The sequence below is a fragment of the Oncorhynchus masou genome, chromosome 10 (genome assembly GCF_036934945.1).
Source record: "Oncorhynchus masou masou isolate Uvic2021 chromosome 10, UVic_Omas_1.1, whole genome shotgun sequence".
Taxonomy (NCBI): domain Eukaryota; kingdom Metazoa; phylum Chordata; class Actinopteri; order Salmoniformes; family Salmonidae; genus Oncorhynchus; species Oncorhynchus masou.
Window position 1 is genome coordinate 18,685,456 of NC_088221.1, and position 56,595 is coordinate 18,742,050.

A 56,595-nucleotide genomic window follows, 5' to 3' on the forward strand; every position below is an offset into this window, starting at 1 on the left:
AGACTGAGGGGAGGAGGAGGAGGAAGAGAAAGGGGGGATGAGTGTCTGAAAAATAAACAGTGGTATTAGCATAACTTGGGGAGGCAGGCAGCAGCAAGCCAGGCAGCATATGTGACAGTAAGCCCTCAGCCCAGCGTGGGCGTGCCTGTCAGGAAAAGCCGCCGCCGTCGCCTCAGCATCCTAGAGAAATGAAAAAGCCGCCACGTGCTGCCTGCTGTGTGCGTCCGCCCACCACAAAAATCCCCCTTCCATTTTCAAAGGGCGCAGAAACAGCAACAAAAATGACATTTTCATCTGGCCTGCTTTTAAGTTTTTTTGTGATTTTTTTTGTTGCATTTTCCCTCTTTCCTTGTCTGTCTGTGCCCATCCTTGAGTATGTGGGAGGTGGGAGGTGGAGATACTTTCCATCTCCAGCAGCTTATATATCAGTGTTGTGAACCATGGAAGGCTACTTAGGTGCTTTTAGCAATATGGGTGTATTTAAATACACCAGCGTTGCTTTCAATTGTATTGGGTTGCACAAAAACAGCCCGTGGGAAGCCAGACAATAAATACAATTCCGTTTCAATTTAATGTGCCGGTGAGCTGGACGGTTGGTCATCATGACAGAGGAAATTTAAAGACATTTCTAAAGGATTATATTATTATACAGACTTTCCAAAGGTGGGTCTATTCTAGACCCACTTCCTCTTTTACTTACCTCAAGTCCTGCACGAGCTCCATATGTGGACCACAAATTAATAACTTGTGGAGGACTTTTATTTTGACGTGACATATACTAAGAGGAAGTGGGTCTACAACAGACCCACGTTTGGAAAGTCTGTTTAATAGTACAATCCTTTAGATATTTTGTCTCAAATTCCCCATCATAACAACCAACCTTCTGTCCCCAAAATATAATAATAAATATTATTATTTTTTATTGTTAAACATAAGACTGTAAAAACACTAGGATATGAGCTCCAAGTGATTTTAATTTAAGAAATTTGTTCCCAAGTATTCTCACACATAGGAAAACACGTGATCATATACAATGTATATAAATCAATGAGTGTCATTCATACAAAAAATGGGGACTCTAACATGGAACAGTGCAGTCAGTGCAGTGCGGAAGCCTATTAATTGTAATTTTACTGAAATTTACACCTTTGTTGTTGGTTCAAAGGATTTATTGGAAGTATTGTTTTAATGCAACAATTAAACACTTACTGTAGGTTGAGGTTGATTCAGGCCCACAGCACAGCCGCTGATGAACGTGGCATCCAAGCCTTGATTGGATGCCGGACCCCTACAAATCAGCCGGGCTAGACAATCTGGACCCTCTCTTTCTAAAATTATCCACAGAAATTGTTGCAACCGCCGTTAATAGCCTGATCAACCTCTCTTTTGTATCATCTGAGAGCCCAAAGATTGGAAAGCTGCTGCAGTCATCTGCCTCTTCAAAGGAGGAGACACTCTAGACCCAAACTGCCACAGACCTATATCTATCCTGCTCTGCCTTTCTAAAGTCTTCAAAAGCCAAGTTAACAAACAGATCACCGACCATTTCGAATCCCACCGTACCTTCTCCGCTATGCAATCTGGTTTCCGAGCTTGTCATGGGTGCACCTCAGCCACGCTCAAGATCCTAAACAATATTATAACCACCATCAATAAGAGACAATACTGTGCAGCTGTATTCATCGATCAGGCCAAGGCTTTCGACTCTGTCAATCACCACATTATTTTATTTATTTTTTATTTATTTTAATTTTACCCCTTTTTCATGGTATCCAATTGTTTTAGTAGCTACTATCTTGTCTCATCACTACAACTCCCGTACGGGCTCGGGAGAGACGAAGGTTGAAAGTAATGCGTCCTCTGGTACACAACACAACACAGCGCGCATCCAACCCGGAAGCCAGCCGCACCAATGTGTCGGAGGAAACACCGTGCACCTGGCAACCTTGGTTAGCGCGCACTGCGCCCGGCCCACCACAGGAGTCGCTGCTGCGCCATGAGACAAGGATATCCCTACCGGCCAAGCCCTCCCTAACCCGGACGACTCTAGGCCAATTGTGCGTCGCCCCACGGACCTCCCGGTCGCGGCCGGTTACAACAGAGCCTGGGCGCGAACCCAGGGTCTCTGGTGGCACAGCTGGCGCTGCAGTACAGCGCCCTTAACCACCCGGGAGGCCTCAATCACCACATTCTTATTGGCAGACTCAACAGCCTTGGTTTCTCAAATGACTGCCTCACCTGGTTCAACAACTACTTCTCAGACAGAGTTCAGTGTGTCAAATCGGAGGGCCTGTTGTCTGGAACTCTGGCAGTCTCTACGGGTGTGCCACAGGATTCAATTCTCGGACCGACTCTTTTCTCTGTATACAGTGCCTTGCGAAAGTATTCGGCCCCCTTGAACTTTGCGGCCTTTTGCCACATTTCAGGCTTCAAACATAAAGATATAAAACTGTATTTTTTTGTGAAGAATCAACAACAAGTGGGACACAATCATGAAGTGGAACGACATTTATTGGATATTTCAAACTTTTTTAACAAATCAAAAACGGAAAAATTGGGGGTGCAAAATTATTCAGCCCCTTTACTTTCAGTGCAGCAAACTCTCTCCAGAAATTTAGTGAGGATCTCTGAATGATCCAATGTTGACCTAAATGACTAATGATGATAAATACAATCCACCTGTGTGTAATCAAGTCTCCGTATAAATGCACCTGCACTGTGATAGTCTCAGAGGTCCGTTAAAAGCTCAGAGAGCATCATGAAGAACAGGGAATAAATGTCGTTCCACTTCATGATTGTGTCCCACTTGTTGTTGATTCTTCACAAAAAATACAGTTTTATATCTTTATGTTTGAAGCCTGAAATGTGGCAAAAGGTCGCAAAGTTCAAGGGGTCCGAATACTTTCGCAAGGCACTGTACATCAATGATGGCGCTCTTGCTGCTGGTGAGTCTCTGATCCACCTCTACGCAGATGACACCATTTTGTATACTTCTGGCCCTTCTTTGGACACTGTGTTAACTAACCTCCAGACAGGCTTTAATGCCATACAACTCTGCTTCCGTGGCCTCCAACTGTTCTTAAATGCAAGTAAAACTAAATGCATGCTCTTCAACCGATTGCTGACCACACCTGCCCACCGGTCCAGCAATCCTACTCTCGACGGTTCTGACTTAGAATATACCTAGGTGTCTGGTTAGACTGTAAACTCTCCTTCCAGACTCACATTAAGCATCTCCAATCCAAAATTAAATCTAGAATTTGCTTCCTATTTCACAACAAAGCATCCTTCACTCATGCTGCCATACATACCCTCGTAAAACTGACTATCCTTCCGTTCCTTAACTTCGGTGATGTCATTTACAAAATAGCCTCCAACACTCTACTCGGTAAATTGGATGCAGTCTATCACAGTGCCATCTGTTTTGTCACCAAAGCCCCATATACTACCCACCACTGCGACCTGTATGCTCTTGTTGTCTGGCCCACGCTTCATACTCGTCACCAAACCCGCTGGCACCAGGTCATTTATAAGTCTTTGCTAGGTAAAGCCCAGCCTTATCCTAGCTCACTGGTCACCATAGCAGCACCCACCCGTAGCATGCGCTCCAGCAGGTATATCTCACTGGTCACCCCCAAAGCCAATTCCTCATTTGTCTGCCTTTTCTTCAAGTTCTCTGCTGCCAATGACTGGAACAAACTTCAAAAATCACTGAAGCTGGAGACTCATATCTCCCTCACTAACTTTAAGCACCAGCTGTCAGATCAGCTCACAGATCACTGCACCTGTACATAGCCCATCTGTAAATAGCCCATCCAACTACCTCATTCCCCATACTGTTATTTATTTTGCTCTTTTGCACACCAGTATCTCTACCTGCACACTCATTTTCTGCACATCTTTCACTCCAGTGTTTAATTGCTATATTGTAATCATTTTGCAGATATGGCCTATTTATTGCCTCACCTCCCTTATCCTACCTCATTTCCACACTGTATATATACTTTTTTCTATTGTATTATTGACTGCATGTTTGTTTATTCCATGTGTAACTCTGTGTGTTGTTTGTGTCGCACTGCTTTGATCAATTCGCAGTTGTAAATGAGAACTTGTTCTCAACTCGCCTCCCTGGTTAAATAAAGGTGAAATAAAATAAAAATAATGTATTTCACATCTTCCTTAAGGATCCACGAGGGGGAACCACAAGGGGCACCCAAAGGTAGTCAGAAATCATCAAACTATCCCAGGCAATGGTGTTATTGATAAAATAATAACTTGATTATTTCTTGCAACGCGTATTATTTAGACGGAAATTGCCTAAACACGCTCATTCTTGTCACGCTTTCAATATCAATGCAGATTGCAGATGCTGATCAAGGCTAAAGCAATCAATCACGGTTGCGTGAACTACAACTGAAAATACGTGATGCAAGCTCTAGCTGTTAATTGATTGTAAAACCACATCAAAGCGAATAAATATATATTCAAATAACATTCATGTAGATTGTTTGTTCACCAGAGAAAAACTTGATATGTTTATCAGTATCGTTTACTTTGGTCTAATTCGTAACCACCGAATTTGAAAGTACAGTGAACAACGATAGCTTGCTTGCTAACAACAACTAGGAATTATGAATCCTTGCTCCGATATATCAATTTTATCCATTTTAGCTGTACTGGCAAATGTCGTATGTGTACAAGTTGAAGGAAGCCTTGGCTTTTCAGACACAGGTGAATGTTGTAGCTAAGTAATGACTGTAACGTTAGTTAGCCTATCTTGCTAACGACAGTATTTCTTCCCCTTATCCACTATTGTTGTTAGGTAACGTAGCTAAATAGCCAACTAGCTAGCTAACTAGTCGGTTATTTTGTGTAACATCTATATTACTGTATGATTGGTCTGTCAATTAATTCAGAGCAACGGTTGCTAGTAGTAACGTTAGCTAACTACATAAGTTAGCTAAATTAGCCATTAACAAGAGCAATAATCTTGTGAATTGACTTAGCTAGCTACTAGCCATTTTAGCTAGTTAACGTACTAGCCATTAGTAAAGTAACTAGCTTACTAATTTCACATTAAATATAGCTACTATGTCTGATTAACAAGTTATTGTTGTATTCTTCCAGACTGCACACATCTTAAAGAAAATCAAAACACCACTCATTTTGGAACAAGATGTTTCTGTTACAATTCTGGCACAGTGATCAAATGGAAAGACATCTGGTCCACCTTTCAGGTAAGAAAGCTACACATGTCCTGTAGGTATACCATGGTTGCTTGCTTCACAACAGCTCATGATTAACTGTTGATACTCATGTGTACACCAAACACGAGACACATTTTGTGTGTGTCTATATGCTCCCATACAATAAATTAGGCAAGTTACTGCAATGACATGATCGTTGTCCTTACTATGTTGTAACAGCAACAAACCAAACATTGCTCATATAAAGCATCTATCTGACTCTTCTTCAAGGTGCGAGTGGCAGGTGAAGAAGGGGTCTACATTGTGTACCCCTTGGAGGGGACCAGGAACTGCTACGAGCCAGGCCACTTCCTCACGTTGTCCTGGTGCCTGGTCAACCACTATTGGCCTCCCAGCCCCAGTGTGGCCAGGGAGAAGAGCCTGGACATCCCACTGGAACAGGAGGATGTGTGCTTCATGGTGAAGACCCCGAGGGCCAATTCTGAGCACTCTCTACATGTCAGGGGCAAACGTGAGATTATCTTATTGTTGTTGTTGGTAATTGCAGTTAACCTACCGGTTTGGTCTAAAGTTCAGAATGAGTATTAACAGCCATACTCTTTACTTACAGGGTTAAATAAAATACGATTTGGACTCTTTGCATGTGGCCTCGCCCTCTTCTACTTTGCTGGGGCTTTGTGTAGGTAAGGTTTTACAATTCTTACGCTGTGTGTGTGTGTGTTAGTTATATTTTGGGGCGGCAGGGTAGCCTAGTGGTTAGAGCATTGGACTAGCAAACGGAAAGTTGCGAGTTCAAACCCCCGAGCTGACAAGGTACAAATCTGTTGTTCTGCCCCTGAACAGGCAGTTAACCCACTGTTCCCAGGCTGTCATTGAAAATAAGAATTTGTTCTTAACTGACTTGCCTGGTTAAATAAAGATAAATTAAAAAAAAAAAAAATTAGTAGCTCTCAATCCTATTGTCCTGGTAAACATCCAGTGTGAGACTTTAAATGGTCCAATGCAGACATTTTTATCTCAACATCAAAACATTTCTGGGTAACAATTTAGTACCTTACTGTGATTGTTTTGAATTAAAATGGTCAAAAAGAAACAAAAATAGCTTCTCAGCTAAATGCAATTTCTGAAGCATTAATTTTGCTAGGACTGTCTGGGAGTGGTCTGAGAGATGTGTCTAGTTGGAGGAGCTTTATGGGAGGGATGTGCAACCTGAAAACGTTCTGTTATTAGCAGAGAGGAGGGCAAGCTCTCTTAGTTGTTGGTCTATTAAATTATAACAAAAAACCCCACCCAGCCAAACAAGCTGAAATTTCAGGTGGTCTTTTCAAACAGCTCTTACATTAAGTGCGTTATAATAATTTTCACAATTTCAGTATTATTCCAACCTCAGTGTGTAAATATATATAAAACACAGGAAAAATCACGTTTTTGAATGCACTGCTCCTTTTAAAGTTGAATATTTCAGTAGCAGAAGAACCATCCAGTAGGCCACATATAGAGGGCCTTCGGAAAGTATTCAGACCCCTTGACCGTCCTTCTACATCTGCATTGCTTACTGTTTGGGGTTTTAGGCTGGGTTTCTGTGTAGAACTTTATGACATCGGCTGATGTAGAAGGGCTTTATAAATGAATTTGATTGATTGATGAGGTCGAAGAAATTGTCTGTAGAGCTCAGAGACAGGATTGTGTTGAGGCAAAGATCTGGGGAAGGGTACCAAAAAATGTTTGCAGCATGTGGCCCCCATCATTCTTAAATGGAAGAAGTTTGGAACCACCTAGACTCTTCCTAGAGCTGTCCGTCCGGCCAAACTGAGCAATCGGGGGAGAAAGACCTTGGTCAGGGTGGTGACCAAGAACCCGATGGTCACTCTGACAGAGATCCAGAGTTGCTCTGTGGAGATGGTTGTCCTTCTGGAAGATTCTCCCATATCTGCAGCACTCCCCCAATCAGGCTTTTATGGTAGAGTGGCCAGACGGAAGCCACTCATCACTAAAAGGCACATGACAGCCTGCTTGTCGTCTGCCAAAAGACACTTAAAAACTCTCCGACCATGAGAAACAAGATTCTCTGGTTTGATGAAACCAAGATTGAACTCTTTGGTCTAAATGCCAAGCGTCACGTCTGGAGGAAACCTGGCACCATCTCTACGGTGAAGCATGTTGGTGGCAGCATCATGCTGTGGGGATGTTTTTCAGCGGCATGGACTGGGAGACGAGTTAGGATCGAGGCAAAGATGAACGGAGCAAAGTACAGCGAGATCCTTGATGAAAACCTGCTCCAGAGCACTCAGAACCTCAGACTGGGGGTGAAGGTTCACCTTCTAACAGGACGACGACTCAAAGCACACAGCCAAGACAACGCAAGAGTGTCTTCGGGACAAGTCTCTGAATGTCTTTGAGTGGCCCAGCCAGAGCCCAGACTTGAACCCGATCAAACATTTCTGGAGACCTGAAAATAGCTGTGCAGCAACGCACCCCATCCAACCTGACAGAGCTTGAGAGGATCTGCAAGAAGAATGGGAGAAACTCCCCAAATACAGATGTGCCAAGCTTGTAGCGTCATACCCAAGAAGCCTCAATGCTGTAATCGCTGCCAAAGGTGCTTCAACAAAGTACTGAGTAAAGGGTCAGAATACTTATGTAAATGTGATATTTATGTTTTCTAAAAATCTGTTTTTGCTCTGTCATTATGCGGTATGGTGTGTAGATTGATGAGGATTTATTTTTGTTTTATACATTTTAGAATAAGGCTGTAACGTAACAAAACGTGGAAAAAGGTTCAGGGGTCTGAATACTTTCCAAAGGCACTGTAGTTCTACAACTGAAGTGACCCTGTGATTGAGCTATTCTAGGTTGAATAGTGGTATACTACAGAAAACAATAATGTATATTTTTCTTTTTTGGCAGGAGTTCTTTGTTTTTTTATTCCTCAGGAATCTCAGTGGGAGTTCTCTCCATCGTTGTCTTTCTGTTGTTGATCCTGAAAAACGCTATACCGGTAAGAATCACCTTTAGGCTCAAGCTGTTATTGCTTTAGGCTAATTATAAAAGGAGCCCCACATTTCAATTTGACAAGCTTTGCTAATCAGTACGGTCAATGCACTCTACTTAATTTTCTTGTTTGTTTTACCATAGCCCTTTACACGTGCATGCAGTGGCTGTACAGTAACATTCTATACATGACGTCAGAGCTCAGGGTCTCCACTTAACAGCTCTGTATGGGTTTTGACAGAAGTTGCTCCGTCCCTCCTGCTAATTTGGCAACTTTTGTGGGTGGGGCTAGGTCTCCATAAGGCAGCTAATTTTTTTTAAATTACTAAAGATCTGACAAAGGCCGTGAGGCCAATACGTAAGCTTATTAAATATCAGTGATACTACCAAGAGCAGTGTGCGGTTTCCTTTTTCCTTCAATTTGGCAACTTTTGAAAAAAATGTGTTGTCCGAGTGAAGCAAATGCTGTAAATTACGAGGACTCAATGTATTTTGAAAGACGTTAAGCAAGCCAAACACTCATGCACTTCACTTTTCCATATCATTAAACTCATGTAATATACAACCTGAAGAAGGCACAGTGATGCTGAAACATTTTAAACTAATAAATTACTGTGAGCTTGCATATAGCACGTGCAACTCTCCATCATTTTTTACAGCCTATAGTTTGCTCGCTGTTAGTCAGCACCTCTACTTTCTTTGGGTGTGCACCAGCTCATGCTTTTTATTATTCAAGCAAGCAAAACAACAGTGAGCCCAAATGTGCACTTCACTTTTCCATAAAATAACACTCATGTAACATACTATATAAACATTTATGTTCACTATGTTTGATGTACAGTTACAAGTTAGCATGGTGTTATACCCTGGGTTGTCCTGAATAGAATGAGCCTATGTTTCTTGTATTGTGAGAACTTGCCGTGGACCACGCATCTGGGTCAAGTGGGCATAATTTGAAAGTTTTTTATATTACCAACATGATTAGCTAAATAATAAAATATGACCTTACAGTGTTAGGTTATGCTTGTGGCTTGCTTCTGAAGTTGGTCCTGGTCAGTCCCTGGATGGGAGACCAGGTGCAGCTGGAAGTGGTGTTGGAGGGCCAGTAGGAGGCACTCTTTCCTCTGGTCTAAAAAATATCCCAATGCCCCAGGTCAGTGATTGGGGACACTGCCCTGTGTAGGGTGCCGTCTTTCGGATGGGATGTTAAATGGGTGTCCTGACTCTGAGGTCATTAAAGATCCCATGGCACTTCTCGTAAGAGTAGGGGTGTTAACCCCGGTGTCCTGGCTAAATTCCCAATTTGGCCCTCAAACCATCACAGTCACCTAATAATCCCCAGTTTACAATTGGCTCATTCATCCCCCTCCTTTCCCCTGTAACTATTCCCCAGGTCGTTGCTGTAATTGAGAACGTGTTCTCAGTCAACTTACCTGGTAAAATTACAGATAAATAAATGTAAAGGTTTTCACAAGGCAATTCATAGAAGCAGATCGTAATTTTAGTGTGCTTAGAATGGAGTCATGAGTGCTTCTCTGAATTGCCTTATAATTTAGCTAGTCCTGCTCAAGGACATGTCGGCAGATTTTTCACTTTGTGAGCCAAATCCAATTATGTGTATTAAAGTAATACTTTTTTTCCCATATTTGGTGCCATATTCATAGCATGTAATGATTACATCAAGCTTGTGACTCTACAAACTTGTTGGATGCATTTGCTGTTTGTTTTGGTTGTGTTTCAGATTATTTTGTGCCCAGTATACAGTGATGGGAAAAAAATATTTGATCCCCTGCTGATTTTGAACGTTTGCCCACAGACAGAGAAATGATCCGTCTATAACTTTAATTGTAGGTTTATTTGAACAGTGAGAGACAGAATAACAACAAAATCCTGAAAATGCTTGTCAAAAATGTTATAAAGTGATATGCATTTTAATGAGGGAAATAAGTATTTGACCCCTCTGCAAAACCCTTGTTGGCAATCAGAGGTCAGACGTTTCTTGTAGTTGGCCACCGGGTTTGCACACATCTCAAGAGGGAATTTGTCCCACACCTCTTTGCAGATCTTCTCCAAGTCATTAAGGTTTTGAGGCTGACGTTTGGCAACTCGAACCTTCAGCTCCCTCCACAGATTTTCTATGGGATTAAGATCTGGAGAAAGGCTAGGCCACTCCAGGACCTTAATGTGCTTCTTCTTGAGCCACTCCTTTGTTGCCTTGGCCGTGTGTTTTGGGTCATTGTCATGCTGGAATACCCATCCACGTCCCATTTTCAATGCCCTGGCTGAGGGAAGGAGGTTCTCACCCAATATTTGCCGGTACATGGCCCCATCCATCGTCCCTTTGATGCGTTGAGGTTGTCCTGTCCCCTTAGTAGAAAAACACCCCCAAAGCATAATGTTTCCACCTCCATGTTTGACGGTGGGGATGGTATTCTTGGGGTCATAGGCAGCATTCCTCCTCCTCCAAACACGGCGAGTTGAGTTGATGCCAAAGAGCTCCATTTTGGTCTCATCTGACCACAACACTTTCACCCACTTGTCCTCTGAATCATTCAGATGTTCATTGGCAAACTTCAGACGGGCATGTATATGTGCTTTCTTGAGCAGGGGGACCTTGCGGGCGCTGCAGGATTTCAGTCCTTCGCGGCGTAGTGTGTTACCAATTGTTTTCTTGGTGACTATGGTCCCAGCTGCCTTGAGATCATTGACAATATCCTCCCGTGTAGTTCTGGGATGATTCCTCACCGTTCTCATGATCATTGTAACTCCACGAGGTGAGATCTTGCATGGAGCCCCAGGGTGAAGGAGATCGACAGTTATTTTGTGTTTCATCCATTTGCGAATAATCGCACCAACTGTTGTCACCTTCTCACCAAGCTGCTTGGCGATGGTCTTGTAGCCCATTCCAGCCTTGTGTACGTCTACAATCTTGTCCCTAACATCCTTGGAGAGCTCTTTGGTCTTGGCCAAGGTGGAGAGTTTGGAATCTGATTGATTGATTGCTTCTGTGGACAGGTGTCTTTTATACAGGTAACAAACTGAGATTAGGAGAACTCCCTTTAAGAGTGTGCTCCTAATCTCAGCTCGTTGCCTGTATAAAAGACACCTGGGAGGCAGAAATCTTTCTGATTGAGAGAGGGTCAAATACTTATTTCCCTCATTAAAATGCAAATCACTTTATAACATTTTTGACATGCGTTTTTCAGGATTTTGTTGTTATTATTCTGTCTCTCACTGTTCAAGTAAACCTACCATTAAAATTATAGACTGATCATTTCTTTGTCGGTGGACAAACGTACAAAATCAGCAGAGGATCAAATACTTTTTTCCCTCACTGTAAATAAATGGTAAATAATGTATTGTCATTTTGGATGTACTTTTATTGTAAATAAGAATATAATGTTTCTAAATATATCTACATTAATGACACTCTGCACTTATACCTCATAGTCATTGTATAATTTCAAGTCCAGAGTACAGATACAAAACATTCGACACTGTCCCAATACTTTTGGAGCTCACTGTATATAAAAGGCCATCGCACTGCCTAAATACTTCAAATGATTAATCAGGGTGATTGATCAAAATTAGTTTTAGTTTAAAGTGATGGGAGACACCCTTTCCTGGACCAAACATATACATATTCTTAGCTAGGAGATATGCCCTCCATAACCGAGGGTTAGCCTACCACCCCAGCCCCCTCAGAACTTGCCCTTTTGGACGAAGCCTCCACCGTGCCTGTAAAAATCAGATGGTCTGACCCCAAACGTGTCACTCTGGCCTGGCTTATCCTAAAGAGAGATGTCTTCTAACTGTAGAATCCAACATTTGGAGAGAGTTATTCAATAGAGAAAGAGTCCTCTGGGTGGCTCAGATGAATTAGGCTTACCTTGTTATATTACCTGCCTGTGTCACCTCCAGAGGGCCATGTTCATCACGCTGTTTGGTGCTGGCTCCGGCCTGTCCTACCTGGGATACCAGACGCTGTTCAACCACTGGGAAGACATCACGACTCTCTACTGGAAACATGCCTTGGGTGAGTTGGTTTAGTTAAGAGATTGTTGCTTAAAATAAGGTCAGTAACTAGGACTTGAACTGTTCAGTTAGCAGTAGGAAGCATTTAGCCTACATTGAAATTCTGTCTTTGCGAGGCCTTGCACATTTGAACCCAGTATGAACAATGTTTACATGAAGGCCCCTGATAAATGATGTGCTCTCACTACAGACATGATACCGTAATATATTCATGACTAATGAGGATGGGTCAGCGTCCACTCTGAGTCATTCACTCCCAGGAGTCTGTCATAATAAGAGGGCCAAGTGGATGTGGAGTGGTGAAGTAGCCTACAGTTACTGACTGCCTCTCCACACTCCTCAATGGAGTGGATTTGCTGCCAAATCAATTTGCCCTCTCTCTGCACACACTGGGTTGAAAATGGTTGAATCCGCAGGCACGTTAGGATTAAGAGCGCGCGGCAATGCTGCTGGAACATTGATTTCTGTGCTTGGAAACAAAAAGGGCTTTGGGTGGATTAGCGTTCAAATGTGTTCTTTTCACCCTTACTGGCATGCCTCAAATCCACTGGGTTCCACTGTTCCAATTACACAGGGCTTTCAATTGGAGTATTTCATCTAACCGGTTACGTTTTTGTTTCGGTGTCTTTGCTTATGTTGCTTTCTCTATAAAATATAATAATCACATAGAACCAACAGATCTCTCAATTTCTCTCTCCCTCACTTCATAATTTTCTCTATTTCCAGGCTACCTGGTAGTAACGGGCCTGATCAGCTGGGCGGTTTGCTACAAGCACGGGCCCATCAGCAGCGAGCGCACCCTGTCCCTACTGACATGGGGGCTCCAGTGCCTGGGCATGGGCCTCATGTACTACGGAGTGACCTACCCCCAGGCTTTCTACCTACTCCTGGGCATCCTGCTGGTGATCAAGGCTCTGCCCTATGCCTACAGACTGCTGCTGGGGACATGCAGGTACACAGTCAATTTGTGGTTTGACATTAGATATACTACTAAGGTGGATTTGGGTAATGGATATTAATAGTAGAGGCTTTTTAGCAGATGCTTTCAATCCAAAGTTGTGTGTTTGATTGATGGCTGTCCCTCCTTCTCTCCCCCAGGCTAACAGGGCATCTACTTTCCTCTCTCCTGCGTGTGTTTGGGCATAGCAGGAAGCCCCAGGTACGCCTCCTCACAGATGAGGAGTACAGAGAGCAGGGGGAGGTGCACACCACAGCCTCCCTTGAGGAGCTCAGGAGGCTCTGCACTACGCCTGGCTTCCCTGCCTGGGAAATGGTCCTCCGACTACGCTCTCCACAACGGTACGGGACAAACACGCAAACTACACCACTCACATCCTAACTAAAGTAGAACACATATTGTCCTCAGGATCCAAATGAAATTATATTATAATTGTCACATGCGCCGAATACAACAGGTGTATACCTTACAGTGAAATGCTTACTTACGAACCCCTAACCGACAGTGCAGTTTCAAAAAATACGGATAAGAATAGCTCCCTGCATTTAAAACATCACAACAGTATGAGACTGACACACAAATATTCTGAACTTTCTGCTCTAAAAGCACCCAGCTGATGAGAGCTTGACTGAACGGAGTGCTGGTGAATGACTCAACTCTCTGCTAAATTACATTTCTAGGTTTGCAGCCTTCCTGACGGGCGATGGCCACGTGACCCCGGGGGAGCAGCAGAATCACGGACAGCAGTACGGCCCGGGAGCAGCCAACAACGAGGACACGCTCTTCACCTCTGCCCAGCACAGGGTGCTTGGGTTGGGCGCCGACGAGGACCTCAGTGAAGACGAGATGGACAGCTCCGTCAGGGCTCCGCCTACACCTAGCCCCCTCCCCCTCTACACACCAACCACCCCCACCACCATGCCCCGTCCAGACAGCTCCGCCCCCTGGCTGCCCCCACCCTATCCCGCTCCTTTCTACCCTCCCTATCCTCCCACCCCTGCCGCCTTCACCCCGCCTTTAGAGCCCCATGTCATCGAGGACGTTGAGGAGGAGGACATGGAGCTGTTCTAAGATCAGATTTTAAACCTCTGTAGTGGACAGGTTGGTTCCTAATATGGCCAGTTAACACTAGGGGGCAATACCACTCAGGTTGATCTTTGGGGTCGAACATGCTGGCAAAAAATATTTAAGTGATTTATGAACTTGTGAATTGATCAACATCTTCATACAGAATGAATCGACATAAAACACATTAACAACTAGGAGTATACATTAAGCTTCATCATATGTACCAAATAGAATCCCACTATAAATCTAGTCCGAGTGATTGTGAATCATAATTCCACCTAAGAGGAGACTGGGGACTTGGTGTGCCTATTCTATCCTGGCTCAGAGATAAATGTATATTTTTAAGGGGGGGCCTTGAGTTAATCTGACTTTGGGGTTCCCACTCTACACTGCAAATCAAATCAAATCAGAATTCTCCATCTCAAATCCAAAACTGCATCATAATTGCAGGAATCACAAGAATGACTTTGAACTCATGTTTACAGCTCTCAGGTAAACCAGCAACAATCATGAGAACATTGTTTTTTCCTCCTCCGGTGTGTGGTAAGTGCCTGGGGTTATGACACCTGCTTCCCTGCTGGGTAACTGTAACAAACTCTCACATACTCTTCTTGGCTGTGGAATCCAGTCAACTACTATCTACCGCCCCCACCTGGCTGCTTAGAAAACTGCCGCCTTTGACAGCCAGAACAGCTGTAAACATCAAAGGGAGATTTTGATTGGACCAAATCTACCAAAAACAATGTTTTTCTCCCACAGGCCAGAAAGAAAAAAAAGTTTATTGTAATTTTATATCAAACATCATTTTTAATGTTTTTGTATTTTGGGAATGATGATTTGGGACATTATGATCCAAGGATGATTCTTTTTAAGGTTTGTTTCAATTAATTAATAAATAAGCCCATCTTTTTTCCAGTGACATTGTATTGTGAACTGATGTTTCACTTTAAAAGTGATACAAAAAGGCCACAGAGCACTGAGAGTAGTAAAGGCTGCCTGATTTAAAATACATTGGCTTAGGCTACGCAGCAGACAAGCCATGCCATGTAAAATGCTCAGGTCATTACCACGTCTAAACAGTTTTAGATAGTCCTGGAGGAAAGCTTTTTGACATACTTGTAATTTCTGTCTAAATAAGACTGTAGTTAAATATTTTATGTTTGTGAAATTTTGGCCAGGCATTAGACAAATATGGGGGGGAGAGAGAATCTCCATAACTAATGGTGTTATAGTTAAATAGACATTACAGACCCTGAAAGCCTGGTGGATATCAGATCTGACACAATCACTTCATAAACCTTTTTTAAATAAGTATTTTTCCACGGCATCAGTGGTTGATAGTCAGACTAAACACAGTAAACATTTACATGTAATAGCAGGGCCACATTCAGGAGAGCAACTTGTTCCAGATACAGCCTAGTATGTAGAACAAACATGTCTCTCTGACTTTCTGTCAGTTCCAATCATAACATTTCTCTCTGCAATGTTCCACAACGTTTTCTTATTGAACGTGCCCCTAAACTCTATGTAAGCAGCCATTACACACATGGCTATTTAGATTGAGTGTGTCACTTCTGCATGAGTGTGAATCACCAACCTATGACAAGGCTCAGGCACTTGATCAGTTTGAGGGCCATTGTGACAAATAGAACCCTATTCAATCAAATCTAATATCTAGATTTCCAAGTTTAAAAAAATAACTTACAATTTTTACATCCATTTGAAAGTGCAACAGTAGCTACTTCAAGGCAAGAGCTTTTCCTCAGATCCCAAAAGGCCCTGGTTAAGTCCTCTGCTCAGAGGAAATATATAACCTCTCATTTTGGCCTGTATTTTTCTTCTGTCCAGTCTGTAAAATCATACTCTTCACTCTTTTAATAACTGGTCTTCCGCCAGCACTTGACTGTCGGTTGGTGGTGTTGCTTGGAAAACATTTTGGGACAGTTTCTCAAAATGTGCAATGTGTTCCCCCTTTACTGTGTGTGGCCAGTGGGGAGGGGTGGTTGGTCTGCAGGCATAGGGGGATCCTGGTCAGGTAGGGGGGTTCCCCCCTGAGAGGATCCCGTCTGTGGGGACCTGCTGGGGGGGTCTTGAGATGAGGACTGGGAGGTTTCATCTGTTGGTTCATCTATGCTGATCTCATTGATCTCCTACCAAACAGAGCAAAGGTAAAGTGTTGCATCATAGTTATTTGTAATACTGTAAGTATAGTACTTGGCACAGATATGCAAAAATACCCTCATAAAATACAGTTCTAAAGGCAGGTAATTACATTCTCACCTTTCTTCAAAATGGGACACAACATAAAAAAGACAATTCTCATTAGGACATTATACAACTTGGAACCTTGGCTGGTACGTGCACAAATCCCTAGATAAACCACCCGTGTTCCACATAAAACTACCTACTGTTTCATTCTCTGCCCAGTGACATGCACCTTTGGGCCCAGCCTCAAATCACAGCCTGAACCTAGAAGTCTATGCCTAAACCCCACGAGCTGCCACCCTGTCTACCTACCTCGAGCGGCTGATGGTTGTTGGCAGGGCTGCTCCTGGCCAGGGCAGCGATCTCTCTGATCTGGTGCAGGGCGAAGGCCAGGGAGACCCAGGGCGAGGCGGACACCACCCAGGCGGGCTTGCTCATGTCCTCCTGCTCCTCCTGGTGCTTGGTCTTCCTTGGTGGTGGCGTTGTTGCGGCGACGTTATCTGATTGGATAACGTCGATGGTTGCTATGGGAACGGGACTGGAGGGGACGGGAATGTTCTCCGCCAGCATTTTGGTATCTGGAAAACAACGTAAGCAACATTTTTCATAACGATTAAAAATGCTTATTCTGCTAAGATGTCTGGCCTAACAACTACCGCTATTATTGACATCCTAAACATGATTCATTCAGCATTCTAATGTCTGAATATCTCAGTTGCTGATAGAAAAACTGGATTTAAAGTTAGTGGTAGTACATGTTATGCTTGCCACATTGGGAGCCAATCACTTCTCCATTAAGGGGCATAATAGCTGCAGCAAATGCTGTTTTTCTGCCCATGCAGAGGCCCAGCCTGAAGCAGACAGGATAGGATCAACTTCATTAACACATACTTTTCTCCCCACTCTGCACAGCCAGCCATTGGATGAGAGCGAAGAGGAGGAGGATGACGAGGGAGGCGATTCCTATCCCTCTGAAGGTGTGGGCTGCTCCTAAACCATAACCCAAATAGACAAAAGGTGTTCACAGTATTTCTTAATTCCAAATCAACCCCTAGCCCTTACTCCCTAGGCCAGGGGTATTCAACTCTTACTTTATGAGGTCTGAAGCCTGCTGGTTTTCTGTTCTACCTGATAATTAATTGCACATATCTGGTGTCCCAGGTCTAAATCAGTCCCTGATTAGAGGGGAACAATGAAAGAATGCAGTGGAACTGGCTTCGAGGTCCAGCATTGAGTTTGAGTGCCCTAGGCTTTGGAAACAAAATCTTCAAATACATTTATGTATTTCACTCATTGATTTTCATATAACACTGAAACTGAAAATAAATATCAATTTCAGCACTGTAGGGGATATATTTTACACCCCCCCCCCCCCCAAAAAAAACAAAACATATTTCAGAGCATAGAGAGAGACACACAGAGTTGTTATTCTGAGAATACAGCCAAATGCATTCCAGACCATAAAATTCCTATCCTTATGATTTAGATGGGACTGGTGGTAGTTTATTAAGAGTCAAGACCTGGATTCTTATGAAAACCACAGAGGACAGGGCATGTTTATAAGGAGGGGAGGTGTTGTAAAACATTTTGAAAAGGCATGTGTGGACCATTATGACTGTGAGTTGGTCATGTAGAAGTCACCGTTGAAGGTACAATCTGGATTACTGCTCTTCTCAATGGCCATTTAAATGAATGCACATTTAACAAATTGTACCTTTTAACAAGTGACAATAGTTCCATCTCTCATTGGTTGAACTGGGAGACACGCAATTCAATTCAATGCAACTTCGATACAATCCAGCGGGAGTTTTTTCCATCACAGTGGCTCTTACCAAAGAAGTTGACAAACACTCCCCCCACCATGGCCCCACAGCCCCGGCCCAGCCCCAGGTGCAGGCCCTGGAGGATACCCTGGGCAGAGGTCCTCAGCTCTGGAGGTACAGCAGCACTCAGGTAGGAGATACACGCTGCCCACACTGAGGCATGGGTCACACCTAGATACACAGAGATACAGAGAGACTGAGTGCAAGAGAGAACCGCACACTCGGGCACATCTCCACAAATACGCATACGTCGTGACACTAGGTCAGGGCAGGGAGTAATACGATTAGGACAAGTTATTGGCTTGTTAATTTAATATCATGAAACCTCCCCCCAGAGATATACAGTAGTGGGTCATGAATAGAAACATCTGTAGAACAAACAAACATTTAAATGAAGTCCCTTTCACATTTTTGTATACAACTAGAAACAAACAAGCAGACCCATTAAACTGTAATTTGTTTTCATTAAAAGCTGTATACAACACCAGACTATTTGGGAGGGAAAATAAATACATTTTGGGAGACATTTTCTAATTGATGTCAAAGGGAGGACATGTCCTGTGTGTGTTCGTGGCAGGTGACAAGCGAGAGAGAGTGGACTTAACCATAGTCATTAACACTCGCTTGGGTGTGTCATGTTTGAACTGGCTCAACTAGCCAATTTACATCCAACACGCCTCGTTTTCTCATTGTATAGCTACCAATAATAGGACAAAGCCATCAAACCTGCTACCATACCCTCCTTAGCTTGCCTCGCCCCCTATTCAGTTCTTTAGCTAGCCCATATCGTCACTATCCTCCCAGACCAGAGCTACGGCCACCACTTGTTTGTCTTGTTTGTTACTGTCATACCCCCTCCTTTAGAATTGTGGAGATTTTGAAATTAGATTGTGTGTGTCTCTAAACATAGTTATTTGGTGTTGTTACGCCCCTAGTGAATGATTACAATTATTATAAGCATCCTTCAATGTTACTTATTTGTGTATAGCTGCAACGTTGTAATTCATGGCCTACATGTGGCTATCAGAGTAGTCTAGATACGGAGGAAAGGGGCGTTTTCCAGGCGAAGGACAAGCTTTTCTTGTCATTGATGAGGGGAGCTATCCTTTCCTGAATTGAACTTTGAGAGGCAACATGGCAACAGGGCTCCCAGTCCAAACACTACTTCCTCCTCCTTTCAATCTAATGTCAACACTTATGCTAACCTAAGTCAATAGATATCGCATGCGTTGCAGTGCCGCGAGGCCCGAGACCCGGTGCAGCCTCACCTTGAAGGACCTCCATGGGCAGGACAACCCAGGCGTTCTCCAGGTAGGAAATGTACAGATAGCGGGCCGTGTTGCAGGCCAGCCCGATGTACAGCACCCTGGGGAGGAAAAGGGGAGGAGGAGAAGGTTGGATAACACTATTTCAATAGTACACTACAGATGGTTTATAGATGATGAACTTTCACCTCTTTGTTTAACTAACCATCCACCACTCCCCAACATAACCCTAAAACTATCCTAAAGCTATAGCAAGTTATTACATATCAACAGAGTTGCAGGTGAAAGTAAGGCCAAAGCTTAGAGGTTAAATCCGAACTCTCCCTGAACAGACTTCTATAACATTCTGAGCAGACTTCTATATCATTCTGAGCAGACTTCTATATCATTCTGAACAGACTTCTATGTCCTTCATTCCCACACTGTTGGATGTTTGGTGCCCGTCTCCTATGACAACATCCTGTCCAATCAAACCCTTGACCAGATTCACCATACTCCGCTTTCCCCCCCAGAAATGTGCTGTTACATACACTGAGTATACCAAACATTAGGAACACCTTCCTAATATTGAGTTGCACCCTCCCCCCTTTTTTTGCCCTCAGAACAGCTTCAATTCGTTGGGGCATGCACTCTACAAGGTGTCAAAAGTGTTCCACAGGGATGCTGGCCCATGTTGACTGCAATGCTTCCCACAGTTGTGTCAAGTTGGCTGGATGTCCTTTGGGAAGTGCACCATTCTTGATACACATGGGAAACTATTGAGCATGAAAAACCCAGCAGTGTTGCAGTTCTTGAAACAAACAAAGGCACATGACACCTACTACCAATACCCTGTTCAAAGGCACTTCAATCTTTTGTCTTGCCCATTTAACCTCCTAAATGGCACATATACACAATCAATGTCTCAAGTGTCTCAAGGCTTAAAAATCCTTCTTTAACCTGTCTCCTCCTCTTCATCTACTGATTGAAGTGGATTCAACAAGTGACATCAATAAGGGATCATAGCTTTCACCTGGATTCACCTGGTCAGTCTATGGCATGGCAAGAGAGTGTGTGTTGTGTATACTCAGTGTATGTGGGCATGAACACATTACAACTACAAAAACATTATGCAAATATACTGACACATTTAACAATTCCAGTTTACATACTGTATGCATATTTGACATATATTAACCTTGGACATGCAATGCTATAGGTGCTGTTTTAGGCTTTTTCCTCTCATGGGTTATTTTTGAGCTGGGTGTGTGTGGCTCTTTAAGGCTGTGTCATACAGTGAGTCATTCTAACCCCAGGGCAGGCTGTGTCTGACAACACTAGGACCAGTCACAAGGACCAGATAACTGCTGCACAGAGACTAGAGCTGGACAGGAAAGGAGGCATGCACAGACTCATACACACAGCAGTCATCTAACTGGTCGACGTGTTACCATACACAGACACAAACAGACACAGACAGCAACAACTATTTCCGTATTTATCTTCACATAGTCTTATGCCCCATGTAAATCTCAGACATGGAGAGATACCCATGCAAATCTTAGCGTGAGACAGGCAATTTGAATAACAGCCTAATATGAAAAGCCCCTGCGCAGTGTTTCTGTGCTCACCAATCGATCTGCACAGCCATTTAGTTCAGGAGATCAACGGAGAGCCTCATGCTGAAGTAATGGACAGGATTGGGTTATACGCACACACGTCCCCAAAGGAACAAAAGGCTTCCACAGGCCCTGCCAGCAGCCCAGGCAGAAACCAGGCCATCAAACAAAGATCTGACAGAGTCCAGACACACACACCACACACACACAGTGAAACTCTGTGGGAGAAGAGCAGAGCTCTCCTCCATCGATTCAGCACAGCACTGTCCATTCATTCTCTACAATGCTGATGGCATTGTAAAAAGTATAAATATTGGTGTAAATGTTAGTTGTTTTTACACATGTACCTGTATTAGTACTGCATACAGTGCTTTTTACAAACTAATCCATAGTTAGTTTATAGTTTGTTGATAATATGAATGCAATGGTTAGAGACTTTCCCATTGTCTCGGAAACTGCTCTGGCTGCACTTAAAACAACCATATTTGAATAACATAAGCGGCACATTGTAGCTTTGTACTGGGAGACCAGCCCTTGGCTAACCCTTGTTATTACAAATGATTCATCCTGTTCATAGATAGGCGTGGGTGATTTGGCAAGTGTCACCCGCCTGAGAAATATCACAGGGGAGACGGAAGAACTGACAAAAAAATCCTCTCTGAGCTCTCAGGATGGGTCTTCCTGTTTACCAATGTTTATTTCCTTTCCCTTAAGCAAAACACTGTATTTAAAGCTTTGGAAAATATCAAATGTCTAGAAAAAACAGCTTGTCCATTCTGCAAACTGTGTGCCAATTTGGGCAATGCCCACTTAGTCAACATCTGGGTTTCTGCCTTTCCCTCCTCTCCCTTCCTTTCACTCTCTCTCTCTCTCTCTCTCTCTCTCTCTCTCCAATCCAAACAGACAATAAATCACAATTTAGAAAGAGAGCGAGAGAGAGAGAAAGAGACCACACTAGCTGGAGGGAGTAGGTTTCCCTCTTAGAAATTTAACAGAGCAGAGCTCTCCCAATGTCTGTCATCCTATGAATTGACCGTATGTTTGTTTGAGGCTGTTGGGCGGTCTGCTATAGCCTATGTAGCACACCAACGTCTTCCGTTAGCAGGCTACTACATCACCCTTGAAACTCCCTTACACTCCACTCACTCATTGTGTCACTCTAGCACGCAGCTTACTGGTCAAGTTCCCACAGGGACAGGGCAGGAAATTCACATAGATTGTCGATTCACTGAATTCACTGAATGCTTGAGGTTATTTAAATTCACTGACAAAAAGTAAACAAGTGTAAAGTCTGAACAAATGATGCTTTCTGATACGCCTAAATCCCATCAAATCTCCAAGAAAGTTGGCTATTATGTGGAATTCAATCAAACTGAAAGAAATAAAATAATATTGTGACTTTGCATACAACTATACTAGAATAATCTCATTTTGGCCTTGCTTTTGTTGCCTGGTTCCAGATCAGTTTGTGCTGTCTAGCTAACTTCTAGGGTTATTGTCACGCAGGAGTTGACAAGACGTACAGAAACACAAACAGATCTGGGACCGGGCTATTGCTTTTGACCCATGCCCCCTTGATATACCTTATATGGCCGATGAGCTCTATGAGCTTGTGGCTGGTGAAGTAGGCTACCAGCTCCGAGATGTGGCTCAGCACCGAGCAGACTCCAAAAAGCGTGGTGGTCCCCTTCAGGTCCTCCAGGTGCCAGTAGAGGAAAGTGAACACGAAGCCGTAGCCAAATCCCATGAACCAGGCCACGAAGAGCACAGAGCTGTATTGCACACTGCACAGCAGCCGAAGGAGGTCCCAGTAAAGGAACCGCTGGCTGATGGAACGTTGAGATTCTAACGATTCCACCGTATGCCCTTCGGGAGATGAAACGCCACTGGACGTTTGAGGAGATTCCATATCCTGTCTCTTATCCTCCTCCACCTGTGCCTCCATTGGCCGATGGTCATTAGTACTACTCTCAAAGTAGAACTGAGTAGACACTACAAAAGCAACGGCCATCAGGACACCAAAGACAATAAAGGCTATCTGGTAGTTCTTGTAATCAGGCACGATGCAGCCGGTGCCCTGGATGAAGAGCTTGATGTGGGTGTGGTCGATCCAGATGCCCACACACAACATTGCCAGGCCCCAGCCCAGGGAGCCCCACATCCTCTGCAGACCATAGCGGTCCCGGTGGGGGCCCAGGTACTGCAGGGTGCGCGTGTCCACGATGGTCATGGCCGGAGCACTGAAGAACTCGCCGATGATGATGACCAGCAGGATCAGGAGGAAGATGGTCTCCACCTGGTCGTGGTTGGAGATGATGTCATAGACTTTGGTAGTGGTGGTTGTGGTGGTTGGTTTGGTCATGGTCAGATTTGAGGCAGGTTTTGAGCCGGCTGTTGTTGTTGCTGCTGTTTTTGATGTTGTTGTTTTTGTTTTGGTGGTGGTGGTGGTGGTGGAGGTGGAGGGGGAAGATGTCAACATTGTTGTGGAGATGGTGGAGGAAGGCACAGGTCCCGTGACAGTACTGGGTCCAGTGATATTACCACCATCGCTCCTCACATACCTGTGCAGGGGACCGCTAACTGAGTCTGATGCAAAAGGGAGGGGGAAAAAGTCTCCACTCGCACCCCTGCGGTTCCTGCTGTGATTGGCCAACGGACCGATCTGGGCGGGACTGGTGGGGGACACGACTGTAGGTTTCCTTTCCACGCAGGTCATGGAGGCAGGCTTGATGAAGCCGATCCCGCAGTTGAACACCAACCAGCAGAAGACGGAGAACAGCAGCACCACCTTGCCCTTCTTGAAGCGGTCCGCCACCACCCCCCAAAAGGGGGCGCTGCAGAATTCTATGAAGTACCGAATCCCGACCAGCAGGCCACTCTGGCTGGGCGTCATGCCCAGTTGCTTGTAGTAGACAGACAGCAAAGGGTGCAGGGACCCATAGGCCGCATAGAAGAAGAAGTAGAAGACCTTGGAGATGAGTAGGTGGTTGTTGATCTGCACGCAGTTCCTCTCCAGGCAGTCATTGCTGGGGGTGTCAGATGCGTCTGTCGGGGGTGATGCTGGACCTTGGGAGGCAGCGGTGGTGTCCGCACCTGCTGCCATCTGATCCAGGGTTTTGGACAGGGTGTTGAAGGGTTCTGCCATGACGTACTTCCTCTTCTGATCCTCCTCGTCGTCTGTCAAGATGGCCACCTGGTCGTCACTCGCCATCTCCCTGGGGGATGGGGGAGGGGGAGAGGGAGAGAGATGACTGAAACAGTTTTCCACCCCCACCAGAATTAAAGGAACAATGTGTAATAAACATTTCTGGCCCAGTCAATTTTGGCAAGCTATGGGAGATGGGCTGGCATGTCCATAAGATTGCAATAATAGTTCTAAACACATTTTGAAGCTGTATCTTTTTTTGTTAGCAAAGACTCAAATGACAACAAAAACATAAACAATGGAGTAATACAACAATTGGGGTTATGACAGGCTAAGACAATAACCTGTAATAAGCCGATAAGGCATTTATTCGGAATGTCTGTCACCTTACCTACATTTCAGCACAACTGAACAGGACAGTTGATTCAATAAACCTTTTCAAAACGCATGGTGTTGTTACTCGACTTCCATTAACTTTTTTTAATTTTTATCTATGTTTCCTCAAGCACATTGATTGATTAATCTTATACTGTACAATTTTCTAAACTAATCCAATCTGTAAGGGATTGGATTTATTGCGCCTGTTACTGAGATAGTTGTTCCAGTTTAGACGGTCTTGGTTGTGAAATCAAAATAGCAGTTATTGTTATTGAAGGTTGTGAATGACTACACACTAAAGTATTGAATGCAACAATGACGTCTCTGTCACTAACAAACACAGGCATGGGTTGATTTCTCTCACATTCACTCCAAAGGCATACTGGGACATTTTCAAATACAGCCTTCGAACAGCAACCCAAGTGTCTTGTGTTTAAAACCTAAACGCCTTGTCCCGAATAAACATGTTCATGTGTGTACAAAGCTTTACAGTGAGTAAACATGTTCTGGAATTGACTTGTGATTACAATCCAAACACTGTGACTCATTTTCATCGATATTCTAAATGCCTTGACATGCTTAAAAAGTGTTACAAATAAATGTTGAGCTATGTGTTCACATCCTAAAGACTTGGTTTTACAGTGACGGAGTATGATGTTCAAGCTCTTACATTTTGTTAGGGCTAGAGTATATGAAAGACTTGGAACATGTATAATAGCCCACTTGGCTACTGCCTCTACAGCAGGAGACATGACTTCACTATTCCCTGTAGCCTATACAAATATAAATGGTAGCCTGTAACTGTATAACTGTGCTCAGACCAGACAGACATTGCCCGAGAGAAATATATGACTAGAGAATAATAAGCTGTTTCATTGCCGCAGCTCTGACAAAACGTATCATGAAACGTTTCTTCTTGTAACCACGCATTCAATTGTTGTTTTCTCTATTCAACTTAAAATGGTAAAGCAACACCGAAGGGACATATCTAAGCTTGTTATTCCTGTGAACACAAATAAATATATTATTAAGAAGAAGGAAAAAAAAAGAAAACTAATCGATAAAGATATTTTCTTACCAAAATTATTGTTTCAAAGTTTCAAGGTTGTTGGAGGATAGACCGCTTGTATAGAATGTAGCCTATCTTCTTGAGTCCATCATTTAGGTGTCCAATTGGCGACGACTGTCATCGGGTGAATAAACTGTCGTTTAAAGTCACACATTGACAAACAAAAAACATGTGTTCAATAGTAATCACATTTATATGGGGCAAGTAATATTGAACGCGTCTATTCCAGAGAAGTTTGCATTGACGTCATTTCTCACCTGCCCACGACTGCCAAACCATTTCGGAGTTCGAGACACTGCTGCTGTGGAAGGGATTGCACACACACAGTCTAAAATTAGTCTGGCGGCCGAGCATTGAATCAATGAGTGCATCTCAATTGTCTGAAGTGGTTTCCTCTCCTTGTCTATTCACGTAATTGACACAAATCCAAAAACGAAAAAACAGGATGGATGAAAAGAATATGGTAGTAAGCAAATGGGGAGTTGCTTTTACATCTCAATGTATTTTATAAGTGCAGACAAAGGAAAGGAGCAGAGGAAGGCAGTTTTGAGAGTTGAGATGAGCCCTATTCCCCCATAGAACAACTGCCTTTGTGCTTGTCGAGCAAGGCACTTGGAGTAACGTGGGGGTAACTAGCTCCACCTAAGAACAATGTCCAATTGCTGACACAAAAAAGTAACATTTGGATAAAATGTGGTATGTGGGTGACGGTCATGCTTAGGCAAACAAACTATGAAAGGAAATAGGTGTCTACAGTTTACTCTTTTGTTGTTATTTAACGAAATGTTGTTTTTAGAAAAGGGTTTTTAGAAAATTGTTCTACTAATATGTGCCCTTCTTTGCGAGGCATTGGAAAACCTCCCTGATCTTTGTGGTTGAATCTGTGTTTGAAATGCACTGCTTGACTGAGGAACCTTATAGATAATTGTATGTGTGGGGTACAGAGATGAGGTAGTCATTCAAAAATCCTTGCAATTTATTATGTGATTTGTTAAGCAAATTTTGACTCCTAAATTTATTTAGGCTTCCCATAGCAAAGGAGTGGAATACTTATTGACTCAAGACATTTCAGCTTTACAATTTTTATTTATTTGTAAAACTTTGACATTATGGGGTATTGTGTGTTGGCCAGTGACAAAACAATCTCAAGTTAACCCATAAGTCTCTAAGCCCTGTCTAAATTGGAGGGTGTTTTACTAAGCTATATGGAATTGTTTTAAGAAGGTCATACCAACGATTATTTAGCTAATTGATTTAGAATTTGAAGACCCCTTGAAGTAACAGTAAAAATGGAAAACAATTATTTGATGAAAAATTAAATGTGTTCGTATGGTGCATTTAGACGGAGACTTGATTACACACAGGTGGATTGTATTTATTATCATTAGTCATTTAGGTCAACATTGGATCATTCAGAGATCCTCACTGAACTTCTGGAGAGAGTTTGCTGCACTGAAAGTAAAGGGGCTGAATAATTTTGCACGCCCAATTTTTCAGTTTTTGATTTGTTAAAAAAGTTTGAAATATCCAATAAATGTCGTTCCACTTCATGATTGTGTCCCACTTGTTATTGATTCTTCCCAAAAAATACAGTTTTATATCTTTATGTTTGAAGCCTGAAATGTGGCAAAAGGCCGCAAAATTCAAGGGGGCCGAATACTTTCGCAAGGCACGGTATATTATAAGACCATACAAACACATTGAATAACAGATTCACTACATATAACAACTAATAGTCCCCTCCAAAAAAATCAAAAAGGAAGTTTGTTCTGAAGTGTCTCTCCTATATCTGAGAGAAATACGAAAAATCTGGAAATATATATAGATATTTTTACATGTATTTAACCCCTTATTTTTGGCACTAAACAGTCTCCATATAGACTTCCACAATTTTTTTCAACTGGTACCGGGGACCTTCAGATGAGTCTTGTGAGGCCTGTGGGGGTTCTAAAGCAGTCTCACCTTTCCACAGAGGGGTCATAATAGTTCATAGGCCAAACTGTTCTGACGCTACAGCAAATTTTGTAAGAAGAATGATTTTCGTGATGCCTCATGGTCTGACAAACACCGCTCGAGCTCTGTCACCTTTCACCGCAGATGTGGAAGTGCAACATAGGCGGATGCGGTGGATTGAGACGCATCCAATGCAAAAAAACCTCCAGATATCTCTAGCTTAAACTGTCAGATTTGTATTTTTTACTTAAAAAAACAAACATTTTAAATTCCAGCTGTAACACAACAAGATATTGAAAAAGTCAAGGGTTGTGAATTACTTTCTGAACGCACTGTATATATAACTTTTCTAAATTACGAAACATTTGATCAACTTACCTCAGAATCGTTTAGATGAGACATAACATTTTTAGTTGAGCAAGAGTAGTGGAAGCCAGGGAATGTGCCGAATGTTTTTTTTTTGGTGGTGGGGGGGGGGTGACAAAGTGGTTTCTGTGAGAATTACAGCGGTGGGGGCAGTTAACCCGGTGGGCTAGATACCCCACATTACCCTAACCCCAAATTGATCTCCATCCAGGAGAATCTGCCTCAAAGTATGTGTTGGAGTTGAAATTAGTTTTTATAGCCTTTATAGTTTATGTGTAGGTTTAGATGGGCCTTTATCAGCTGGGCAGGCAACTGTTGGGAGAAGCATGAGCAAAGGGGAAGTGTAAACATTCTATAAAACTGCTTACTAAATAATTAGCCTAATCGTGGTCTACTGCCCGTTCCTGTGGACTGTTGATCCTGTGCCGTCCTGTACCGAACGAGACTTTAGAATTCTGTAGAAGTCCCCAAACATAAGTGATGCTTTGCCGTATGTTTTGCTGTATGTTTCAGTTATTTTCTTGATTTTGGAGTTTGCTAAGACAAAAAAAGTGTTTTTCCCCTCATTGAAAGCCAGGGGCTTCAATAGTCACAGTTTGCCACTATTTCTGCTCATTCAATTCTATTCTCTGGGATGGGCAAAAATGACAAAATGCTGATACAAAATTCCATAAAGATCAATGCATCACAATAAACTACAAAATACTTGATGTACTTGTAATGTATTTAATTAAAATACATGTATTTCGTTTTTTAAATCAAATCAAATGTTATTACTCACATGCGCCGAATACAACCTTACAGTGAAATGCTTATCTACGAGCCCCTAACCAACAGTGCAGTTTCAAAAAATATGGATAAGAATAAGAGATAAAAGTAACAAAGAGCAACAAAGAGCAGCAGTAAAAAATAAAATAACAATATTTACAGGTGGTTGCCGGTACAGAGTCAAAATGCGGGGCCACCTGTTAGTTGAGGTAGTATGTACATGTAGGTAGAGTTAATTAAAGTGACTATGCATAGATGACAACAGAGAGCGGCAATGATGTGGAGAATGGGGGGATAGGTGAATAGTCTGGGTAGCCAGTTGACTAGATGTTCAGGAGTATTATGGCTTGGGGATAGAAGCTGTTTTGCAGCGTCTTGGTCCTAGACTTGGTTCTCTGGTACCGCTTGCCGTGTGATAGAAAGAGAACAATCTATGACTAGGGTGGCAGGAGTCTTTGATCATTTTTAGGGCCTTCCTCTGACACCGCCTGGTATCGAGGTCCTGGATGGAAGGAAGCTCGGCTCCAGTGATGTACTGGGCCATTCGCACTACCCTCTGTAGTGCCTTGCGGTCGGAGGCTGAGCAGTTGCCATACCAGGCAGTGATGCAACTAGTCAGGATGCTCTCGATGGTGCAGCTGTAGAATCTTTTGAGGATCTGAGGACCCATGCCAAATCTTTTCAGTCTCCTGAGGGGGAATAGGTTTTGTCTTGCCCGCTTCACGACTGTCATGGTGTGCTTGGACCATGTTAGTTTGTTGGTGATGTGGACACCAAGGAACTTGAAGCTCTCAACCTGCTCCCCTGCAGCCCATTAGATGAGAATGGGGGTGTGCTCGGTCCTCTTTTCCCTGTAGTCCACAATCATCTCCTTTGTCTTGATCAAGTTGAGGGAGAGGTTGTTGTCCGGGCACCACACGGCCAGGTCTCTGACCTCTTCCCTATAGGCTGTCTCGTTGTTGTCGGTGATCAGGCTTACCACTGTTGTGTCATCGGCAAATTTAATGATGGTGTTGGAGCCGTGCCTGGCCGTTCAGTCATGAGTGAACAGGGAGTACAGGAGGGGGCTGAGCATGCACCACTGACGGGCCACTGTGTTGAGGATCAGCGTGGCAGATGTCTTGTTACCTAGCCTTACCACCTGGATGCGGCACATCAGGAAATTCACGATCCAGTTGCAGAGGGATGTGTTTAGTCCCAGGGTCCTTAGCTTATTGATGAGCTTTGAGGGCACTATGGTGTTGAACGCTGAGCTGTAGTCAATGAATGGCATTCTGACATAGGTGTTCCTTTTGTCCAGGTGGGAAAGGGCAGTGTGGAGTGCAATAGAAACTGCATCATCTGTAGATCTGTTGTGGCGGTATGCAAATTGGAGTGGGTCTACGGTTTCTCAGATGATGGTGTTGTGAGCCATGACCAGCCTTTGAAAGCACTTCATGTCTACAGACGTGACTGCTACGGGTAGGTAGTCATTTAGGCAGGTTACCTTAGTATTCTTGGGCACAGGCACTATGGCGGGCTGCTCTAAACATGTTGGCATTATAGACTCAGACAGGGAGAGGTTAAAAATGTCAGTGAAGACACTTGCTAGTTGGTCAGCGCATGCTTGCAGTACACGTACTGGTAATCTGTTTGGCCCTGCAGCCTTGTGAATGTTGACCCGTCTAAAGGTCTTACTCACATCGGCTGTGGAGAGCGTGATCACACAGTCTTATGACTCGATCTTAGTCCTGTATTGACGCTTTGCCTGTTTGATGGTTCATCAGAGGGCATAGCGGAATTTCTTATTAGCTTCCGGGTGCGAGTCCCACTCCTTGAAAGCGGCAGCTCTAGCCTTTAGCTCAGTGCAGATGCTGCCTGTAAACCATGGCTTCTGGTTGGGGTATGTACGTAAGGTCACTGTGGACGACGTCATCGATGCACTTATTGATGAAGCCAATGACAGATGTGGTGTACTCATCAATGTCATTGGATGAATCCCGGAACATATTCCAGTCTGTGCTAGCAAAAGTCCTGTAGCTTAGCATCTGCTTCATCTGACCACTTTTTCATTGATCTAGTCACTGGTGCTTCCTGCTTTAATTTTTACCAGGAAAGCAGCCTCTGGGTGACCGTTTTCTTGTTTGCTTATGGCAGAATACAGTTCATTCAATGCTATCTTAGTGCCAGCCTCTGACTGTGGTGGTATGTACAGCTACAAAGAATATAGATGAAAACTATCTTGGTAGGTAGTGAGGGAGGTCTTCAGCTTATCATGAGAAACTCCATCTCAGCCACGCAATAGCTCGAGACGTCCTTAGATATTGTGCACCAACTGTTGTTTACAAAAATACATCGTATAACCAGCCAGCTGTATGTTGATATTGTCGTCATTCAGCCACGACTCTGTGAGGCATAAGATTTTACAGTTTTTAATGTTCCGTTGGTAGTTTAATCTTCCCAGTAACTCATCCATTTTATTGTCCAAAGATTTCATGTTGGCTAGCAGAATTGAGGGAAGTGGGGGTTTATTCGATCACCTCAGACTTCTCAGAAGACAGCTCGCTCTCCGGCCTCTCTTTCTCCGCCTCCTCTTCACACAGATCACTGGGGTCAGGGCCTGTTCCTGAGGGAGCCGTACATCCTCCGCCTCGGGCTCGTCAGAGTCATGAAAGAAGAAAAAGGACTCTGCTAGTCTGCGGTGAGTAATCTGTCCTGATGTCTAGAAGTTATTTTTTGTCAATAAGAGACGGTAGCGGCAACATTATGTACAAAAAGAGTAAAGAAATAACTTACAAACAACGCAGATTAAAAAACAAAGAAATACAATCAGTTGGGGGCACATAAAACGTCTGCCTTCGGCTCCGGGCTCCATCTTCATAATAGTATTGTTATCTATAATTTACATGTGCTCTGCTTAAGTTTGTCAGTAGAGGAGATGCTGGATCATCATCCGGAACAGCAGAGACACAGTTGATCCACATCCAGCCTCAGCCAGTACTAACACAGACCCAGTAGAGCCGTCTTCAGCAAGTACTAACACAGACCCAGTACTGGCAGCTTCAACAAGTACTAACACAGACCCAGTAGAGCCGTCTTCAGCAAGTACTAACACAGACCCAGTAGAGCCGTCTTCAGCAAGTACTAACACAGACCCAGTACTGGCAGCTTCAACAAGTACTAACACAGACCCAGTACAGCTGGCTTCAGCAAATACTAACACAGACCCAATACAGCCATCTTCAGCAAGTACTAACACAGACCCAGGTGAAGTACAGGCAGCCTCAGGCAGTAATAGCACAACCAGAGGTGTACAGCCAGAATCAGATACTAGTAGAACAGTTGCTGTTCCACCAAATGACCCAGCAGATTGGCCCCCAGTCTTAACAGACGTTATGAGGTCTGAGTTAGTGCGCAGATGTCCATTCAAACCAGGACTGGGTTTTTCTTTCCCTAAAGACAAGTCTGGAATAGGTTTACATTCAGGCTTATTACAAAGACAGCTGTCAAATGGAAAAAGACTACCGGGGAGGTGGCTCTCACACTCAATCAAAAACAGCACGGTGTATTGTTTTTGCTGTAAGCTATTTTCTACAAAAGACTACAAAATAGTAAGGGAAGGCGTGAATGACTGGTCAAATATCAACGGCATTCTGAAACACCATGAGGGTAGTGCTGAACACACAGACAATATGTTTAAGTGGAGAGAACTTGATCTGCGCCTAAGTCGGGGACAGACTCTTGACCAGATACAAATTACAATTTTGGAGGCTGAAAGAAAGAGATGGCGGGATGGCCTTACACATTTAATAAGTATCACCCAGTCTCTGGCTGAAAGAAACCTAGCATTCAGGGGTTCATCAGACAAACTATTCCAACCAGATAATGGAAATTTCCTAAAAGAGGTTGAATTACTGGCTAAATTTGAACCCGTTATGGAAAGTCATCTCAGCAAAATTAAAGATGGAGAGACACATGTTCATTACCTTTGGAAGCGCACACAGAATGAGCTGATACAGATTGTGAGTGACAAGATTCTGGAAGCAATAGTGACACAAGTAAGAGACTCAAAATACTTCTCCATTATCTCGGACTGTACACCTGACAGTCACCAGGAGCAAATGTCCATTATTCTGGGAAGCGTGGCTTTAAAGGGAAAGCCGAGATCAAGGAGCACTTCCTCGGCTTTGTGAATGTTGAGGTTACAACAGGCTTGAATCTGTCCACTGTCACCTTAGATAAGTTGAACAAGCTGAAGATTCCATTTGAAGATTGCAGAGGGCAAGCTTATGATAATGGGGCCAACATGAAGGGCAAGCACCAAGGAGTACAAGCCAGACTGATTAAAAAAAATCCCAGAGCTGTGTTCGTCCCATGTGGAGTACATACTATATACCTTGTCAGTGCTGATGCTGCCAAATCTTCAAAAGATGCAGTTGGGTTTTTTGGGCATGTGCAAAAGCTCTTCACCTACTTTTCAGCTGGCACACAAAGATGTGAACATAACCGTAAAGTCATGGAGTGACACAAGATGGGAGAGTAGGCTCCAAAGTGTTCATGCAATCAGGTATCAGGTTTCTGAGGTTCGGGAGGCATTACTGGAAGCCAGACAGGCAATCAACGATTCTGTGGCCAAAGTGGAGGCGAAAGCACTTGCAGAGGAAGTTGGGTCCTACCACTTCTTGATGTCGTATGGTGTGAGATACTGACAATGACAAACAAGGTGAACCAGCTCCTCCAATCCCCCTCAATGCAGTTGGATATCGCAGTGAATGTAATCTCAAATGCAAAGGCCCCCCTCACTACATACTGGGAAACTGGATACTCTGAGGCCCAGACAACAGCCAAAAGCATTTGTGAAGACATTAATGTGGAGGCTGTTCTGAAAAAAGAGAGACTGAGAAACAGCAAGAGGCATTTCAGCAATGAGGCTCCTGATGAACCAGTGACTGATGCACTGGAAAACCTTGACGTCAACTGCTTCAACATTGTGGTCGACTCTGCTGTGACATCCATGGATGAGAGATTTGAAACACTCAACCAGGTGAAAACCAAATATGGAGTGCTGCTGATCTTCTCAGATGTCCAGTGAATCTTTAAAGGCTCACTACATGGAAGCTGAAAACACTCTAACCTTCAGAGATGACTGTGACATCAGTGGAATGGATCTGGCACATGAGATTCTGAATTGACCTGATCTGCCATCAGATAAGATGACTGCCTTTGAGCTGCTTTCCTATCTCTGTGAGAAAGACCTGGATGAACTCTCTCCTAACCGATGGATGGCCCTAAGAACTGCAGTCACCCTACCAGTAACAGTAGCATCAGCAGAGAGGAGCTTTTCAAAATGAAAGTTCATCAAAAGCTACCTGAGGTCTTCCATGCCACAGGAACATTTGAGTGGTCCGGCCGTCATGAGCATAAATCATGACATAGGGAAACACATGTCCTATGATGACATCATTGATGATTTTGCCTCAAGAATGTGCAGAAAAGGAATGTTTTGATGGTAAGATTTTAATTTAACATTCAAATGCTTGCACACTTAGTAACATTTTAAGATTCTATGGCAAACGTGAATTTGTGTAAATGACTGCTTAACTAACTGTGACATACTTTCTCAATTCCTTCCAGACAGTCCAGATTGACTGGTGAACATGCTGATGCTGAACATGCCCAGGCTGTTGTCACACAGCTGTATAGGTTTTATTTTACTAGTTTGAGACATATAGCTGCAGCCACAGCCTATAGGCTTATGTTTACATTGTATAGACACAGCTAATTGTATAATATTGTGAGGACTGGACTAATTACCAGGCAGCAGAGCCAAAGCTCAGTGTTACATTTGATTATTTTCTACGTTTGATATTTTCTACAATTTCTTATTTATGTTAATATTCACTTATCTTAAGATTCTATAGGAAATATTTAATTCAATAAATATGGTTTGCTTATACCTCATTCTGTTCTGTATAGGTCGACTTATTCTTAAACCGACAGATGGGAGAAAAACGTTTCAAAGGAGGGAGGATTGTAATGTGAGCGCTGGAGTCTCAGGTGTGACTGTGTGGAAATGGCAAATGGTTTACATGGCTCACGGGTCAGGTAGGAGGGCCCCTTAGCAGAATTTTGCTTAGGACCCCAGGGAGGTCAGGACCGCCCGTCTCTGTTGGTACCTTAGTTGTTGTGCTTACTAACATGATGATTTACTGAACAGCTAAGGTAGCATATTGACATGCATATTGGTATTAAAAGACAGCAATGTCGTCAACAACAAATATGTGTTTAAAATATCCAGAAAATCATTAGTTTGATAGCTAGCTGTCCAATTGAATATGCAAAAATATGATCGCTAAAGTGAGCCAGCTAGCCAGTCAGTGGCACTGACAGACTTATCTCCCTCACCAACTTCAAGCATCTGCTATCTGAGCTGCTAACCGATCGCTGCAGCTGTACATAGTCTACTGGTAAATAGCCCACCCATTTTCACCTACCTCATCCCCATACTGTTTTTATTTATTTACTTTTCTGCTCTTTTGCACACCAATATCTCTACCTGTACATGACCATCTGATCATTTATCACTCCAGTGTTAATCTGCAAAATTGTAATTATTCGCCTACCTCCTCATGCCTTTTGCACACAATGTATATAGACTCCCCTTTTTTTCTACTGTGTTATTGACTTGTTAATTGTTTACTCCATGTGTAACTCTGTGTTGTCTGTTCACACTGCTATGCTTTATCTTGGCCAGGTCGCAGTTGCAAATGAGAACTTGTTCTCAACTAGCCTACCTGGTTAAATAAAGGTGAAAATAAATAAATAAATAAAAAATAAAATAAAAAGGTTGGTTGAAACTGATACAGCAACAACATGTGTTTCACTCGATCCCATAAAACATGACATTTATAACCAGGCATCAATTAGCCAACACAATTTAAAGTTTATTAGGACCTTAAATCAATAAGTTAGACACTCACCGGACAACTTTGGAGCTAGGTAGATTTTCAACTGATTTTTCTTCTCCCCTTGACTGGTAGTCAACTGTTACTGGTCTTGGAAGTTGTGTGTTCACCAGAAACAACTTCTGGTAAACTCTTTGCCACTAGTAGCAATACATATTGTTGCCACAGGTTTACCACAGATTAAAATAGAATTTCGGGAGATTTGTTTGTCAGAAAAAAATCTCTGGCAAACTGTTTGCCACTAGCTGCAATACATATTATTGTTGCCAAAGGTTTGCTGCAAATGTACCACTTCTGGCAACATTTTCTGGCACACTATGTAGTTTGTAGAAAATTTGCCACAAACTTGCGGGAAGTTTGCAACTACAAATTCATTTTTGTAAGGGCAGAGAGAGGCTAGGCAGGCCTAGAGATATAGAATCACTCATGTTGTCTCATGTGCAGAGGCTGTGAGACAGATTGGTGGAACCATTAGGTGGACTGATGGAGCTACCATGGCTGCTCCTGTAGTAAGTGGACCTACTGACAGAACTGGTGCTTCTACTAGTCCTGGCATGGTTTCGAGACCTGTTCAAAAATCTTGCTCCCATAAATGTGCTGCGTCAAAGGACACTTTATAGTAAAACACATTTACTTCATAGCTTTCATTGGAAAGGTTATCAACAGGACTCGGATTGTGGAAAGCATAAATGCCAGGTTAAAGATTTTTGTGGATATGATAAGAGAGTTATTAGGGGTAACAGATGTTACTGTCAACATGATTTTTGAAATGTTGAATAATCCTAAGGATGGAATGTCTCAGCATGATAGGGAACATTTGAAGAGGTTGGGAGGGTTTTGGGGATGGTAGTTAATAGGGATTTATTTGTTTAGTACTACAGAATAGAGTACCACAGTATGAGTCAAAATACCCATAAAAACAAGCGGTCAAACATGGAAATGGTTCCAATTGTTTTCCCAACATTCATTTTTTCCATAGGGGATTTTATAAACACTTAAAAATAAGGTCTGTTTCATGTAGTCTTACCGTAGCATGATGTTTTGATGACCATGTAAATCTCTGACTTTTTCAAAATATTCGCCTGTATTTACCCCCCCCAAAATTAGACGCTAATTATCTGCTAATGTAACTATCATAAAGATCTACAAATGCCATGATGATCTGGATAAGACAGCTGAATCGAGGAAAAAGTAAGAATCTCTGGATTAACTATCTCGTGTTAGCTAAATGGATAAAATGGCTACACTTCTTTAAATGGACAATTCAATGTACTGTCTTGTGCAAGTTTTAAATTGACACAATACCTGTTAGCAAAGGTGTCAATTAAAGAAGTGCAGGAGCTTGCAGGGATTTGTCGTTTTTCACGATGTCTACTTTGAAGGTAATTAGCATTTTTGAAACTAAGAGTAAATAGAGACCAATATATTGATACAAGTTACCATATCCGAGAGAGATTTACACTCTTATTATAATGTCACGCCAGGGTAAACCTACACGAAATAAAGTCATTTTTTAAAGTTTTTCTAAAATCACCTATGGGAAAAATGAATGCTGGAAAAACGACTGGAACCATTTCTCTGTTTGACCGCTAGGTTTTATGGATATTATGACACAACTGTGGGGCTCTATTAGGCAAACCATGATTGATCGTACACTCCAAAACAGGAGGTAGCGGCATGCACGTAAACGTTTCTTTACGGACCGCCATTATACCATAGAAGAAGAAGGTCGTCACTTGCATACCAGAAGTGACGTTTTTTGCGCTCCTAGCGAAACTTTGGTGCCACGCATACAGTTTGTTGACATGATGATGATGCTGCCGAGATCTCTTGTGCTTAACTTATTTTTATGTCTACAGATTTATAATGTCATTGTTGATGTTACAGTTGCAGTTGCGTCAATCGATGATGTGAAGATAGAGGTGTTATTCACGCCAGAGGACTGCTCAAAAAAGAGCAAAAAGGGAGACCTAATGAATGCACACTACGATGGGTATCTTGCTAAAGACGGTTCGCAGTTCTACTGTAGGTAAGTGTCCCAGATTTACATATAAAATGGCATCAAATGTAATACTTTTGTTAAAAGGTGGATTTGCACACCATGTGAGTTTTATAATGAGGGAGCCAGGAAAGGCTCGATTTTGGTAGTAAACTATTTGATAAAACAATTTGTAATACTTTTCTACTGATCAGATCCATCAATGAAAACAGACATGAGCTGGTAAATGCATAATTATTCTATCAAAAGCTTGTAGACAGATCCAGTGACAGTGTAAAGCCACAATCCTGGATTTTTAGACAAAAAGACAACCCATCCACTTTGGTATAGCTGAGGGATGGCCCTGACACGTGAACCTCTCAAATTAAGCAGATAGGCTCATTAAAAGTTAATGAATGTGCCTATTATTTCAGGACAATACCATGGTAAGACAGTGACACACTCAATACTGTGTTATGTAGACCTACTGTACCATGAGTTGAGTGCACCTAATGCATCTATCCATTTTCCTTTTTGTGTTTCAGCCGCTCAGACAAAGCTGGACATCCTCAGTGGTTTGTGTTGGGAGTCGGACAAATCATCAAGGGCCTGGACATGGCATTGAATGACATGTGTGCTGGGGAGAAACGCAAAGTCACTGTTCCACCTGAGTTAGCCTTTGGAGAAAAGGGAAAAGGTAAGATGGGGGTAGAATAATCATGTGCAATATTTGAGCCATTAATGTGATGCTTAAGAGGCCATACAGAACCTTTTGCCTCTTGAGCCGAAAGCAGTCCCGTGGCCTTCATGGACAAAAATATGGTCCAAAAATGACCTCCTTGAACAGAAAGGGGCACACCTCCCTGTATGTATATCTGTGAGATATATATATATCTGTGTATGTATGTATATCTGTGTATGTATGTATATCTGTGTATGTATGTATATCTGTGTATGTATGTATATCTGTGTATGTATGTATGTATGTATATATATATGTATATCTGTGAGATATATATATATATATATATACATACATACATACATACATACATACATACATACATACATGAAACCACACGAATCCATATATACAGTGTGGAGAACAAGTATTTGATAACCTGCAAAATGGGCAGTGTTTCCCTACTTACAAAGCATGTAGAGGTCTGTAATTTATCATAGGTACACTTCAACTGTGAGAGACGGAATCTAAAACAAAAATCCAGAAAATCACTGATCATGAGGAAGGTGAGGGATCAGCCCAGAACTACTTGGCAGGACCTGGTCAGTGACGTGAAGAGAGCTGGGACCACAGTCTCAAAGAAAACCATTAGTAACACACTACGCCGTCATGGATTAAAATCCTGCAGAGCACGCAAGGTCCCCCTGCTCAAGCCAGCGCATGTCCAGGCACGTCTGAAGTTTGCCAATGACCATCTGGATGAGGAGGAATGGGAGAAGGTAATGTGGTCTGATGAGACAAAAATAGCTTTTTGGTCTAAACTCTACTCGCCATGTTTGGAGGAAGAAGACGGATGAGTACAACCCCAAGAACACCATCCCAACCGTGAAGCATGGAGGTGGAAACATCATTCTTTTGGGATGCTTTTCTGCAAAGGGGACAGGGGGAGGATGGATGGGGCCATGTATCGCGAGATCTTGGCCAACTACCTCCTTCCCTCAGTAAGAGCATTGAAGATGGGTCGTGGCTGTGTCTTCCAGCATGACAACGACCCGAAACACAGAGCCAGGGCAAGTAGGAGTGGCTCCGTAAGAAGCATCTCAAGGTCCTGGAGTGGCCTAGCCAGTCTCCAGACCTGAACCCAATAGAAAATCTTTGGAGGGAGCTGAAAGTCCGTTTTGCCCAGCGACAGCCCTGAAACCTGAAGGATCTGGAGAAGGTCTGTATGGAGGAGTGGGCCAAAATCCCTGCTGCAGTGTGTGCCAAAATCCCTGCTGCAGTGTGTGCAAACCTGGTTAAGAACTACAGGAAACGCATGATCTCTGTAATTGCAAACAAAGGTTTCTGTACCAAATATTAAGTTCTGCTTTTCTGATGTATCAAATACTTATGTCATGCAATAAAATGCTAATTAATTACTTAAAAATCATACAATGTTTTTGATTTTCTGGATTTTTGTTTTATATTCCATCTCTCACAGTTGAAGTGTACCTATAATAAAAATTTGACCTCTACATGCTTTGTAAGTAGGAAACGATTTTGCAGGTTATCAAATACTTGTTCTCCCCACTGTATATACTTACATACATGAAACCACACAAATCTATATATTTATATATATACACACATAGATGAAACCACACAAATCCATGTGATAAGAAATGTAATAATATATCATATTAAAGCCAACATTTTACATAAACAATTCACAACTTTAATACAATTTCAAGGGACATTCATTCAATCTTCTTGAACTAACACCTATTTCTTCATTTTTTGCTTATCGTGTGTTATTTCCACAGCCGTTTCTTTGAAGGATTTCCTCCCCTGACAGTGTACACCGCACTGCTTCCTCTTGGCATGTAAGCATGTTGGGCATATGGTGCATTCACAGCATTACAGCTGATACTCAAACAGCAGCTTTGCATGCATGTTTCAAGTCTTGAACAGTGGTGGCTTGGGATGGGATTAGGATTACATCTGGTCCACTCTTTATTGTATAATTGTCTTTGTAGAGGGAGTAGCTACCATGAATGCATGCCGTGTGTTGAAGTATTTAGCATGTTTCTTTGTATGGCAATGGCATGAACTATTATATTAACATTTATAACTGCTGGAAAGGAGAAAGAAATTAACTAATTACTATAGCGAATAAACTAGAAATGTCAAATTGGAAACTAAGTTATTCCGTCTGAAAACATTGTCATTACAGTATTAAATGTTGTGTTTCTGTGTGAGTCAGTCCAAAGAGTGTTGCCATTGTGTTTGGATGTCACTATTTTGTTTTCACTTTGGGGAGAATATTGCTGTAATGTATTTAAAATGAAATCAATTTTTGTTTGTCACATGCTCCGAATACAACAGACCTTACAGTGAAATGCTTACTTACAAGCCCTAACCAACAATGCAGTAAAAATAAAATAAAGAATAAGAAATAAAACTAACAATTGGTCTGGTTTACTAGGTCCTGTCCCACCCAATGCTACATTGATCTTCGATGTGGAGCTCTACTCTGTGTCCAAAGGGCCACGCAGCCTGGAGTCCTTCAGAGATATAGACCTGGATGACGACAAGGTTCTCACTAGGGATGAGGTATGCTAGTTCACCTATATTCACAAGTCTGAGCAAAGAAACTGAAGACAGCCTTCTGGACAATGTTAGTCTGGGGTGATCATGCATCATGTCTTCAATTAAATTGTCCATTGTTCAGAGGAGGACTAACCCATGTTTTGTTGTTTTGTAGATGACATTCTACTTCAAGGTGGAGTATGAGAGAGATGGTAGTAAACCCCGTGAAGACTCCTTCTATGAGAGAATGGTGAATGATGTGTTCCTGAAGAGTGACCACGATAGAGATGGATTGATAACGGTGAAGGAATACAATATCTATGAACATGATGAGCTCTAGGACCCACCAATGGCTGCACTGACTTACAGTATGAGGGTACATTTGTTTTTGTTTTTTTACACACTACAAACATCAGTGGATATTCCACAGATGCTGATTTGGCTGCAGAGTTTGACTAATAAAACCACTAAATTGTACAATTGTCTTTTTCTTTTCATTCAAGCGCTAACGCACACAAGCAATCCCAGTCCCTCGCCCTTGCTTTACAACTCTCCGTTTTGACCACCAAGATGAGGCGTAGTCAAATTCAGCTTGGAGAAGGATCTCTCCTCTGTTGCTGTGCACAATGGCAGTGTTGCAGATCTGCAGCATTTCAGAGTATTGAGACTCACTGCTGTTGTCTTTCAAAGTGTGGAGGAATTTAATGTAAACCTTTGCTCAGTACTCCTCCACTGCTGGCTCTAATGCACCGTGTTAATACCAAACAGCACTTTTCTCTGCCTTTCTTGACCAAGGCCCGGTCTCCCGATAGTGATTGAAGTTAGGCTTATGAGTATTTATTTAACCTTTTAAACTTGGCAAGTCAGTTATTAAGAACATTCTTATTTACAATGACGGCCTACCCCGGGCCAAACCCGGACGACGATGGGCCAATTGTGCCCTTAGGGACTCCCAATCACGGCCGGATGTGATGCAGCCTGGATTCAAACCAGGTCCTGCAGGGATGCCTCTTGCACTGAGATGCAGTGTCGTAGGCCACTGGCCAACGATGCATCTTTCCTACAACGTTCGCTCAGGCGTGTCTGGATACTGATAGGATCGAAAGAAAGGCAATGCTGCTCTTGGATCAGCTTTCTCCATTCAAATCTTACCTTTAATATTAGAATTATTCCTCAATACCGACAATGTATCAGCTCCTAAAAAGATATCACCTATGGCTGCAAATATTGAGGTGGCTAATTCTAATGCTTACTCTATAATGCACTAAATCTAAATTTGGCAAATCATTGCGCACATTAGGCTACACATCATGAACTATATTGAGACAAATTACAGACATTAACCTACAAGTAGCAAAATATAACTCCATTGATTGAACATGAAATGTATTTCAATATGATTGAAATAGACCTATAGCCTGTATTTATATTTGAACGCAGTCATCCTGGTATTCATTTGAAGCATCTTCTTATACAGTGTACAAAATATAAAATACACCTCTTTGCATGACACAAGACTGACCAGGTGAAAGCTATGGTCATTTGTTAAATACACTTCAACCAGTGTAGATGAAGGGGAGGAGACAGGTTAAAGGTTTTTTTTGGCCTTGAGACATTGTTTACAGTGCCTTGGAAAAGTATACATCCCACTTGGTGTTTTCCCTATTTTGTTGCGTTACAACAAAATACAATTTAAATGGATTTTTATTTGGATTTCATGTAATGGACAAACACAAAATAGTCCAAATTGGTGAAGTGAAAAAAAAGTACTTGTTTAAAAAAAAAATCCAAAATTAAAAATGGAAAAGTGGTGCGTGCATTTGTATTCACCCCCTTTGCCATGAAGCCCCTAAATAAGATCTGGTGCAACCAATTACCTTCAGAAGTCACATAATTAGTCAAATAAAGTCCACCTGTGTGCAATCTAAGTGTCACATGATCTCAGTATATATACTATACACCTGTTCTGAAAGGCCCCAGAGTCTGCAACACCACTAAGCACCATTAAGACCAAGGAGCTCTCCAAACAGGTCAAGGACAAAGTTGTGGAGAAGTGCAGATCAAGGTTGGGTTATAAAAAAATATCAGAAACTTTGAACATCCCACGGAGAACCATTAAATCCATTATAAAAAAATGGAAAGAATATGGCACCACAACAAACCTGCCAAGAGAGGGTGCCGCCCACCAAAACTCCTGGACCAGGCAAGGAGGGCATTAATCAGAGAGGTAACAAAGAGACCAAAGATAACTCTGAAGGAGCTGCAAAGCTCCACAGCGGAGATTGGAGTATCTGTCCATAGGACCACTTTAAGCCGTACACTCCACAGAGCTGGACTTTACGGAAGAGAGGCCAGAAAAAAAGCCATTGCTTAAAGAAAAAAAAATAAGCAAACATATTTGGTTTTCGCCAAAAGGCACGTGAGACTCCCCAAACGTATGGAAGAAAGTTCTCTGATCAGATGTGACTAAAATGTAGCTTTTTGGCCATCAAGGAAAACGCTATGTCTGGCGAAAACCCAACACCTCATCACCCCGAGAGCACTATCCCCACAGTGAAGTATGGTGGTGGCACTGTCATGCAGTGATGATGTTTTTCCATCGGCAGGGACTGGGAAACTAGTCAGAATTGAAGGATGGTGCTATATACAGGGAAATTCTTGAGGGAAACCTGTTTCAGTCTTCCAGAGATTTGAGACTGGGTCGGAGGTTCACCTTCCAGCAGGTCAATGACCCTAAGGATACTGCTAAAGTAACAGTCAACTGGTTTAAGGGGAAACATTTAAATGTCTTGGAATGGCTTAGTCAAAGCCCATACCTCAATCCAATTGAGAATCTGTGGTAAAACTTAAAGATTGCTGTACACCAGCGCAACCCATCCAACTTGAAGGAGCTGGAGCAGTTTGCCTTGAAGAATGGGCAAAAATCCCAGTGGCTAGATGTGCCAAGCTTATAGAGACACACCCCAAGAGACTTGCAGCTGTAATGGCTGCAAAAGGTGGAATATTTATGCATGCTCAAGTTTTTTTTGTGTGTGTGTGTGTGTTTGTTATTTGTTTGTTTCACAAAAAATATTTTGCATCTGTGTGTAAATCAAATGATACAAATCCCCCCAAAATAGGAAAAATGCCAAGGGGGGTGAATACTTTCACAAGCCACTGTATGTGTGCCATTCAAAGGTTGAATGGGCAAGACAAAAGATTTAAGTGCCTTTGAACGGGGTATGGTAGTAGATGCAAGGTGCACCGGTTTGTGTCAAGAACTGCAATGTTGCTGGGTTTTTAATGCTCAACAATTTTCCGTGTGTATGGTCCCACCACCTAAAGGACATCCAATCAACTTGACACAACTGTGGGAAGCATTGGAGTCAACATGGGCCAGCCTCCCTCTGGAACACTTTAGACACCTTGTAGAGTCCTTCCCCCTTACAATTTGAAGCTGTTCTGAGGGCAACTCAATATTTGGAAGGTGTTCCTAATGTTTGGTATACTCTGTACATTGCTTGTTTGTATCAATTGCAAAGACATTGGCTACTTTATTTGAAGTCAACTTTTTTCTGAAGTTATCGGTGGTCACAGAGGTGGATAAACCATGTGATTCAATGTTTAGCCGAGATCTTTTGTATAAATGGACACGGAAGGGCAAACAACCTCTAATGACCCACTTAGCTGTTCTACAAGTGGTCTTAGGCTGGTGTTAAATTATGAGTGTTTAGAAGTGCAATGTAAATAACTATGGATTTGGGGAAACAGCTCGGAGATTTAACAATGCTCCTATGAAGGTTCTAACGATTAATTTACTAGTCTTAAAATGCTTTTGGGAACCCAGGAGTTACGTTGTTCTGTCTGCCATCTAGTAGCTGATTGTGTACATTACATTATTTAACATGAAGGCTACAGATTGAAGTCGGAGGTTTACATACACTTAGGTTGGAGTCATTAAAACTAATTTTCCAACCACTCCACAAACTATAGTTTTGGCAAGTTGGTTAGGACATCTACTTTGTGCATGACAAGTAATTTTTCGAACAATTGTTTAGACAGATTATTTCACATATAATTCACTGTATCAATTCCAGTGGGTCAGAAGTTTACATACACTAAAGTTGACTGCCTTTAAACAGCTTGGCTTTAGAAGCTTCTGATAGAATAATTGCCATCATTTAAGTCAATTGGAGGTGTACCTGTGGATGTATTTCAAGGCCTACCTTCAAATTCAGTGCCTCTTTGCTTGACATCACTGGAAAATAAAAATAAATCAGCCAAGACCTCAGAAAAAAAATTGTAGACCTCTACAAGTCTGGTTTATCCTTGGGAGCAATTTCCAAACGCCTGAAGGTACCACGTTCATCTGTACAAACAATAGTACGCAAGTATAAACACCATGGGACCACGCAGTCGTCCTGAGCGAGATGAACGTACTTTGGTACAGGTACAAAAGTATCTATATCCACAGTAAAACGAGCCCTATAACGACAAAGGAAAGGCCTCAGCAAGGAAGAAGCCACTGCTCCAGAACCACCATAAAAAAGCCAGACTACGGTTTGCAACTGCACATGGGGACAAAGATCGTACTTTTTGGAGACGTCCTCTGGTCTGATGAAACAAAAATATAACTGTTTGGCAATAATGACCATCATTATGTTTGGAGGAAAAAGGGGAGGCTTGCAAGCCGAAGAACACCATCCTAACCGTGAAGCACGGGGGTGGCAGCATCATGTTGTGGGGGTGCTTTGCTGCAGGAGGGACTGGTGCACTTCACAAAATAGATGGCATCATGAGGTAGGAAAATTATGTAGATATATTGAAGCAACATCTCAAGACATCAGTCAGGAAATTAAAGCTTGGTCGCAAATGGGTCTTCCAAATGCACAACGACCCCAAGCTTACTTCCAAAGTTGTGGCAAAATGGCTTAAGGACAACAAAGTCAAGGTTTTGGAGTGGCCATCACAAAGCCCTGATCTCAATCCCATGGAAAATGTGTGGTACAGAACTTAAAAAGTGTGCGCGAGCAAGGAGGCCTACAAACCTGACCCAGCTACACCATCTCTGTTAGGAGGAATGGGCCAAAATACACCCAACTTATTGTGGGAAGCTTGTGGAAGGCTACTCAAAACATTTTACCCAAGTTAAACTATTTAAAGGCAATGCTACCAAATAGTAATTGAGTGTATGTAAATGTCTGACCCACTGAGAATGTGATGAAAGAAATAAAAGCTGAAAGAATTAATTCTCTCTATTATTCTGACATTTCACATTCCTAAAATAAAGTGGTGATCCTAACTGACCTAAGACAGGGAATTTTTACTAGGATTAAATGTCAGGAATTGTGAAAAACTGAGTTTAAATGTATTTGGCTAAGGTGTATGTAAACATCCGACTTCAACTGTATATAGAGTAAGTTATACAATTTTATAATACAGAACTGTGTGTAACATACTAACAGGAAAAAGTAATATTGAATGTAATTTCTTACATTGTGTGTGTGATTAGGCTGCCCCTCCCCAAGGTTGTTTTCTCCTCTGCTCTGCGCGTGTGAGTGCTGTCTGTAGCTCCTCGGGTGTCACCAGGCCGAAGCGCACTAGAGCGTCCTCCAGCTGAGAGCGAGAGTTCCCAATAAAGGAGTGGGACAAGAATGAGGGAAGCCCTCCTTCTCCTCCCTTTAGTGTGTAGAGAGGAACTCGGACCATCCCCATCACCTGGAAGAGAGGAGGAGGGTTTGAGAAGGTAGCGGGGAGATAGGATGCGAGGAATGCCGGAAAGTCAAATGAACATATACTGTACACACAAATGCTACCTCATGGCCATGGTCTGTTGCTGTGCTAGCAGCTGCCTTTTCGACCTCCCTGATCTCTTTCTCTTCCATTCTCCGGGCATAGAAGTGAGTAATGAGGTGAGAGGAAGAGGAGGAAGGGTTGTGGCAGGAAGACACATGATCCTCCAAGGTGACTGACAGTGAGAAGCCCAGCTCCTCCCACAGTTCCCTGCTCAGGCCCTCCTCTAGGGATTCTTCTGACGGGTCAACGAGACTGAGGTCAAAGTTCAGATGTCAGAGCACATATACAGTATTCTGAATCCCAATACATCCCTTCCACTAGTCTAGAGTAATATTCTCTGTATAACATCACTCACCCGCCAGGGAAACCCAACAGACCATCGAAACGCATCTGCATCTGTGGAGAGAGATAAATGCAGTAACTAACACAAGTCTCTCATGACAGCTGGCCACCGACCAGTGTGCTCAGGAGATTTGGTTCTGAGTGTGGAGATCACTAACACGTGTACGCACACACCCTGCTCTCTCACCAATATGATGTGTCTGATGGGGATTTTTTTGAACAGCTGAGCTTCTGTGTCTGCATAGAGCAATATGTGACACGCATGTCTGCACCCCACACACGCCAACGCCTCTTCTCTAGACAGCTGTCCACTGGCCATGCTGCTGCCTGTACACACACACACACATTAACGCTCCCTCTGTACAGCTGTCCACGCTGCTGCCTATACATACACACAAGCACACGCTGTACACACCACCAAACTCTGCTACTCCAATTTATAGATCTGTTCCACTTTCATCTGTCCCTCTTTTCAAGTCTTGGAGATTCTATCATATATTGTATTGTAAATACATACAGCTATTGTAAAAGTGTGGATGACCGGTCTGCGCAGTGTGGACCACCACAGCCAGCTGCAACTCCTTTCTGTTTACAACCAGAAGCAGGAAGCTTCTGCCTCGTTAGGAAATGGGTTAGCTGAAATCAGGATAAGGCTTATATCGCCACCTGGAGGGCTGGAGTTTAGCTCCCACTTAGAGCATTTGACCAGTGGCATCTGCTTGTACGGTAGAGCAGAGGGTTCTCAAACCTTTTGCGGTTTGGGACCCCCAGGAACCCCTTTTGTGATAGCAAATGAATCGGGGACCCCTTCATAATCAGAACACAACTCGAGTTAAATAAAAATAGCATACAAGGAGTTTTACTATGACTTTGGCAGTGCAGGGCTCGACAAACCAAGTCTCTGGCCTGGGAAGGCCCATCCCTTGGCATTGAGAGAACAAATCTGTTTTCAAGCTAATTTCCTTCAATTCGACACATTTTACCATGAGGCCGAGATAACTTTGCAGTTTTACAGCTTAAATTACAGTGCATTTATGCAACAACAACAAAAGGGTGAAATTACAATAAGTACTGAGTTGAAAAATGTATAATTGGTGGAATACTGTGGATATCGATATCCCTGTGAGCCTCCAAGGCCCATGTTGCCAGATTAAGAACATAATTTGTAGATTAATAATATTACCAGTGTCCAATGTTAACTTTTTTTTCGCTCATTGGCCCATTTGGCCAAGGGCAAAAAATCTACTGGTGTAATTTTCACCTGTATTTAACTAGGCAAGTCAATTAAGAACAAATTCTAATTTTCAATGACGGCCTAGGAACAGTGGGTTAACTGCCTGTTCAGGGGCAGAATGACAGAGTTGTACCTTGTCAGCTCAGGGGTTTGAACTTGCAACCTTCCAACCACTAGGCTACGCTGCCGCCTATTATAGTAAAAGATTACAGTTGCGAGAGCAAATATTTTTTGGTGAGAGAGGTGAAATCCATGTGGGGATGAAGTGTATTTGTGAGAGTACAGTATCTCTGCAAAACAAAACAAAAATCTCTGCTCTCAAATTAATATTGAACATTTTTCAGTCAAGAACCTATCTAGTCATCTAGGATTTCAATATTCTGTTATTAAATCAGTCTATTGATTAGGCATGCTCGGTTAGCCATCAGCTAGCAGTTAATATTTAACCACGTATAAAAGTTACCCGTATGTTTGATTTAACCAAGAGCATTGTAGCTAGCTAGCTAAGTTATCAAGGGGTTAGTATGGAATGAGGACTTGACAGACCAGCATGACTGGGAGGGAGTGGCAGAGGATGGAGAGGCAGGAGGAGAACAGACACGGAAGGTCCTCACTGGGGAAGAGGTCCTTGATTGAGATGGGGTGAGGGGGAGCCAAGAGTGATCAAACTCCAAACTAAATAGCCAATAGTGTAAACCACTAACTGCACACTTTGAGATAGTCTATTTGAAATACAGATTTGATTACTTTTACTCTGGCAGTTTTTGTGCAGTTACAATAAAAAATAATGACCTCTCTCTCCATCTTCTCTTTCTCCGTCCCTCTCCCCATGCAGGCCCACTGTCACTATGTGGTGGGGAAGTTGGTCTTTGCCTAGCTGACAGAGATGGGATACAGGAGTCCACTATGTTCCAAGTACCTTGGCTCTCCTCTATGCACAGCACTCTGGGGACTTCCTGCAGGTAACCATAACTTCTTTCACTCACCGACCGTAACTTAATCATTAGTGGTACTGAAACTTCCTCGAATTGATTTTACGTTGCATGGAGGCATTGTCATTAAGACAGTTGTCATTTAGAGAGGATGACATGTTATTGACTTTGACCAACTGCTGTCTATTCAGTTAGAAGGATGGTTCTATACAGAGGATGGTTCTATACTGAATGTGTACAAGTAGGTTAGGTAAGGGATTAAGTGAAAACATATAGTAGGATAGCTCTCCACAATGAGGGGGGGGGGGTCATGAAATGATAGCAAGCTGTTCAGTAATGAGCCATACTAACTCACTGACTGACTGATGAGTGGTGTGGATAGGTACAACTCGCCTCAGTCCCACATAGTATGTTATCACTTATTTGGATAAATGATTAGACAGCAGCCTCTTGGTACAGCAGCAGTCTTAAAATGGACTGTTACCTTGGACACTAATACGTTAAAACTTTTCAACTCCAAATGATTCTCTGTGACATTTCCTAACATTTTCTATTTTCACTCTCTCTCTCTCTCTCTCTCACTGCGGTTGTTCTCAGGAGACAGCTCAGTGTGTGTGTATAGAAAACATATGGCTGACAAGGTGGAGTCGGCCTTCTGACATAACTTTCTTGGAAGGCTTTTGGGGTCATGGGGTGTTCCCTAACTCATCTTACACAACTCAGCACAGTGTCCCTCCACCTTCCTCAGTGGAGTCCTGACCAGGGGTATCAAACTCCAATGTCTATGTACCTGTTGTGTTGGCGTAGTTACCAGACCAGTGGGAGGAGGTGTTGATGGCAGTGATGCGTCCCAGTGTGATCTCAGCAAACAGGCGCCGGGCCAACACCGTGCCTGATGATGACAACCAGATTCCTCCACCCTGAATCATAGTATACACACACCTAATCTATCTCTCTGTGTATGTTTGCTGCGTGTGAGAGAGTGAGTAATGGGTCTTTATATGCAAGTGTGCGTGTGTGTGTTGTGTAGGGTATAAGCATTTACATGCCTGTGTTTTCTTTGCACACACTTTTCTTGTGTGTGATTTAGTGCAGTGTTTTGTGACATGCCTCTCTTGTGGGTGCTCCCCAGACCAGTGTTTCAGAACATTGTTCGTCTGAGCTTGCCCCTCTACTCTGCACTCATGGGGATGTCGAGTCCCCATACACGCTCATCGACTCGGTTAGTTCCCACACACACGAAGTTAAACACCTAGACACGACTGAGACTTTTGTGTAAATCATGCATTGATGTCACTTTGATTAAAAAAACTCGAGCTACAAGGATTTTAAGTTGGGATTCAGCCCTTCAACTCCATACTAAATCTAATTCCATCTTCTGTATCTTTCTGTCCTCTCTACAGATTGTGCTGATGTCCCACTGTAAGAACCTGGAGATCTTCATTGGTTCTGAGGGAGGTTACCTGACCACCAACAGTGTCTGGGACATGTTCCAGTGTTACCACTGTCTGGAGAACAGCCTGGTTGGGTGAAGACGCCCTATGTACTTGCAAAGCAGCTAAAAAGTAGTAAGTAGTTGAAAACGTACTAAATAGCTAAAACGCTAAAGTTGTCCATGGTTATATTCAAACTCGCAACCTTTGGGCTGATAGACGTTTGTGTTATAGGCCCACCCCGACCAACCACACACCTTTCGTTTTTGCCTTAACTAACCATCTGTCTTATGTCACCATACCAAACGTAGCATATCATACTAAATGCAGGGTCTCGGATTTATGAACATAATAATACGAAATGCTCTGAGACCAGGTTGTCGCTCGGGGCTCAGCACAACTGGACCTCGTGGGCTGACCAACTCATACAGTGCTCTTCTTGTTTGAGGTTTATTGGCAGACTACACTCATAAGGTGTATTGCCGGCACCTACTGTACAGGGGAGTAAAAGAAATAACCTCAAAACAAAATATATTTTGTATGAACAAATTCATACTAATTACCAAAAACACTAACCAAATTCAATACCCTGAATTTAAAACAAAAAAAATGGTTTTCCTTCAGTCTGATTTAAATGTCTATTCAGATCCCTACACAGGCTCAGGAACCTGGGAGGGGGACGGGGGACCTCTTCATTCAGTACTCCCAAGTGGTGCAGTGGTCTAAGGCACAAATTGTTATCATATCCTGCCACATGTTACACAATCTACTGCAAATCTAACGGTTTCTCCCCCCTGGATGGGGGGGACCTCTTTCCCTGTTATCAGTTTCACAGTGGTCACAAGTTGTCTGCTAACAGTTCCTTGTCTGCTAACAGTCCCTCTTTTCCTATGCACATACATTCAAGAATACTCTTAGTTATTGTCTTACCATTACTTTAAACGTATAAATCATTTAGTCATTATCTTACCGTCATAAACATATAAATCATATGGATTTCTATAACACACTGCAGCGGCTTCTGTCGGATCAGATCTTACCGCATACCTCACATACCCAAGTTTTACATAAGTTGGGAGAACCACTTCATCAAATGACAGTAAAACCAATAGGCTTCGCTCCTTTCCGTCCATAATTCAATTCAAGTGGCGTGCGTCTACCGCTCCTGGAATGTTTTCCCTAAACCACACAGCCTCTATTTCCAAAAAGACACCCGAGATGACACCTTTAACCTGTCCCCTACTCTGAAAATCATAGTGTTCCACATCAGACCTCGACATCTTGTAGAGCCACAGAGCTGTCTCCTTTTGCGCTTTTGACACACACGAAAGCAACATCATACCGCTCCTAGTCGCTCTGATGATTCCACTTTACCCAATTTGTCCTTCACCATCTTCTAGACCGCAAACGGGTCACCCAAAAAAACACCCGTGAATCGCACTCCAACCATAAACTGCTGGACATAACTTTAGCCCTTTTTACTCCACTCTTCTTCACCATCGTTCACTCATTCTCACCAATTGTACTCACACACAATACTTCCGCTTCTCCCATTGCTTCCCCTCAACCCCCTCTCTTGCAGCGCTCAACTGAACAGACAAATCAATCAACCCTGCGCTGGACAGTCAATTCATCCTTACGCATGGATCAACCGGACTGCAGCATGCTGACCAAGCACAGGGGCCCACCCAACTGGGCACCTGTGCAGTCCATTTAAAAATAATTCATTCTTCCCTTGCCCTGCAAGTGTCAACTCATCAGACGTTATGATACGTAATCAGAAGTGTCCACTTAATTTGGGGGCTGAGTGGAGAGGGTGTGTCTTTTAAGTGTTCGGAATGCAGCCAGGGATTCCCCCAAGGGAAGTGGCTAGCGCAAGGGCTGAGGGTGGGAAAATAACGTGTTTGGAAGCTAACCGGCAGCCCCACTTCCGTGTTTACCGCTGTTACTCCGGAGACAAATTCCCAAAAGACTGCAACCCGGACTCTAGAAACTCCACCGTCAATTTGAGGCTCCTCTGTTGAGATAGGCAGTGTAATGTTGTTTTATTATTTATCGGCTCTGGCTGCGACCGAAAGGAAGGAGTACCTTTACATTGCGTAATCTGTACATGCACAGATATTGAGCAACTTTGAGGCTAGCCTGTGGTGGCCGGTTCTGTATGCTGATTGGCTGCATTTATTTATAGTAGGCAAACAGTTGTCATCGTCCCCTAAAGAGCGAGGTTAGGCTGTACATGCTTTCTGCTTATTTTCCTCTAGCTGATTTTGGTACCTTGTTTGCCACTCACATTTGATATTGAATAAGTTGTATAGTTTACTGTGTCATAGGGTGCTATTTATTGGAACAGATGCGTTGGTTGCTGTGCTTCAGTGTGCTACTCATTGAAACATAATTGTGTGGTTTTGCCATGGCAAGTTTGCGATTTGCTGTTTTTAACATTTACTTTATTTACTTTTTAAATTTTTAATATTAACTCCATGAATTTGCCCATTTGGTTTACACTGCCTGTCTGTACTTCTGGTCAGGGGAAGAAAGTAGCAGTAGAACTGAGCCTCTTTTGCCACTTGACTGTCTGCTGTGGTTAGAGTCGGTTCTGGCCACTATAGGGCCCTAAGTGACCATGTTTGTTAGTTTTGTCTTACCCTACCAACTAGTACTGACTACTCCCTATACATTTTCTACAATAAAGATTGTGTATTTAACTGCTACCTTTTGTGCTGTATTGTGTGTTATGGGGATCTCAAAAGAACCGGTCAATTTTCCCCTTTGACATTCATTGCTTCTAATTTGGATCTCTCGCGCAACATTGGGTCAGCTTTTGTCAACACCGAAGCCCTGCACAGGATAATCAGTTCATCCTTGTGCATGGTCAACTGGACCGTGCTCACTGACCAATTCAAACGAATCCGCATGGCGCGAGCGGACCAATTCAAGGCAATTTTGTCTGTTCATTCCTTCTCAATTGTCATTTAGATCTCTCTCACACGAAATTCGACCAGCTTTTGTCCATATCGGCACCTCCTAGATCTGACGTCATGCACCCAATAAGACTCAACCAATCACACTACACACCGTTGGACTGGCTAAGGGAAATCATTTGTTCGTCCCTCTATCACTCCAGTGTAAGTGACCAATCTAAGGTTTCACACCCGCCTCAAAGCCCACCAGCCTGAAATCCACCTGAGGAAAACATAAAATGAAGCCTAAAACAGCAAAACGGTTTATTCAGCCTCATTTACTGCCTTTGAGAAAAACAAACTGATATGGCTGACTTGTACAAACTATGTCATAAGGGGACGTCGAGCAGACGAGGCAATCCGTAATTTCGATTAAGACCGTGAGCGAGCTCGGACGGACGTAGTCAACATACGGGTCAAGGAGGTGACGTGCATATTTTGTCTGAATTTAAATGTTTTCCAAAATCAACAACCAATCTATACACATATGTTATTGTAACGTGTGCACTGGGAAACAAGTTCAGGGAGTGAATACTTTAATAAATAAATTAAAACATAATACAAAACAAGAAACACAAACAACTCACATACATGAAACAATGACGCCTGTGGAAGCAACCAAAGGGAGTGACATATATAAGGCAGGTCAAGGAGGTGATGGAGTCCAGGTGAGTGTCATTATGCTCGTAACGAGGGTGACAGGTGTGCACCATAACGAGCAGCCTGGTGACCTAGAGGCCGGAGAGGGAGCACATGTGACAGCTATGTAACTATGCACTTTCTCTTTTATTGAGTCCTAAAAGAGTTAATAGTTAAATGTGAAGGGGAAAAAATGGTGCTCTACAGTTTTTAAAACGTTGACTTTCCGAAGACGAATGCAATCTATATAAATGTTAATAAAACATCTCAAATCATAACAAAACTGTCAAACGTTTATTCTGGCATCATTTTTTTTTTTGGGGGGGGGGTTTATTGCACTATATATCTGTATGGGGAAGACAGTTTAAGCAGAAAGGTTTTAAATACTTTTGTCTGGAAAAATAGCCTTCATAATTATAATTCGGTGCAACAGACATAAAGTTACCATTTTGGATTAAATCCCATGATGGTACTCACGTGACATCATTAAGATGCCTTTGAGATACCCTTTGGTTAAGAATAAAGTTTAGCAAGTCTCTCGTAAATGTTTTGATAATTTTACATTTCCACTCCGTCAGGTTTACCGCAAAAATCGGATCATTCTGTGCCACTGCTAAAAACCAATAACATTTTTGAATGATCTGAAAAGCTTGTGTTTTATTTCGATACTCGAGATACTTGATGTCAAAGTCAAGTGTTCACATGGGTGGTGCACAAGCAGTTGCCTCTAAAATATGTTTATGTGAGAAAAGTCATAAGGTGTAACCACAATGATCATTCGGAGTCACCGGAAATTACGGTTACACCATATGACTAAAACTTTGTACTGAATGTCAATATGTTTGTCTTTGTATTAAGTTATCTATTCATCTATATTTATTTTTTGTACATACACACATCATATATCCTTTTGTAGGATATTAGTGTTTTATGTCAGTTTAAAAAATATATATATATATATATATATTGTAGTGCATATCAAGCAGCTCATACTGAAAATATGTTTACGTAAATAACTAGTATCCTAATCTATCCATATTTATTGAGGGCCAATTTGCTATGCCTTTATCAAGCAAATGCCTTTATCGTCAGGACACAAATTATTGCTGACTCAGTTGCAAATAGGCAGCTGCCTACGATCCATACAAGTGTTGTGTACACATCAGAAGGTAGCCATCCTGCACCACCATATCTGACTCCCTTAGACATGGTGAGAGAGCAGTATGGGCTCACCTGGAACATGTCCTAAGAGATGTCAAGAACAATAATCCACAAATCATGACCCTCCACATGATGAGCGATGGTCCCGTCACCCAATACAGAAACTAGAAGAACATGTACCTACTCAGCACTCTGCCATATATTTACGGATTCAAACAAATCACCTGGAACTTTTCTGAAAAGTCCATGGGAAGGGTGAGGAATGTTTTTGTCTGGCCCTCTGTGCCAGACATTACCTTCTACTATGAAGGAGATGTGAAGTTAATGATCAAGTGAGCTCAAGCCCTTCAGCTCTCGGCTATCCAACACAGACTAGGCTGCTTTTATGTCACTCTAGTTCAACAACATCAAACACACTGTTATAAGAATGCAAGTTTGGTTATTGTCAACTTCAATGAGTTTGTGTTACAACCTTTGCTTCAAAGTAACCATTTCTATGTCTTTAATGTTTGAATCTCATGAATTGTTTGCACAATTCAACGTTTAATTCTCCATTTTAATCTTGCATTGTTCTGCACAAACTTAATCACATCTGTTGATGTTTTAATAGTAGAATTAGAAAAATATTATTGTCCACGCACGCAATGTGGAGATTTGAATCTTTTTAAAAGATATTGCACAGTACCATTTTACTTTTTCTTAAAACGGTAATGTAATGTAGAATAACGCTGTGTTTTTATGCATTTTATATGTTAATATTTGAATGTTGAATTACTGTTTTTTAATAACTTTACTATTCATGTATTACAATAATTCTTAACACTGTTTTGAACATTGTTTGAAAGATTCATCATAATGCATCATTTTAATCCTGTTTTTAGAAGTTGTCAAAGTGGCTATTGTCATATTCATGATGAAATGTTTCTAAATGATAATCATTTGAGTCACATTTTTTTGTATTTTATTAAAGCACTGAAAGGCATCGTTGTTGAATAAGAAACCATGTTTACTCTTAATGTGTGTGTATTTGATTAAGAGGGAAACAGAGAGAGATCTGCCTACAAAATGACACCATAACAAAATAGTAATGGCGGTGCAAACAGCAATGATCATTTGAC

The 56,595-nt window shown here is 42.5% G+C and overlaps 4 protein-coding genes across 8 annotated transcripts; 2 read left to right on the forward strand and 2 right to left on the reverse strand.

Annotated features, from left to right (window-relative positions):
• Window positions 1-4,577: 4,577 nt before the first annotated feature.
• On the forward strand, window positions 4,578-15,176 carry nemp2 (nuclear envelope integral membrane protein 2). 3 transcript variants are annotated; one of them, XM_064976113.1, is made up of 9 exons: window positions 4,578-4,731; window positions 5,128-5,237; window positions 5,478-5,718; window positions 5,818-5,890; window positions 8,115-8,205; window positions 12,120-12,234; window positions 12,960-13,185; window positions 13,332-13,532; window positions 13,872-15,176. In XM_064976113.1, exons 1-9 carry the CDS (start codon window positions 4,632-4,634, stop codon window positions 14,260-14,262), a joined length of 1,548 nt encoding a protein of 515 aa, XP_064832185.1. In that variant the 5' UTR covers window positions 4,578-4,631; the 3' UTR covers window positions 14,263-15,176. The 3 variants fall into 3 exon arrangements, with proteins under 3 accessions (XP_064832185.1, XP_064832187.1, XP_064832188.1); XM_064976115.1 differs by having other exon boundaries at window positions 13,380-13,532; XM_064976116.1 differs by having other exon boundaries at window positions 13,383-13,532.
• mfsd6b (major facilitator superfamily domain containing 6b) lies at window positions 15,020-38,301 on the reverse strand. The gene is made up of 9 exons (XM_064976112.1): window positions 38,245-38,301; window positions 26,000-26,043; window positions 25,752-25,875; window positions 22,734-24,365; window positions 19,556-19,653; window positions 18,297-18,458; window positions 17,356-17,454; window positions 16,777-17,042; window positions 15,020-16,409 (listed from the first exon to the last, which is right to left on the reverse strand). The coding sequence occupies exons 4-9, from the start codon at window positions 24,359-24,361 to the stop codon at window positions 16,233-16,235; spliced, it is 2,430 nt and encodes an 809-aa protein (XP_064832184.1). The 5' UTR covers window positions 24,362-24,365; window positions 25,752-25,875; window positions 26,000-26,043; window positions 38,245-38,301; the 3' UTR covers window positions 15,020-16,232.
• fkbp7 (FKBP prolyl isomerase 7) lies at window positions 37,524-41,481 on the forward strand. Its single transcript, XM_064976117.1, has 4 exons — window positions 37,524-37,802; window positions 38,297-38,448; window positions 40,898-41,025; window positions 41,177-41,481. Exons 1-4 carry the CDS (start codon window positions 37,579-37,581, stop codon window positions 41,339-41,341), a joined length of 669 nt encoding a protein of 222 aa, XP_064832189.1. The 5' UTR covers window positions 37,524-37,578; the 3' UTR covers window positions 41,342-41,481.
• zgc:103759 (U8 snoRNA-decapping enzyme) lies at window positions 40,080-52,421 on the reverse strand. 3 transcript variants are annotated; one of them, XM_064976119.1, is made up of 5 exons: window positions 47,636-47,756; window positions 47,306-47,445; window positions 47,132-47,172; window positions 46,797-47,028; window positions 40,080-46,698 (listed from the first exon to the last, which is right to left on the reverse strand). In XM_064976119.1, exons 2-5 carry the CDS (start codon window positions 47,435-47,437, stop codon window positions 46,489-46,491), a joined length of 615 nt encoding a protein of 204 aa, XP_064832191.1. In that variant the 5' UTR covers window positions 47,438-47,445; window positions 47,636-47,756; the 3' UTR covers window positions 40,080-46,488. The 3 variants fall into 3 exon arrangements, with proteins under 3 accessions (XP_064832191.1, XP_064832190.1, XP_064832192.1); XM_064976118.1 differs by having other exon boundaries at window positions 47,534-47,756; XM_064976120.1 differs by lacking the exons at window positions 47,306-47,445; window positions 47,636-47,756 and adding an exon at window positions 52,248-52,421.
• Window positions 52,422-56,595: the final 4,174 nt, after the last annotated feature.

Excerpts from the sequence above, each read along its gene's own strand:
- fkbp7 (XM_064976117.1), top strand. The coding sequence starts at position 37,579 with ATGATGATGATGCTGCCGAGATCTCTTGTGCTTAACTTATTTTTATGT. Across the intron at positions 37,803-38,296 it reads GGTTCGCAGTTCTACTGTAG|CCGCTCAGACAAAGCTGGAC; the intron begins GTAAGTGTCCCA and ends TTTGTGTTTCAG. Across the intron at positions 38,449-40,897 it reads CTTTGGAGAAAAGGGAAAAG|GTCCTGTCCCACCCAATGCT; the intron begins GTAAGATGGGGG and ends CTGGTTTACTAG.
- zgc:103759 (XM_064976119.1), bottom strand. The coding sequence starts at position 47,437 with ATGGCCAGTGGACAGCTGTCTAGAGAAGAGGCGTTGGCGTGTGTGGGG. Across the intron at positions 47,173-47,305 it reads CCATCAGACACATCATATTG|ATGCAGATGCGTTTCGATGG; the intron begins GTGAGAGAGCAG and ends CTCTCTCCACAG. Across the intron at positions 46,699-46,796 it reads CAACAGACCATGGCCATGAG|GTGATGGGGATGGTCCGAGT; the intron begins GTAGCATTTGTG and ends CCTCTCTTCCAG.
- mfsd6b (XM_064976112.1), bottom strand. The coding sequence starts at position 24,361 with ATGGCGAGTGACGACCAGGTGGCCATCTTGACAGACGACGAGGAGGAT. Across the intron at positions 17,455-18,296 it reads AGTGTTTGTCAACTTCTTTG|GAGCAGCCCACACCTTCAGA; the intron begins GTAAGAGCCACT and ends GTTATGGTTTAG. Across the intron at positions 16,410-16,776 it reads ACAACCATCAGCCGCTCGAG|GAGATCAATGAGATCAGCAT; the intron begins GTAGGTAGACAG and ends TCTGTTTGGTAG.
- nemp2 (XM_064976113.1), top strand. The coding sequence starts at position 4,632 with ATGAATCCTTGCTCCGATATATCAATTTTATCCATTTTAGCTGTACTG. Across the intron at positions 4,732-5,127 it reads CCTTGGCTTTTCAGACACAG|ACTGCACACATCTTAAAGAA; the intron begins GTGAATGTTGTA and ends GTATTCTTCCAG. Across the intron at positions 12,235-12,959 it reads CTACTGGAAACATGCCTTGG|GCTACCTGGTAGTAACGGGC; the intron begins GTGAGTTGGTTT and ends CTCTATTTCCAG.